This window comes from Salvia hispanica, chromosome 4 (assembly GCF_029641045.1).
Source record: "Salvia hispanica isolate PSC_SH4W2 chromosome 4, Shi_PSC_v1, whole genome shotgun sequence".
Classification (NCBI taxonomy): Eukaryota; Viridiplantae; Streptophyta; class Magnoliopsida; order Lamiales; family Lamiaceae; genus Salvia; species Salvia hispanica.
The window spans coordinates 57,582,206-57,654,294 of record NC_142695.1 but is presented as its reverse complement, the minus strand read 5'-3'; the positions used below and the strand labels follow the sequence as shown (position 1 = coordinate 57,654,294).

General features: G+C 34.6%; 8 protein-coding genes and 2 pseudogenes across 9 annotated transcripts in view; 1 reads left to right on the top strand and 9 right to left on the bottom strand.

Annotated features, from left to right (window-relative positions):
• Window positions 1-434, bottom strand: part of LOC148929664 (receptor-like protein EIX1) — a 7,929-nt pseudogene extending 7,495 nt beyond the window's left edge. Inside the window, exon 1 of the transcript XR_016128909.1 lies at window positions 1-434. This exon is cut by the window's left edge and continues 141 nt beyond it. The product of XR_016128909.1 is annotated as a receptor-like protein EIX1 (transcript).
• Window positions 435-3,969: 3,535 nt separating this feature from the next.
• LOC148929663 (receptor-like protein EIX1) lies at window positions 3,970-4,404 on the bottom strand. The gene has a single exon (XM_089056981.1). The coding sequence runs from the start codon at window positions 4,402-4,404 to the stop codon at window positions 3,970-3,972; it is 435 nt and encodes a 144-aa protein (XP_088913107.1).
• LOC148929662 (receptor-like protein EIX2) lies at window positions 4,129-6,817 on the bottom strand. The gene is made up of 2 exons (XM_089056980.1): window positions 6,814-6,817; window positions 4,129-6,457 (listed from the first exon to the last, which is right to left on the bottom strand). Exons 1-2 carry the CDS (start codon window positions 6,815-6,817, stop codon window positions 4,803-4,805), a joined length of 1,659 nt encoding a protein of 552 aa, XP_088913106.1. The 3' UTR covers window positions 4,129-4,802.
• A 4,728-nt stretch (window positions 6,818-11,545) lies between these two features.
• Window positions 11,546-31,063, bottom strand: LOC125195538 (putative glutathione S-transferase). The gene is made up of 2 exons (XM_089057555.1): window positions 30,704-31,063; window positions 11,546-11,902 (listed from the first exon to the last, which is right to left on the bottom strand). The coding sequence occupies exons 1-2, from the start codon at window positions 31,019-31,021 to the stop codon at window positions 11,561-11,563; spliced, it is 660 nt and encodes a 219-aa protein (XP_088913681.1). The 5' UTR covers window positions 31,022-31,063; the 3' UTR covers window positions 11,546-11,560.
• LOC148929661 (uncharacterized) lies at window positions 16,876-17,597 on the bottom strand. Its single transcript, XM_089057556.1, has 2 exons — window positions 17,060-17,597; window positions 16,876-16,949 (listed from the first exon to the last, which is right to left on the bottom strand). The coding sequence occupies exons 1-2, from the start codon at window positions 17,535-17,537 to the stop codon at window positions 16,915-16,917; spliced, it is 513 nt and encodes a 170-aa protein (XP_088913682.1). The 5' UTR covers window positions 17,538-17,597; the 3' UTR covers window positions 16,876-16,914.
• A 5,524-nt stretch (window positions 31,064-36,587) lies between the features above and the next one.
• Window positions 36,588-39,194, bottom strand: LOC125195529 (receptor-like protein EIX2; annotated as a pseudogene).
• A 4,680-nt stretch (window positions 39,195-43,874) lies between these two features.
• LOC125191891 (receptor-like protein EIX2) lies at window positions 43,875-44,336 on the bottom strand. The gene has a single exon (XM_089056979.1). The coding sequence runs from the start codon at window positions 44,334-44,336 to the stop codon at window positions 43,875-43,877; it is 462 nt and encodes a 153-aa protein (XP_088913105.1).
• Window positions 44,337-49,546: 5,210 nt separating this feature from the next.
• LOC148929660 (uncharacterized) lies at window positions 49,547-50,185 on the top strand. The gene has a single exon (XM_089056978.1). It carries the CDS (start codon window positions 49,547-49,549, stop codon window positions 50,183-50,185), a length of 639 nt encoding a protein of 212 aa, XP_088913104.1.
• Window positions 50,186-57,818: 7,633 nt separating this feature from the next.
• LOC148929659 (receptor-like protein EIX2) lies at window positions 57,819-59,065 on the bottom strand. Its single transcript, XM_089056977.1, has 2 exons — window positions 58,971-59,065; window positions 57,819-58,878 (listed from the first exon to the last, which is right to left on the bottom strand). Exons 1-2 carry the CDS (start codon window positions 59,063-59,065, stop codon window positions 57,819-57,821), a joined length of 1,155 nt encoding a protein of 384 aa, XP_088913103.1.
• Window positions 59,066-65,007: 5,942 nt separating this feature from the next.
• LOC125191892 (putative inactive receptor kinase At5g67200) lies at window positions 65,008-66,378 on the bottom strand. Its single transcript, XM_089056008.1, has 2 exons — window positions 65,346-66,378; window positions 65,008-65,234 (listed from the first exon to the last, which is right to left on the bottom strand). The coding sequence occupies exon 1, from the start codon at window positions 66,375-66,377 to the stop codon at window positions 65,358-65,360; it is 1,020 nt and encodes a 339-aa protein (XP_088912134.1). The 5' UTR covers window position 66,378; the 3' UTR covers window positions 65,008-65,234; window positions 65,346-65,357.
• Window positions 66,379-72,089: the final 5,711 nt, after the last annotated feature.

The following is a 72,089-nucleotide window of genomic DNA, read 5'->3' as shown; positions in this document are numbered from 1 at the left end:
GTAATTGTTTCATTGAACCAATGAATTCTGGGATTTGAATGCCTCCAAAATCATTCGAATTGAGGTCAAGATGATTTAAATGATGCAACTCAAGCAACGAAGAGGCAATCTTACCCCCTAAAATTGCAGGAAAATTCGAATGAAGTCGGAGGGCGATGACATGGGCAGTAGTGTTGCTGCACTCCACACCATACCATTTGCAGCATCCATCGCCTCGCCACGACGAGAGCATACCATGCTCATCGATGAGGCCACTCTTGAAGCTTAGAAGAGCTTCTCTCTCACTCTCTATGCATCTCACTTCTGCGTCTCCTGAAACAAACACACACAAAAGAAGAAGCAGAACAAATTTGATTACTATTGTTTTATCGGAAATCATACTCTCTTTACTGATGTATGGAATGGAAGTGATTTGTATTTGTGGGATACTCCATTGTATCAACTCCAACGCTTTAAATAGCAAAGATCAAACAGTACAGTTTCAATTCTAAAATGAAATTAAGAAGGTGATCAAGTGTGAATCGAATTTTTAAAAATAATCAATGATTACATAACGTAGAAATGGGGCTGAGGTTATTTTAAATGACGAAAATATTTTTCCAACAAATAAACAAAATTTAATGTATGAATGCGTTCAAACTAAACGAAAATAAAGACTAAATAGTAAACTGAAGGCTGACTAAATTATAATCATAAATCTACATAATAAATTTAAATATAATTCGTGATGATTATATATAAAATATAATATGTATATATGTCTCTTATCAATTCAGTGACGAGTTTAACGTTGCATGCATGAAGATCGAAGAATTGAAGCTTATAGTTTATGAATTCATAAATATCTCCCAATCACAAAGTTTGAAATTTGATAATCGTCGAATATAAATATTTTGAAATAATATAATTTAAATTTCGAGGTCTTTGGATGACCTTAAAGTCAAGTCTGTAATTAATTTTGAATAAGATTAATGAATAAGATGTCGGCCACCTGATTGGGATTTCTTTTTCTTTTTTTTTTTTACCATTTCAACTCATTTATTGCATTATGGTCAAGCTTCATGTATTCTCAACTTGAATTGAGAGAATAATTATTTTCACAACAAAACAATATATTTATACATAAAAAGTCGAGATAATTAAAAAATTTACAATCTCGTAACCTAATACAGGTGTAGACTGGAGTTCAATAATCACAACTAGAATTATTCAAAATTACTTAAATATAGCAATATATTTGTATTTTATTGAAGACACTTTAAATAGGTGTAGATAAAATTGATACGATTTCTAAAATTCTTTGTAGATAATTCATGATTGGGCAGTTTAGCGTAGCGTATGAATTGCGTTCACAATCAATGAAAAATAAGACAAGATAAATAGCGATGATGGGTGTGATAAATGGTTAACTTGATAACTCATCAACGTAGTGTATTAAAAATATCGTCACAATGATAATGAAATGTCAACATAAACTTAAGTTGACATTTTAATATATTATGTTGATATTAATATTTAAATGTCTAACACAGTATTTTATTAAAATGTCAACAAAAATCTGAGTTGATATTTTAATGTGATCGTGTTGACATTTTTAATACACTGTGCTGAAGTTGATGAGTTAGTAAGTTAACAATTTAAAAAAGTTATCATTATAACGCACTCCTAGTATAATTATATGCATAGATATATTTCTCATCAATCATGCTATAAAATTGCGATTATTTTACAAAAGAAATGCAAAATAATAAAAGGAAAACGCGTGGAATGGTTTCACTAGGAAAACTTTTTCGAGCATGTTAGTCTTGCTTTTAATTAGAAAGATGAAGTGAAAGAGAAATCAAGTGGAAAAGTGGGCATCGAAGACTTGAGTCAACTTTCAGTCATTTTATAAATTTTGTCATACAATTAGTTTTGTCACGTCATATTTTATTATAAATTTAGTATACTAATTTTTTGTATTTATAAAAATTAATTTTGGATTTAATTAATTTTAGCAATCATGCAACTTGTTATTGATAACAAGACACGATTAGTTAGACCTAGTGGTAAAATGCTTAATGTTCTCGGGTTCAGTTCATATCCACCGTGATACAAACTTTAAATTTATGTTCTTTTAATCATAAAAATTTTTTTGTCATACAATTAGTTTTGTCACGTCATATTTTATTATAAATTTAGTATACTAATTTTTTGTATTTATAAAAATTAATTTTGGATTTAATTAATTTTAGCAATCATGCAACTTGTTATTGATAACAAGACACGATTAGTTAGGCCTAGTGGTAAAGTGCTTAATGTTCTCGGGTTCAGTTCATATCCACCGTGATACAAACTTTAAATTTATGTTCTTTTAATCATAAAAAAAACACAATTAGTAAAAACGTTTATCCACTAAACCCAAACTATTCAGGAATTTGAGTCACCCTGTTTGAGTGGATGGCCCAGCTAAATTGTAGCACCAATTCAGTGCTCGAATATTGTTTAAATTTGATTTAAATACTGTTTTTAATCAAATCATTATCTCAGTCTATAAGAAGCACAACGAAATAGTAATATAAAAAAATTTAAATATTCAATAAGACTACTAATTTATTATTAATCCCTTTATTAATATTTATAAAAGTATATTTCTATATCAATCATTCAATCAATCGTGACTGTATAGCTTTATTTTTTTTTGTTTGACCACAGGTATTCCGAATCCACCTTTGGCGGAATCGGATTAATCCTCTCAACGGACTTGCAGATTAAGGCCGAAAGTCTCCCAGCGGTTGGTGAGGTTTGAACCCTTTATTGAATAAGAAAACAAATAGTTGAAGGTAAGAAGCACCAAATAATAATATAGAGTATAATATTTAAAAATATTATACGTATAAGAATATTAATATGTCATTGTTCCTTTTATTAAAATTATAAAAGTATAACAAAAGGTGGGAATCGTATCGAGTACCAGAGCTTTGTGGATATTAATATAAAATTCATATACTCATTACTTCATTAGTTTGAATGATAATAATGCCTCCTATTTATAATAGAATTATCCTCGACTTACTTAACAAGAAATTAATATATGAAAGATATGATAAATTAATAATAGACTAAATAATAAGATGTGGGAGATATGCTTGTTGATTTGTGCTCGTAAGTCGTAACAGTAAATCAAATTATTTTTATATAATGTAAATAGAAGTAAGACTAATTTTTATGGAAAGGATTAAAATAGAAAAGGAATATATTTTATGGATAGAATGTGTATAATTTAATGGACAAAATCTACCAAAATGAAAGTATCACAGCCCAATAACGTATTGGGCTGATTTATTAAAGCAACCAAATTGGCCCATGGTTTTATTGCTTAACATGATATTGGCCCATGCTATATTTAGGTTCGATTGACTTTTCTTTTACACTCAAATTAATTAAATTTAGTAGTGGTAGCATGTGGATTGGCATGCATATATCAAAATGTTGTTTATTTATTTATCAGATGAAACTCTATATTAGACTTATACTAAACACTAATTATAGCGCATATGCATAGCATTTTCCCTCTATGCAAACAAAGTGCTAAAATTATAAAAACACAAACATTCATTTATAGAAGAAAACAAATACACACCAAAATAAAGTTAACAAACCAAAGGAAAAATAACTGAAATAAGGTGAAATAAGATTGACACAATTCAAACAAAAAGAGATGATAAAAACAACAAAATTACTACATTAACTTGGAAAGATCACCGGTCCTGAGCTTCATTCACTTTAATTAAACACCAATTCGCGCAGTTTCAACTTTCACCGCTGAAAAAAATGGGGATGTTATGAATCCAAGGATCAAATCTCGATTGTAATATTGTAAAAGTAATGTGAAAGTTTGAGTAAATTTTATGTTTTTGCGAAAATTAACCGAAAACTGTATTTAATGGCAAGAAATCTAGTTGATATTACCTGCATGTTTCAGCTTCTTCACCATTTGGATACAAACACAACAATAATGATGTGGAACCAATCTCCAGCAGCATCAAACAAGTTAAAGAATGCGATTCTCCATGATTTCTTCAATATGAATGAGCCAATAACTCCCCAAAATCCAAAGATAAAACCAAAGCCCATTGATATGCCAACTTCTTCAATAAATGAGAAGTTGTTTCCATCTTTCTCATTCATGTTGTCCCATGGATTATTGGTGGGGCAGTTTGGCAGAGGGTCGCCACATAGTCCATCATTATCAGCATAAGACGATGCATTGAAGCTCTGCAGTTGAGTACTTGTTGGGATTTTTCCGGACAAATTGTTGTTCGACAGATCAAGAAAACCAAGAGTGTGTATTTCTGCCAAACTTGTAGGTATCTTGCCCAAGAGTTGGTTATGAGATAGATCAAGAGAATCTAGCATATGCATATTACCAATATCTGGAATTATATGCCCGGTCAAACTATTTCTTTGACAAATTCAAGGATATCAATTCTCTCATAGTGGAAAATGATTTGGGAATGTTTCCGGTCAATCTATTGCTCGAAAAATCAATGAGTTTGAGAAACCTGATATTTTCCCAATACTCACGTTCCTTACCTTTCCAATGTAATGATGAATATCCAAAGTGCTCAATATGAAGTGCAAGATAATTGGGCCGAAATGCAGCAAATATTACTGGAACAGAACTATATGCAGATTGACGGGCATCTATTGGCACATCCTTACTCGACAAGGTAGTAAAATTGTTGAAGCAATCAGGTATTATCCAAGATAGATTGTTTATAGACAAATCCAGAACTTGAATATTAGTAAGATTGCATATGTCAGGAAGGAATACTTCCATGCAATTTATTTCCACGAAGGTTTAGAAAGAACAATTCATACAGCTGGCCAATCCAAATTGGGATCTCTCCTGTCAACTTGTTTCCTTCAACATCAATGAAACTCAATCTTTGGGAAAGTCTCAAACTATTAGGCAATTCACCACATAAATTATTACCATGCATTCGTAGTGTCCTAAGATATGGTAAACCACCCAAAGAGAAAGGAATTTCACCCGAAAAGTTATTGTTAGCCAAATTAAGGATCTCCAAGTTGGGCATGTTCTCCCAGCAGTTGGGAACCTCCCCTTCCAACTGATTATTGGAGAGGTCAAGGTAGCCAAGGCTCTCTTGGCGAGTTTTGCAAATAGATGAAATTGAACCGGAGAGCATATTTCCACTCAATGAAATAACCGAAGCATTGACAGGAAACAGTGGTATATGACCCGAGAATTGATTGTAACTAAGATCCATAAACCAAATGGACATGGATAAGATATTTGGAATCGTACCACTTATTTGATTCTCGGAAAGATATAAGGAATGTAATGAAGAAGACATATTCCACAACCACCTTGGGGCTTCTGTTATATTGGCACCACTGAGATCAAGGTAATACAAATTAATCTGAGTTTGAATCCATTTTGGAAATTGGCCCACATTGCACCTGACTAAATATATAGACTCCAACTGAAATGGAGGACTCCAATTAAGGGAAGTATCCAACATCAATAATGGATTGAATGATAGATCTAGTGACTTCAGCTTATAAAGCTTAGAGAAGTGGGATTCAGAGACTAAACCTTCCAGAGAATTATAAGAAAGATCTAGAATTTGAAGCTCGGAGAGTTGGCCAATACTTGGAGGAACTAAACCTTCCAAAGAATTATGAGAAAGATCTAGAAATTGAAGATTGGACAGTTGGCCAATACTTGGAGGAATGGAGCCTGTAAAGTTATTTTTTGAAAGGTCCAGTTCTATCAATGAAGGAAATGCTCTCAGGCTTGGCATTAAACCCGTCAATTGATTATCAGACAAGTGCAATGTTTCGAGTGATCCAAATACGGAACCAAACATAAAAGGAGGTATGGAACTCAAAGAATTTTGAGAGAGATAGAGTATGCGTAGGTTGGTAAGGTTCCCAAACTCAGGTGGAATACTCCTAGAAAACTTACAACTATCAAGATACAAGTATTGTAATTGTTTCATGGAGCCAATGAATTCTGGGATAGGAATGCCTCCGAAATCATTCACACCGACGTCAAGTGTGCGTAGGTTGGTAAGGTTTCCAAACTGAGGAGGAATGATCCCAGAAAATTGACAACTCCTAAGATACAAGTGTTGTAATTGTTTCATGGAACCAATGAATTTTGGGCTTGGAATGCCTCCAAAATAGTTCCAACTGAGATCAAGATAGTTTAAATGATGTAACTCAACCAACGAAGAATGAACCTCACCTTGCAATTTAGCACCATAATGCATACCATTAAGCTGGAGGGTGATGACATGGCCAGTGATGTTGTTGCACTCAACACCCTGCCATTTGCAACATTCGTTGTTTCGCCATGACGAGAGAATACGATGATTATCGATGAGGCCATTCTTGAAGCTAAGAAGAGCTTCTCTCTCATTCTCTATGCATCTCACTTTCACATCTCCTGAAACAAACAAACAGGAAAGAACAACAAAAACAAATTTGATTGCTATTATTTTTTTAGAAATCATAATCTCTTTTGTGATGGATGGAAATGAACTGTATCTGTGGGATACTCCATTGTATCAACTCCAACGCTTTAAATAGAGGTAAACATAAAATTGATACAGTTTCTAAAAAATATTTGGACAAATTGCATGATTAGACAGTGTAACGTAGCGTAAGAATTGGGTTCGAAATGAATGAAAAAGACAGATAGTAAAGCAATTGGAAAAAGTGATCACCAAAGACTTGAGTCAACTCTCATGAATTAAAAGTCTTTTTTATGCATACAATCAGGAGTATTATATTATCCATTACCCATTTATTATGCTTATTGTTTCCCATTTATATACATATTCTTCACTTATATGATTTAAATATATTCATTCTCCAATTATTTATTTTAATTGTTTTCATATTTTTACCATAAATTTATGTATAAAGATTATTTAAAATCTTTAAATAATTATATTTGCAATGTAAGGATAAATGTATAAATATACACTAGAACACAGAGTTCACTACAATTGCGTTTTGGTCACTATAAATTTGTTTTAGTTTATTATTCGTAACATATATTTGAAAACAGATTGAACGGAAATGTCATTATAGTGACGGGTTTAGGTTTAGTTGGTTCGTGTTTTCAAATTCATGTTTAGTGAATTTGAAAACACGGAGTGAACTAAAACACTCTTATTGTGAACTCAGTGTTTTCAAAATTCATTCAATCTCATCCTTCCATTATTTCATCTAATGGCTGAAATTTATTTTTTAATTATGCATTTTGTTTAGTTGTACATTAATCACTTCTCTTCCAAGATATAAACAAAATTTAACGTAAAAATTGCATTCAAAATCAATGGAAAAAGACCAAATAGTAAAGCGAAGGTTGACTAATTCACGAAAATATGACATAATAAAATGGAAGACAGTTCGTAATGATAATATACAAAGATTATAAATTCTCCAATAAATACAAAATAAAAGATAAAATATATGTGGTATTCAAATACAAATACAAAAAATCAGTTTGACTGATTCATAAACAATAGGTAGTATAATTTCGCGTAAGAACTTGAGTCCAAATTCAAAGAAAAGTTATGTTCAAAATAGCAAAGTTATGTTTGCTATATTAAAAACTCATAAAATACTGTGTTTATGAATTTTGTTCCTAGAGTAATTTGTGTCCTGTCATGTGTTATTATAAATTTTCTAATAGTACTATTTTTTGAAAAAAAAAATCATATTCTTCTAAATTGTTGGATTAACTATGGATGATGAAACGCAATTAAATTAGTAAAACACTTCTAGTCTAATTTCAACCAATAATTCAGAGATATAAGTCACCCAATTTGTGTGAGTTTAGTATAGTGAATAATGGTTATACTTATAGATAAGAAAATAAAAATTACAGAAATAAAACGATTAAAAGATTGTGGTATTTATACTTTTATGAATTTTTGTTTATAGATATTTATTAAAATATTATATTTATAATCTCGATCGGTTCTACCCCACGATTTTTGATTCCAGGATAAGCCACTGGTGGCAATCACTATCTGAGAGGGGGAATTATTGCTATTAAATCGACAAGTATACTATTCCCTTCGTCCCAAAAAAATATATGCATTTGCGACGACACGAGAATTAAGAAAAAATTGTTAAAGTAAGAAAGAAGAGGAGAATAATATAGTAAAAATAAGAGAGAGGAGGAAAATAGTAGTTAAAGTAGTGTTAGTGGATAGTGAGACCAACATTATTAAATTGATAGATAATTTTCCTAAAATAGAATGCACATATTTTTGTGGGACGGATGGAAATGAAAAGTGCACATATTTTTATGGAGGTGGGGAGTACTAAATTGCAAACTAGAAAACATTAGCAAATAGTCATTAAGCTCCTCTGATATTTATAAAATGAAATGAACACGCTTGCAACGATTTGATCCATTTTATTTGAAATAATAAAACGATTTTTGGTATGAAATTAGAGATATTTAGAGAAAATCAACAAAAAGCGAAAGGAACGAACCATTTGTTCTATTGCTTTCTATGTATTCTGATAGTTGAGTCATTTTTTAATTTAAGAAAGTTTCTCATAGTTAAGTTATTTTAATATTCCATGCTAAAAAATTTTGTCTTTAATTGTAAAATTTTGTCTTTAATATATATCTTTACGGTTATACTCTATTTATTCAACCCCATTGTTGTTGTTATCCTAATTAATTTACCGAAGACTTGAGTCAAGTTTGAAGAAGTACAAATCTTTTCCAATAAATGACTACCGTACTATTTGATGTGACGTGTGAGAGTTTTTTCAACAATTATTGCACTACAAGACTACAAGATAAAATGTAGCCATGTGATAAATTCAATTAAAAAAAAGTCAGGAGGAGATGTAAAGTTAAAAATCATGGTTTCCTGAAATTACTTCATCAGTAAATAACCATCAGTAAATAACCAGAGAAACTTTTCAATAATTGCAAAATACTCTCTATTCCATAAAACTATGGATTTGGAAGAAGATATGTTTTTAAAAGAAGTAAGAGGTCAATTTTGGTCCTAAATATATGACCAAAATATGAGTTTGGTCCAAATATTCACTTTTTGAAAAAAAAAGTTCATAACAAATTGTCGGAGGCGTCAAAAAACTAACGGTTATGCTACTGTGCAATTAGTATTGACTGTTAAGTTTTTGACGGAACTGTAAAAAAAAGACTACTTCGTTTCATTTGTTATGAACCTTTTTTTCAAAAAGTGAATGATTTGGACCAAATTCAAATTTTGGTCATATGTTAAGAACCACAATTGACCTTTACTCTTTTAAAAGTGAAATTTTACAAAGTAGGAGAAAGATAAAAAGAAAATGATATTCATCTCACCAGTACTAAAAATAGAAATGAACTAAATTTATGGGATGAACCAAAATTAAAAAATGAGACTATTTTTATAAGACGGATGGAATAAAAAGTAAAATATATGTATCCAGGGGAGTGTTATATTGCTAACTCAATACCTAATTGCTAACTACAACTAAATAATAGCCATTAGATATTCAAATTAAGGGTCTAGATCATCAACCAAGAAATATCAATACGATCAACAAAAAACGTCAATAAAGCCATAGGATTAATTCCATAAAATATGAATAGGGGTATTAATGTCAATTAACTACGTGTTTAGTTATAACTAACTTTTAAAAGAAATCCCAAAACTTTAAATTCATATAACATATATCAGATTAAAGATAATTTTATAAGGATTCCAACGATATCATATATACATATGTTCCGACGTCAAAATTTGAAAAAAAATTCAAAAATTTTTCAATTTTTTCGTAAAACAGAAATATCAACATAGTATATAAAATATGTCAATATAATACATGTAGAATTTCAATATAAGCAATTGGTTAACATTCTTAAAGCATCGTGTTGACATTCTCAAAGCATTTTGTTGATATTTTCGAAACACTATATTGACATTTTCATCTAAAACCCTAATTTGGCGTTTTTTTTAATCTTTTTTGATTTTATTAATAAAAACGAAAATTACACGTGGCAAATTGTAGACCACACGCTTTCTAAAATCCTATAGCCTTAAATTAGTTGTAGTTAACAATTAAATGATCAGTTAGCAATTGATCACTCCCTCCCCTGTGTATCAAGACTCCAAGTCGTGTTCAATAACAAAATTCTACCATAATAGCAAAGCGGTGTTTGAGTATAAATTTTACTAGTAGTATTATTTTATACTAGTCTTTTGAACTTAAAAAATCTAGACTCTAATTTTTGGATTAGTAAATTTTAACAGTAGTTAGACATTCTTAATATAGATGTTTGAGTCAGCCAATGTGTGTGGAGTGTGGTATGTTGTGTGTGTGAATAATAATTAAAAGAGTGTATAAACTTTGATTGAATTATATAACTCTAGTTAATTATCTTAGTTATACTTGTGCCAAAATAAAATTGAAGATACTACTCTAAATTATTTGAAGACAGAGAGCTGAAAGTGGACCTAGAATAATTAGCTAATGAGAAATTTTTATGTTTGAAGCCCATTTCAACTTAGACCCAATATGTGGCCCATTTAAAGCCAGCTAAATATTAGCACTTCGGTGCTCGAATATTTTTAAACTTTTATTTAAATACTGTTTCTATCAAATCATATTATTTCTTTTAATATCTAGCCAAATCATGATTCGATATCTTTATTTAATATTAAAATAAACTCTTCAAGGTAGCAAAATATGGGAATCGTATCAATGACCAGATCTTTGTGGGGTTAATGCATATTACTATCATAATATGAAATAGTTTCCTTGTTTAAATATTCTTGTCATATACTCCCTCTGAAAAATAAACTTTCATTTTCTACACTCGTTTTGAAAAAATGATAATAAATAGTTAAAGTGGAGAGAAAGTAAAGTACGAGAGAGAATAATGTTGAGAAGTCTCTTGGCTATATTATTTCCTCTCTTACTTTTTTTTCTCTCCACTTTAACTATTTATTATTATTTTTTCTTACTTTTCTTTCTTTTCACTTTAACTATTTATTATTATTTTTTTAAAACGAGCGCAGAAAATGAAAGTTACCTATTTTTCATGGACGGAGGGAGTATAATAGGATAAATTATTATAGAGACATGACATATTACATATATTAATGGGAAAGGCTAAAAGTAAATACTCCCTCCGTCCCAATAAATATAAAACGTTTGCTTTTTGGCACAGGATTTTATGTAGTGTTGTTTTATGAGTTAAAGAAGAGAGAGTAAAGTAAGAGAGAGAAAAAAGTAGAGATGAAGTTATTTCTATTTTAAGAAACGTTTCATTTTTAATGGGACAATCCAAAAAGGAAAACGTTTCATTTCTAGTGGAACAGAGGGAGTATTATACTACAACACTATAATAATTAATTTCACATGGAAAATACAATATGATTGACACGAGACTAGTGAATGCTAGTCATTTTATTTTACAATTAATTTCACATGGAAAATACATCATGATTGACACAAGACTAGTGAAGGCTAGTCTTTTTTTTATTGATAAACGAATAGAAATTTAAATGACACGCTTTTTCTTAATGGTCAAATAGAAGTTGTAAATGTTGTCGGGATCTGCCAATGATTTAGACACACTCTCTATCTCCAAACACCTCTTTACCCATGAACTTAATTTGGGATAATCTTGTTGGATGCTAAAATCGCCGCAGATTTCGAAGGTCTTGAACCATGGGGTATATGTGATCAAAGCCACATCCAAAAACCCGAAGCCGTTGTCGCCGAAGAATGGCTTATCGCCAAGCTCCGACTCCATCTGCTTCATGAACTCCGCGAACCCCTTCTTACCCGCCTCTTTCTCTTCTCGCTCCTCACACCATATCAAATTTCCGGTTTCCATTACCTACAATTCATTATCAAGTTATATAAACAAGTTTAAGTAGCATCAAACAATTTTACAACATCAAACTTGCTGATGTGCAAACCCCGTCCCACATCAGGAAATAATTAGTAAAGTTGCACGCAATGTATAATCCTACAAATTAAGATTATACTCCCTCCGTCCCAGAAAGATTGTCTCATTTTCTTTTTCACACTCGTTTCGCAAAAATAATAATAAATAGTTAAAGTAGAAAGAAAGTAAATTAAAAGAGAGAATAATGTAGATAATAGTCTTACCTACATTATTCTTTCTTTTATTTTACTCTCTTTCAATTTTACATATTTATTATTATTTTTGCAAAACGAGTGCAGAAAATAAACTGGGACAATCTTTCTGGGACGGAGGGAGTATAAAATTGCGAAGACTATGTCCAAAGTGGACAGTATCATACTAATATAGCACATGTAAAACTATTTGCAATTGACTATAACCAGACAATATATACTACCTCTGTCTCTTAAAAATAAAACCTTTTAAACTTTCTACTTTAAGAAATGAACCCCACAACCCACAAACTCTATTTCGATGGCTTTTTCTCTTCCTCTCTCTTACTTTACCCATTATTCTCTCATATTTTACCAATTATGCATATAAACCCGTACCATTTCAAAAGTTTCTATATTTCAAGGACGGATGTAGTACCTTTTTGTCTATATAATCAGCCAAGAACCTCGCTTGAGCTCTTTGGTAAGGATCACAATGTTGGACATAATTTATCATCATATATTCAAGAATACATAATTGAATATAAATAAAGCAAGATCTTCGAATATCATGTATTTCACGTAAAACCATAAACATAATAGGATCGAAACATACCTTGGCGATCCATAGCGGAAGCGATTAAGGAAGGAGGAGACGAACTTCCTCGGACTTTCTTTGGCGTGGTGGCGCAACTCCAACTCCAAGGATTTGTTTCTCTCTCTTTCCCTCGTTTATGTGTTCTCTTAATGTGTGTGATTTGATGGGATCCCACACTTGTATTTATAGGCAGAGAGAGGACAAACCATAATTATCAAACCCTAAAAGCCCTTTCCATCAAAGAGACTATATAATAATATAATAATAACGTTTCTTTTCTATAAAACTTGATTCCCAAGTTTAATGACAATCATAAACATGATTCCTTACCATATTTGTTATTAAAATATATAGTTATTTTCTTTGATTGTCGTGGACAAACCAAAACTATATATATAATAATATATTCATTTGGTAGGAGTTGGAATTATATGATTTGCCAATAAGTTGTAATTAAGGCCATAATTCCATTTTCCTTATTAGTCTTTGAAATTATACGACTAATTGATTTGGCCGATAATTAATCACATGTCTAAGAAACGTCTCATTTAATAATTAGGAAAAAAGTGTCTAATACCAAGTCAATGTATTATATTAAAAATCCAATTCTATTTAGGATTCTATCACTTGTCACATATGTGAGACATAAAACTTACATTCTCCCACTTGGCGAACATGTGGGACACAAAGTTTTCGATTCTCCCACTTGTCACACTTGACAGAGCCAAAGTAAAATAGACATAGTAAACATAAGGCGCGCATAATATTGGACTTTATAAATACTTTCATCATTGGTAAACATAAGTATTATATTAGAGAGACTACTAATGCGGGTCATGGCGGGCGTATATCATTCAATCGATATAGTTCCTTCCATGTACCACATCACCGGTATCCACTCTAATATAATCTATAAGTGACACCGCGTCCGTAATTGTCTTATTTCAAGACCTCCTACATTAATACTAAAAACGTACATATGCATATCAAATAATAAGTATATGCAGGAAAAGTAGAAACAACTTTATTGAATTCAAAATATCTATAACATAAGTGTCTGGACCAACATGGATACATAAAGATTAGACATTTCCATACCCAAGACCCATTCTATTGACTTGTTCCATAAATGTCTTAGGCGGTAATGCCTTAGTCAATGGGTCAGCAACCATAAGCTGTGTGCTTATATGTTCTATAGATATTCTTTGTTCCCGAACTTCATCTTTGACGGAAAGAAACTTTAATTCCATGTGTTTAGCTCCTTTTGAATACTTTTCATTCTTAGAGAAAAACACGGCTGCACTATTATCACAATACAATTTCAAGGGCTTGGATATTGAGGAGACAACACCAAGTCCTGAAATAAAATTTCGCAACCACGTAGTTTGAATAGATGCTTCAAAGCAAGCTATAAATTCAGCTTCCATGGTGGATGTCGAAATAGAACTCTGCTTGGCACTCTTCCATGATATGGCTCCTCCAGCCATAAGAAAAATGTAACCAAAGGTTGATTTTCTAGAGTCGACACATCCAGCATAATCTGAATCGGAATATCCAATCACTTCTAATTGATCAGATTTCCTAAATGTGAGCATAAAATCTTTTGTCCCCTTTAAGTATCTCATTGTCTTCTTTGCAGCTCTCCAATGTTCAACACCAGGGTTACTTTGGTAACGGCCTAGCATTCCAACTGCAAAGCTGATGTCTGGTCTAGTACAGACTTGAGCATACATCAAACTTCCCACAATAGATGCATAAGGAATATTTTCCATCTCTTTACGTTCCAATTCAGTTTTTTGGACATTGATCCAAACTGAATTTGTCACCTTTATGAATTGGAACAACACTTGGGGAACATGCACTCATCCCATATCTCTCTAAAATTCGATCTATGTAGTTTTTCTGAGACAATCCTAACACTCCACGTGATCGATCTCGTGATATTTCTATTCCAATCACGTAGGATGCCTCACCCATATCTTTCATGTCGAAATTTTTAGAGAGATAATTCTTAGTGTCATGTAGTAATCCAAGATCACTACTAGCAAGCAATATATCATCAACATACAGAACCAAAAATATGAACTTGCTCCCACTAACCTTGAGGTATATACACCGATCAACGGTGTTTTCTTTAAAACCAAAAGCAGTAATAGTGTCATGGAATTTAAAATACCATTGTCGAGAAGCCTGTTTCAGTCCATAAATTGATTTCTTAAGTTTGCAGACTAAATGTTCATTCCCTTTCTTAATGAAGCCTTCAGGTTGTTCCATGTAGACTTCTTCTTCCAAATCACCATTCAGAAAAGCAGTTTTCAAATCCATTTGATGTAGTTCCAAGTCGAAATGGGCTACAAGTGCCAAAATAATTCTAAGTGAGTCCTTCTTTGATACAGGAGAGAAAGTCTCTTTATAATCAACACCATCTTTCTGAGTGTAACCTTTGGCAACGAGTCTGGCTTTAAATCGTTCAATTAGACCGTTCATGTCGAATTTGGTCTTGAAGACCCATTTACACCCAATGCACTTGTGTCCATCAGGCAATGCGACAAGGTCCCAGACTTCATTAAAATCCATAGATTTCAACTCCTATCATGGCATCAACCCATTTATTAGAATTATCACTCTTAATGGCTAGTGAATATGAAACTGGATCGTTGCGTATCCCTATGTCACATTCAGATTCTTGGAGATATACCAAATAATCATCAGAAATTGCCGATTTTCGTTCTCGTTGAGAACGCCTTAGTGGCACTTCTGGAGGTGGCTCTTCCACATCTATTTCAATGACTTCGGCATCATCATTAAGTGGGTGGTCATTCAAGTGTTCAATATTGTTAGGTTGTTCAACAATATTTGGTACACTTGATTCTTGAGGAATTAAGGGAAGAGGGAATTCTACCCTTATTTCACTAATGACCGCATTACGAGTGTCAGAACTCCCACTGATCTCACCATTCTCAAAGAATCTTGCATTTCCTGTTTCAACAATTCTCATGCTATGATTAGGACAATAAAACCTATACCCTTTGGATTTTTCCGGGTAACCAATAAAGTAACCGCTGACTGTTCTGAAATCCAATTTCTTTTCTTGCGGGGAGTATACTCTAGCCTCCGCTGGACAGCCCCAAACATGAAGGTTCTGTAAACTGGGTTTCCTACCTGTCCAAAGTTCAAAAGGAGTCTTTGGCACAGCCTTACTAGGAACCCGGTTTAATACATACATAGCGGTTCTTAGAGCATACATCCACAACGATATGGGCAAGGTAGAATTGCTTAACATACTTCTAACCATTTCCATGAGAGTTCGATTACGTCTTTCAGCAACACCATTCTGCTGAGGCGTACCAGGCATTGTGTATTGTGCACAGATGCCATGCTTTTCTAAGTATTTGGCAAACGGTCCAGGTAATTGACCCATTTCAGTGGTACGACCATAAAATTCACCACCCCTATCAGATCGAACAATTTTCACCTTTCTATTTAATTGCCTTTCAACCTCAGTCACAAAATGTTCAAGTGTTTCTGCTGCCTGAGATTTTTCATGCAATAAATAAATATATCCATAACGCGAATAATCGTCAATAAAGGTGATAAAATACTTTTCTCCACCAAAAGTTGGGACATCAAAAGGTCCACAAATATCTGTATGTATAATTTCAAGGAGCTCAGTGCTTCTTGTGGCATTTTTCTTATTGTGTTTGGTTTGTTTACCTTTAATACAATCCACACAAACAGTAAAGTCTGTAAAGTCTAAATTCGAAAGAATATTATCCTTTACAAGTCTCTTAATTCTGTCACTAGAAATGTGTCCCAGTCTTTTATGCCATAAGAATGATGGTTTTTCATTCATCGCACTATGTTTGGTTTCATCATTATTTTGCAGGGCTATACATGCTTCTGAATTATTAAGAAATAATTGGTATAAACCGTCAACAATAAAACCAGAAGCAATAATATTGGAATTCTTAAATAAAGTAAAACAATTATTCCCAAACTCAAAATTAAACCCATCATAATCAAGTTTCGAAACAGAAATTAAATTTCTAGAAAGAGTCGTAACATAAAGGGTGTGATACAAGTCCAAATGAAAACCATTATCTAAAATTAATCGGTATGTCCCAATATCTTCGACTGGAGCCTTATTCCGATTTCCCATAAGCAAGAAGTTCTCATTTGGTCTTGTGGTTTGGGTCATAAGGAATCCCTGCAAGGAATTCGAAACATGAACATTAGCACCAGAATCAATCCACCAAGTATTAGATGGAACAGCGATCATATTTGATTCAAAAAAGCTTGTGAATCCTAAGAATTCACCTTTCTTTTCGAACCACTGACGACGTCTGTCGCAGTCCTTCTGAAAATGTCCATCCTTTCCACAGAAACGGCACTTGTCATTATTGCCCTTCTTCTTAAGCTTGGTTTGAGAGTTCACATTCCTTTTGGGAGGTGCACGTTTCTTGCCTTTGTCCGGCATATTCCCAACTTTCTTAGATGCTCCTTCAGTTGCAATGTGAGCATGAGATGCACTCATTCCATGCTCCTTCAGCCTTTGCTCCTCTTGGACCAACATATTTCCCAATTCATTTAGAGTCCACTTATCCTTTATAGTGTTATAGTGAATTTGGAATGGCCCATACTGAGGAGGCAAGGAAGTTAGAATGAATTGGACAAGGAAACCCTCATCCACCAGTAATCCTAACTTTCCCAGCTTGGAAGCAATGTTGTTCATGTCCATCACATGCTCGTACATGGTCCGAGAACCATCATATCGCATGCTCATAAGATCCTTCATAAGTTTTCCTGCAAGAGACTTGTCTGCAGTTTTGAAGCGATCTTCAACATTCTGCAAATATTCCTTTGCAACATCAGTCGCTGGGAGGCTTGCCTTAATATTATCGGCAACAGACATTCTGATGAACTGCAAACTTAGCCTGTTAGATTTTTCCCAAGCATTATGGGCAGTGATCTCAGCCGAACTACTTTCATCAGAAAGATCAGTTGGCTTATCATTCAACAATACTAGCTCTAAGTCCATCACTCCCAGGGTGAACTCAAGTTTCTCTTTCCATTCAGAGAAGTTGGTTCCATTAAGTTGGGGAACGTTTGAAGTAAACAAACTAGTAGAAAATGATGCTGCAATTATAGGGAAAATTAAGAATATGAGTGCTCACATAAAGCTTTGAATAATAACACAAACATTAATTTGAAAATCCATATAATAAGACATAATTATGAAAAACTCCTTTGGGCAGTTTTGCATACAATAATAAACATCATGCTTTCAATATTCACTGATTCAGTAATTGAGTAATAAATAAATTAACGTTACCTTTGGGTAATCACCAATTTAAAATTACCACCATTAGTGTTCATTACATCACAAAAACACTATTTCCTTTGGGAATCTAGAATCGTTATGACAAACAAACATGAATATGCATTATAGCCACAACAAGCATGATGAATAATTGATTAAATAGATTTTCATATAAATATTTGATTATAAACTCTTCTTATTTTACCTCACTTTGGTGATTGCAAAATAAACATACTATAATCAAATTTCATGGCAATAATAACAATCATTCTTATACACAACATATGCGAATATATATCAAATATAATCACATAGAATGAACAACCATTAATAAATAAAGTAATTATCCAATACAATTCACAAATATATTATGCGAACAAAACTAATCAGATTAAATCACAAAATCAATCAACGCGTAAAGATGAGTTTGATAAATTTGCATATATATATTCACGAAACACGTAATACATTAATTGGGATTAGAATTCATATTATCCCAACAATATTAAATAACCGATTTATTCACAATAATTTGTGCAAAATAAATTCAAAAATATGGTTTTCAATCATACGAAAATACATGAGTTCTCAACCAAGCTCTGATACCACATGTTGGACATAATTTATCATCATATATTCAAGAATACATAATTGAATATAAATAAAGCAAGATCTTCGAACATCATGTATTTCACGTAAAACCATAAACATAATAGGATCGAAACATACCTTGACGATCCATAGCGGAAGCGATTAAGGAAGGAGGAGACGAACTTCCTCGAACTTTCTTTGGCGTGGTGGCGCAACTCCAACTCCAAGGATTTGTTTCTCTCTCTTTCCCTCGTTTATGTGTTCTCTTAATGTGTGTGATTTGATGGGATCCCACACTTGTATTTATAGGCAGAGAGAGGACAAACCCTAATTATCAAACCCTAAAAGCCCTTTCCATCAAAGAGGCTATATAATAATATAATAATAACGTTTCTTTTCTATAAAACTTGATTCCCAAGTTTAATGACAATCATAAACATGATTCCTTACCATATTTGTTATTAAAATATATAGTTATTTTCTTTGATTGTCGTGGACAAACCAAAACTATATATATAATAATATATTCATTTGGTAGGAGTTGGAATTATATGGTTTACCAATAAGTTGTAATTAAGGCCATAATTCCATTTTCCTTATTAGTCTTTGAAATTATACGACTAATTGATTTGGCCGATAATTAATCACATGTCTAAGAAACGTCTCATTTAATAATTAGGAAAAAAGTGTCTAATACCAAGTCAATGTATTATATTAAAAATCCAATTCTATTTAGGATTCTATCACGTGTCACATATGTGAGACATAAAACTTACACACAAGGCAGCAGCGTCGAAGATTTGTCCTTCCACACCTCGTCGATGTATTCGACAATAACAAACGATCCTCAAACGGGTTTGCCGTTGTGGATCAAAACGGGGATCTCCTTGTAAATGGGGTTGGACTCGAGAAGAAGCTGGCTTTTATTTTCCTTGTCCTCCTCTCTGTGCTCATAATCGCTGCCCTTCACTGCTAACGCAACTCTCGGCCTCATTCCGAACATGCTCGGATAAAAATCCAGCAGAATCACCTTGTCTTCCATGTTCATGAAAGAGATGGAGATTTTTGTTTTGTTTTGTTTTGGTACAAAATCAGTGAAACATTTGCAAAGTGTGGATGTGGATTTAAAGGGCATGATAGTAGTACAAAATATTTTATAATATGGCCATGCCATGTTCCATAAATAATGTTAATTCATGGTTTCCTGCAAGTTTAAGTTTGACTCATACATTTAAATTCAAGTTTATTGCAATGGGACAGCCTTAATATAACGATACACAAACATCCATTTCTAGAAGAAACAAATACACACCCACATAAAGTTTACTAATGAAAGAAAAAACAATGAAAACCAAGTAAAATTACTTGGACGGATGGACCCAATTGAAAAACAGTTCCACATGATATCACACACCACGAGTTTGTGCACCTTGATTTAATGTTAATAAATGAGGACGTTATATTTACAATTGATTGCAATAGTTTAAAAATATTGAATATAACACATTCAAGTTAATGTAGTTACTATTACCTGCATTTTCAGCTTCGTCTCCATTTGGAACTTTAGAAAGCAGACAAGTCAAAGAGGGAAACATAAATTATTCAACATAAACCAACTAAGTTATAGGAGTACTATAAAATAATATTTCATGCTTTCCTCGAAATTATTCAATAATTACAAAGTGCAATAAAATATATGTGGCCAAGTCACATGTTCAATAAACAATTACAAATAGTCATGATTCGTTTAATTTGTTTGATTGATTGATTTAACTATGCTCAAAATTATACTCCCTCCGTATCATTATTGAGTCATTTTTATTTTTCAGAAAGATTGTTCATGGTTGAGTCATTTTCATATATCGTAACTTTTCTTTCTTTCTTATTTACTCTCTCTTACTTTATTTACTCTATATTATTCACTATATACTTTATTCTCTCTAAATTTTCCTCTCTCTTGCTTTATTATCTATTTATTTAACACATCCAACATCCCTTTCTTAGACTCCGTGCCCAAAAGTTCCGCTTCAACTATAGTGAAGCCGAACAAGTAGAAAAAAATGGCAAGCTAGAAAGCGAAGCTAGAATATATATACAACAACCACTATTAAATTAGTCCCCAACTTAATTGATACGACATTGTTTTCAATCAATAAAAATTTGACAACTAAAATAATTCGAAAACTAAAATTATCAAATGATCATATGAAAAATTGAAAGTGGCACGTTGATGATAATCTAAATTGAACTATGGTACGTGACATATATTTTTAGGAAAGTCCATTTCTACTATTGAGGCCCAATACTAGGCCCATTTGTAAGCCCAGATAAATATTATGAGCTTTCGTTTCTATTATCAATAAACGCCTCTTTTTAGAATATCAATGCCTATTGGATGACTATTTTTTTTTATCAATTACTAGTATATTAATTTTGCTATTCATACATAAATCATTTAGGAAAGCATTTATTTTATCAAAACCAATTACTACTAAATAAACTTTTGTTGGGCCTAGATTAACAATTTAAATATTTTGGCTGAATTTATGCTAGCACATTACCTGTACCGAAATCTTTATACAAACTTTTTTTTGGTATACATAAATGCCACCGGTATTATTTCTTTAGTATCTAGCCAAATGATGATTCGATATCTTTACTTAATATGAAAATAGAGTTGTAATCAATGTCGAACTCTTCTTAAAGACCGAACCACCGAACCATACTAAATTAGGGCTTTTAGATCTAGGTTTTTATGGATGAGATTCACAAATTTATAAATTATTTTCTCCTTCATCACTAGTCTATTTTAATTCATCCGAAGGTAAATAAGTCATACTAACACGTTACGAAGATTTAACTTCATTCCAGAATATATTACTTCATTCCAGTAGGTTTTTACTTCATTATAATAGGATTATTACTTCATTCTAGTAGGATTATTACTTCATTCCAGAATATGAACTGATTGTAGGCCATCATCTAGTAATGAACATTCAATAAATAATGAACCAAATGAACGTCAGTAATGAAGTAAATATGATATTTTATTGAAAAACAATGTTAACTTACTTATTCAGTCATGCGATTACTTCATTACATTAGTTTATTACTTCATTCAATCATGCTATTACTTCATTCCATTAGTTTATTACTTCATAATGTGTTATGACATAATTATTTTGTTTAGGGTGTAGGCCATCATCTAGTAATGAACTACATTCAATAAATAATGAACCAAATGAACGTCAGTAATGAAGTAAATATGATATTTTATTGAAAAACAATGTTAACTTACTTCATTCAGTCATGCGATTACTTCATTACATTAGTTTATTACTTCATTCAATCATGCTATTACTTCATTCCATTAGTTTATTACTTCATAATGTGTTATGACATAATTATTTTTCAATTGAAGTAAATTCGGTATGTAATGAATGCGAAAATCACTTCATAACATACGTTTATTTAGTTCATTATGTAGTGAATATAGTTCATTATTTACTATATATATGGTTCGGTGGTTCGGTCTAAGAGTGGATTTGTGGATAATGCAACTCTATGAAAATATATTCTTCGACGTAGCAAAATGTGGGTATCGCATCGATGACCAGATCTTTGTAGGGTTAATGCATATTACTAACATAACATGAAATAGTTTGCGTGTTTAAATTTGCTTTCTAGATAATAAGATAAGTTATTATAGACACGTGACATATTACATATATTAATGGGAAAGGCTTAAAGTAAATATTATACAACACTATAATCATTAATTTCACATGGAAAATACATCATGATTGACACAAGACTAGTGATTGTGGCGAAGCTAGAAGTTTTCCGTTTGGGGCCCAAATTACTGTTAATAGTTATAGAATTTTTTTTGATGCTCATGATGTCGAAAGCTCGATTATTTATATTTTTAACTTTTTTTTATTACGATTATAATGATAGAAGAAAATAATTACGAATTGATAAAGAATGAAAATTAGTATTATTAGTGGTGTAAAAGAGAATAAATAGAAATTGTATTCTAAAAAGTAGAAGAACAAACAAAAATTATATTTCAAAAAATAGAAGCAAAAAAAATACACATAGACCCTAAAATTTTCAAAAGTAATGATATCTTGAAAAGCAATAACGTTACCTTTAACCCAAAGATGGAAAAACTTTTATCAAAGATATCCGATAAGCTTGGAGGACCAAGTTCTTCTAATGCAAATGTTATCAGGGAATCACATAATAGTCAAACCAGTTGTTCTTCTTCTGAAGAAGACAATGTTTTAGACCAACTAGACGAAATTTTCAAGGATGAAGAACAAAGTTATCCTTATAAAATTAATAGAATATTTAAAGGGAGAAAATTTAATAATAATAAAAATTATTATAGTAAACCCTCACCTGCAGATTTGCAATATGAAGAAAGAGGACAATTCCATAAATCTAGCTATGATGGAAATTCTATAACAGAGTGGAATATTGATGGAAAATCTGAATATGAGATTCTTAATACTCTGCAAGAAATGGGTATGGCCAAAATAGCATATAGATATAACGGAATATCTGAAAAGGAAGCTTGTGTTCTCCTCGTTAATGGATTCACCGGCCAATTAAAAAATTGGTGGGATAATGCTCTGAATTTCGAAAGCAAAGAAAAAATTTTAAACCATGTCATTAATACAGAAGATCAAGATGGGGAACTTAAAGAAACAAATGATGCCTGTTATTACCTAGTTGTAACGATATCAATGTATTTTATAGGAAATCCTAGGGAAGAATTTAATAGCTCCTCTATTGTTCTGACAAATTTAAAATGTCCTACTTTATCTGATTGTAGATGGTATAAAGACGTTTTCATAACCCAGGTTCTCAAAAGAAATGATTGTAGTCAAGCCTTTTGGAAAGAAAGATTTATTGCAGGATTACCAAAATTATTTGGCGAAAGAATAATCCAAAAAATAAAGGATGATATAGGAACCGAAAATATCCCCTTTGAAGAAATTACTTTTGGGCAATTATTTGCCTTCATCAAAAAAGAAGGTTTTTCCTTATGCATGGAAATAAAAATTCAAAATAAATATAGAAAAGATAAGCAGAAAGCCAAGAATGAATTAAGATGCTTTTGTGAGATGTTTGGAATAGAAAAATTAGAAGCCCCGTCCTCTAAGAATAAGAGAAAATCTTTTAAGAAAACTATACAAAAACCCTTTTATAGTAAACCGTATGGCGTATAGGAATAAGCATAGAAGACCAAGGCCTAAGAAAGATTATAAACCAAAAAAAGATAATACTGAAATAAAGTGCTGGTTTTGCAAGAAAACTGGACATACTGAAAATCAATGCTGGAAGAAGAAAAAGAGAAGTATTAAATTAATAAGTAAACAAATTAATAGCCTTTTAAAGGAAAATGAAGAAGACTCTTATTCTGATACCGAATCTAATTCTGACATTGAAGAAATTCAAAGCTCCTCTAGTGAAGAAAGTTATCATACTAGCAATGAGTAAGGAAAGGATATTTGTAAAAGCTGTATTAATGTTATCTCCAAAGAAGAAAAAGAAGTCATCTTTGATCTCATCCAAGAAATTCCTGATAACAATTTAAAAGAAGATTACCTTAACAAACTTAAAGATTTAATATTAGAAGAACCATCGTCTTCTAAGAAAGTCAAAATCAATGAACAATTTAGTTTAAATAAAATTTGGGAAAGATATCCATACCAAAGTTTTTCCAAACAAATAACTGCTAGAGATCTCCAAAATGAAATTAATACTCTTAAAAGGCAAATTAATAAAGAGTTTCATGAATTAAAAGAAAAAGACTTTGAACTCAAATCAAGAATAGAAATTATTGAAAATAATGAGAAGGTTCATGATTGGAATAATGAGAAAGAAGATACAGAATCCAATTCCATAAGAGTAATTCAAAAAATTAATTATCAAAAATGGCATGTGAATGTCACCCTAGTTTTCGATAATTTCAAAACTAGAATAATGGCTTTGGTTGATTCAGGAGCAGATCATAATATTATTAGAGAAGGAATTGTTCCGACAAAATTCTGCGATAAAACAAAAGAAAAGCTTTTTACGGCAAACAATAATCCTTTAACGATAAAATATAAACTTTCTAGAGCTCATATTTTCAATAATGGTTATTGTTTCAAAAACATTTTCACTATTGTTAGTGATGTCTCTTATAACATGATTTTAGGAACACCCTTTTTAACTCAAATATACCCATTCTATGTTAATGACATAGGCATCACAACCAAGATTCAAGGAAGAGAAATAAGCTTTAAGTTCCTCTCACCCATTAAAAAGCAAGAAATATTAAACCTTCAAAGTAGTTCCATATTTAAACAAATAAATAGCATAAGCCATAAGAAAAAACAAATTAATCTATTAAAAGAAGAATTGCCTTTTCAAAAGAATCGAAGATCAATTAAAAACTTCTAAATATATTAATAAAATCAAAGAAATAGATAACAAATTTATCAATAAAGTCTGCAACGAAGTTCCTGATGCTTTTTGGGATAGGAAACAACACATAATTGAATTACCATATGAGAAAGACTTTAATGAGAAAGATATTCCTACAAAATCAAGGCCTATTCAAATGAATCAAGAGCTTATGGAGACCTGTAAAAAGGAAATTAATGAATTAATAAATAAAAAATTAATAAGACCTTCCAAATCTCCTTGGAGCTATTCTGCCTTTTATGTCATGAAACAAGCTGAACTAGAAAGAGGAACTCCTAGACTAGTAATAAATTATAAACCTTTGAATAAAGTTTTACAATGGATTAGATATCCTATTCCTAATAAAAGAGATTTGATAAATAGATTATATAATGCTAAGCTTTTCTCCAAATTTGATCTTAAATCGGGATTTTGGCAAATTCAAGTTGCTGAGAAAGACAGATATAAAACAGCTTTTACTGTACCCTTTGGACATTACGAATGGAATGTAATGCCTCTTGGATTGAAAAATGCTCCCTCGGAATTTCAAAGAATAATGAATGACATTATGAATCCCTATAGTCATTTTAGTATTGTCTACATTGATGATGTTTTAATCTTTTCTCAAGATATTGACCAACATGTTAAACACCTTGAAATTTTCATGAAAGCCATCGAGAAAAATGGATTAGTTATCTCTACTCCAAAAATGAAACTCTTCCAAACCAGCATTAGATTTCTATGTCATGACATTACCAAAGGGACATTTACACCTATTAGCAGATCTTTATCTTTCACAGAGAAATTTCCTGATGAGATCAAAGATAAAAACCAATTACAAAGGTTTTTAGGATGTTTAAATTATATTTACGATTTTTATCCAAATCTTAGAGAAACCTGTAAAATCCTTTATCAAAGACTGAAGAAAAACCCAACTGGTCTGATGAACATACTAAAGTAGTCAGAATCATTAAAGAACAAGTAAAGTCTTTACCATTCTTAGGAATCCCTGATCCTAAGGCTTTCATGATTATTGAAACAGACGCCTCTAATATAGGTTATGGAGGAATCTTAAAACAAAAAATAGAAATCAATGCAAAAGAACAATTGATAAGATTCCACTCAGGAATTTGGAATAATGCACAGATGAACTATTCGGTCATCAAGAAAGAAATTTTAGTCATTGTTTTATGCATTTCAAAATTCCAAGATGACTTATATAATAAAAAAATTCTCCTTAGAATAGATTGCAAATCTGCAAAATAAGTCCTTGTCAAAGATGTTCAAAATATTGTTTCAAAACAGATTTTTGCTAGATGGCAAGCAATTTTATCAGTTTTTGACTTTGAAATTGAATTTATCAAAGGAGAAAATAATTCATTACCTGATTTTCTAACCAGAGAATTCTTGCAAGGAAACAGTCATGAATTCAGAAAAGAAAAGAATACAGAGTGCCAAAGACTATGAAGTTCTCAAACTCCAAAAGACTCATCAAAAGTCATTGTCTCGGCTTCACACCCACTTACTCCTCAAAAATCCATTCAAAGAATACCAAACAGATTCTCTCATCTTCAACACCAGCTTGAAATTCCATATAATACTGTCCTGGTCTCAAATCTCCCAAAGCCAACTAATATTCAAATCCCAAACACCCCCGAAATTCATAAATATGTTGTCAAAGATTGGCATGAAGACTGTGGGATGACCACTTTTGCTGATTTCCCAGCCAACATATCTCAAAATGATTATATTAGAAACCGTTTTCCAAATCCTTCTCAATTTTGGGAGTCTGATGATCCCTTAAAAGACCAAAAGTATTATGAGTTTATTCTTGTAGACTCGAATTCGGTTGAAATAACTCACAATTTCAATAAGTCCAAAGAGGTAGAATTTTCAAATTGCCTTATCAAAAGAATTTATACTCTACCATTTTTAGAGGACTTAGTGAGTTCAAAATGTTTTCGGTCAATCATCCAGCCCATGGGTATCACTACATTGATTACAAGAATGCATTGATTACAAGAATACATTGATTACAAGAATGCATTGACCGAAAACATTTTGAACTCACTAAGTCCTCCAAAAGTGGTAGGAGTATAAATTCTTTTGATAAGGCATTTTGAAAATTCTACCTCTTTGGACTTATTGAAATTGTGAGTTATTTCAACCGAATTCGAGTCTACAAGAATAAACTCGTAATACTTTTGGTCTTTTAAGGGATCATCAGACTCCCAAAATTGAGAAGGATTTGGAAAACAGTTTCTAATATAATCATTTTGAGATATGTTGGCTGGGAAATCAGCAAAAGTGGTCATCCCACAGTCTTCATGCCAATCTTTGACAACATATTTATGAATTTCGGGGGTGTTTGGGATTTGAATATTAGTTGGCTTTGGGAGATTTGAGACCAGGACAGTATTATATGGAATTTCAAGCTGGTGTTGAAGAGGAGAGAATCTGTTTGGTATTCTTTGAATGGATTTTTGAGGAGTAAGTGGGTGTGAAGCCGAGACAATGGCTTTTAATGAGTCTTTTGGAGTTTGAGAACTTCATAGTCTTTGGCACTCTGTATTCTTTTCTTTTCTGGATTCATGACTGTTTCCTTGCAAGAATTCTCTGGTTAGAAAATCAGGTAATGAATTATTTTCTCCTTTGATAAATTCAATTTCAAAGTCAAAAACTGATAAAATTGCTTGCCATCTAGCAAAAATCTGTTTTGAAACAATATTTTGAACATCTTTGACAAGGACTTCTTTTCCAGATTTGCAATCTATTCTAAGGAGAATTTTTTTATTATATAAGTCATCTTGGAATTTTGAAATGCATAAAACAATGGCTAAAATTTCTTTCTTGATGACCGAATAGTTCATCTGTGCATTATTCCAAATTCCTGAGTGGAATCTTATCAATTATTCTTTTGCATTGATTTCTATTTTTTGTTTTAAGATTCCTCCATAACCTATATTAGAGGCGTCTGTTTCAATAATCATGAAAGCCTTAGGATCAGGGATTCCTAAGAATGGTAAAGACTTTACTTGTTCTTTAATGATTCTGACTACTTTAGTATGTTCATCAGACCAGTTGGGTTTTTCTTCAGTCTTTGATAAAGGATTTTACAGGTTTCTCTAAGATTTGGATAAAAATCGTAAATATAATTTAAACATCCTAAAATCCTTTGTAATTGGTTTTTATCTTTGATCTCATCAGGAAATTTCTCTGTGAAAGATAAAGATCTGCTAATAGGTTTAAACGTCCCTTTGGTAATGTCATGACATAGAAATCTAATGCTGGTTTGGAAGAGTTTCATTTTTGGAGTAGAGATAACTAATCCATTTTTCTCGATGGCCTTCATGAAAATTTCAAGGTGTTTAACATGTTGGTCAATATCTTGAGAAAAGATTAAAACATCATCAATGTAGACAATACTAAAATGACTATAGGGATTCATAATGTCATTCATTATTCTTTGAAATTCCGAGGGAGCATTTTTCAATCCAAAAGGCATTACATTCCATTCGTAATGTCCAAAGGGTACAGTAAAAGCTGTTTTATATCTATCTTTCTCAGCAACTTGAATTTGCCAAAATCCCGATTTAAGATCAAATTTGGAGAAAAGCTTAGCATTATATAATCTATTTATCAAATCTCTTTTATTTGGAATAGGATATCTAATCCATTGTAAAACTTTATTCAAAGGTTTATAAGTTATTACTAGTCTAGGAGTTCCTCTTTCTAGTTCAGCTTGTTTCATGACATAAAAGGCAGAACAGCTCCAAGGAGATTTGGAAGGTCTTATTAATTTTTTATTTATTAATTCATTGATTTCCTTTTTACAGGTCTCCATGAGCTCTTGATTCATTTGAATAGGCCTTGATTTTGTAGGAATATCTTTCTCATTAAAGTCTTTCTCATATGGTAATTCAATTATGTGTTGTTTCCTATCCCAAAAAGCATTAGGAACTTCGTTGCAGACTTTATTGATAAATTTGTTCTCTATTTCTTTGATTTTATTAATATATTTAGAAGTTTTTAATTGATCATCGATTCTTTGAAAAGGCAATTCTTCTTTATAGGATTGGATGGATTGTTGTAATAACAATATCATTACTGGGCAAGCACCATTTTTTACTTAAATTTTTATTAACTTCAATAGTGGGTTTTCTAAAACAATCGTACCATCCTTCGGATGAGAGGAAGATGGCAACAAAATCGTAGAAAAGAAAGTTCGATTTCATTTTCTTCATTTCTTTTATCCATTCATTTTTAATTTTGATTCTAATTCTATTGTCAAGTTTATTGAACCACTTCTCTTCTTCTTTATAAAAAGGAGAACTTAATTCTTTATTCAAATAATCCATGTCTGGTTCAAAATCTTCACCAGAAATTATGACCATGGTACTTCTGGTAGGGGAATATGAGCCCTCAGCACAATCCTCAGTCGTTTGTCTTGGCTGTGGTATTGGCATTTTAAAGGTATATCTATTTTCGGAAGTACTTGGAATATCCGAGCAAGAAGCCCTATGTTCATAGTATTGGTAACTTCTATTATTTCTAAAATTCATGAAGGAGTTTGTCCTATCAAATTTAATAGTGATTGTTCCATCTGGTTCTTCAACAATTTGTGAAGGTTCTCTTCTTTCAATGTTTCTAGAAATCTGAGGTTCCTTAATTATGAATTGGTCTGGAATAGTCATCTCATTCCATTTAAGTCTTTTAGGGGTATAAGTAGTAGACTGCTCAACATCTACCTGTAGAAGGATTGTTTCTCCTTTTGAGAAAGGGTTTCTACTAAATTTTGGGTTTAAATGTGAAGACATGAGTCTAAGATATATTCTAAACATAACTGCAAAATTTTTGCAAACATGGAATTCATCTCCCTGGATTTGAACATCTAAAACTAAAGATTCTAGTATCATTGGGTCAATAAGGTCAACAGAAAAGTTTGGAGAGCAATTAAAATAGATTGGTTCGTTGCATATATTGGTTTGAACCATAGCTAGGAGAGAGGTTTCATATCTATTCAATCTTTTATCTCTCAAAGCTAAATATATAGGTGTGTCGACTCCTATATGAACTAAAGGTTTGACAGCTATTTGTGCTAAACCAACATGTGCGTATCTATAACCATTCTCTTTATATTTTTTGACCGATTCTATATTGAGAAGGGGGAAATTATCAGACTCATGAAGAATACTTCTAGTTTCTTCATGGGTTCTAATGGAGAAGGCAGTCTTAAAATCGATTATTCAAATTGGAGTATACCCAAAGAGAAAATTGAAAAACCTAAACCCTAACATTTGCATTATGAAGAGAGAATAAAGCAAGAGATAGTAAAGAAAGTGAAAAGAAATGTGTTGACTTTTACTAAAAGGGGAAATGATGCTACTACTATGGAACGTACCAAAATAGCAAAATAACTCTAGTACTATGGAACAGATGGAGTGTTTTAGAAAGTGGACCTCATAATCCATTAACTCTATTTCCACTACTTTTTCTCTTAATTTATCAATTCTTCTCTCGTATTTTACTAATTATGCATTAAAACCCGTGCAAATTCAAAACTTTCTAATTTTCAAAGACGGAGGTAGTACCTTTTTTTCTATATAATCAGCCAAGAACCTCGCTTGAGCTCGTTGGTAAGGATCACAAGGCAGCAGCGTCGGAGATTTGTCCTTCCACACCTCGTCGATATATTCGACAATTATAAACGATCCACAAACGGGTTTGCCGTTGTGGATCAAAACGGGGATCTGCTTGTAAACGGGGTTGGACTCGAGAAGAAGCTGGCTTTTATTTTGCAAGTCCTCCTCTCTGTGCTCGTAATCGATGCCCTTCACTGCTAACGCAACTCTCGCCCTCATTCCGAACATGCTTGGATGATAATCCAGCAGAATCACCTTGTCTTCCATGTTGAGATATTACAATTTACACGAAAATAGACCTCAAAGATACAATTAGCTTTGTTTTGGATAAGGATTTAAAGGTAGAGACATTTATAACAATCACCATCACCATCACCCACTTCTATTTTTTTAATAATAAAAGGACTATGATAATAACTAGAAGTCCTCGAAATGAGGTAAAGTGAATAATGCATAAAGTAGAATTACACTGTAGTCTCTTTATCCCATAAAAATATAGACAATAGGTATGTCACGAAAATTAAGATAAAATTGATAAAATAAGAGATAGAGGGAGAATAGTAGTTAAAATAGTATTAGTGGATAGTGAGACCTACCTTATTAAATTAATATAACTTTCTAAAATTGGAATGCACATTTTTTTGTGGGACGGATGAAAATAAAAAGTATAAATATTTTTATAGGACGTATGGAAAAATATAGTACTATATAATTCATCTATTATAAGTATTCTACAATAGTAAAGACATCTCATTTGGATATGAAGATTAAGATATAACTCCTCTATTATAAGAGTATCCACAATGGCGGCTAACGCATCGGCTAGCCGATTCGCGTCGCTAGCCGGTCGGCTAGCTGAACCATTGGGATCGGCCAGCAGCAAATCGGCGTAGAAACCGGCGAGCGCACGCCGATTTCCAGGCGCTGGCCGATGCGCTCGCTGGCATCTTGAGAGAGTATATGGCTTAGTTTGATCCCATTATGTAATCCAGAATGAGAAAAAAGAATAGTTCTTGATTCCGCTGCAAAAGTATCAATTTATAATTTTTGATAATTATCACCGCTTTTTCCAAAAAAAAAAGAGAATAATTCATGATATGAGAACGTAGAAATTGGGTTGAAATAATGCTCCAAAGAAAGACTAACCGCTAAAATTGAAGTTGTATTATTTTGTTGTTTGATTAAATAATTATCGAGTATAAGTAATTTAAAAGTTTATTTAGGATTGTATCTATCCCGACCTTTGGTGGTTTAGTCAATTTCATCTTTAATATTTAATCGTTGTTTCAATGTTATCCTATTTAATCGAGTATTTGTTAATGAATAATGAGACTTTTGAAATTAATACTATTATTTCCATTTTGTTGATTATAATACTCCTTATATCTTGTTATTAACAATATTAATTTTATGAATAGCATAAAAATCAAATTTCAAAATCTGAACCAGCACTACGCAGATATGTCTCTGGCATCTATTGGGGAAATTGCTATCATAACAATAAATAAAATAAATAACAAATTCGAAAACATTAGGTAATATAAACGTTCAGCTCCTCTGAAATTAACATGAAATGAACACTTGCAACGATTTGATCCATTTAATTTAAATAAAAGGATTTGTTTTAAAGGTATATAAAATCACCAAAAAATCAAAAGCAACACCCATTAAAGTGTGAAAGAGAATGCAATTGAAAAAGTGATCACCAATATTGACTTAGTCAAGTTTTAGAAGGTAAAGTGAAAGTACCAAAACACAAACATCCACTCTGGAATAAACAAAACTACACACCAACATGAAGTTTAGAAGGTAAAAAAGAACATAAAGTTTACAAATGAAGATAAAAAGACTGAATACAAATTACAAAATTTAGTTGGGCGTTGAAAATCTTTGGACTTGTGCGATCATTATTTTTCTATTTTCTTCTATTTTTATTTGTGAAAGATATAACTTTTTTATTGACAAAGATTTTATTTACCTATATTGTATCAACCTACCAATTTATCTATTTTTATCATGGAAGGATGCGTATTAGTACATTGATAAGGAAAGACGTAATATGAAATCCATACACCATTAAATTACTACACACCAACCATCATCAAAAATTAATACGCACCCTTCCATGATAAAAATAGATAAATTGCTAGGTTGATACAATAGGTAAATAAAATCTTTGTCAATAAAAAAGTTATATCTTCCACAAAAAAAAAATAGAAGAAAATAGAAAAATAACGATCGCACTAGTCCAAGATTTTCAACGCCCAACTAAATTTTCAACTAAATTTAGTGCTGATCCCGCCATATCACAAACCTCCCAACCTAATTTATATATTGCATTTCCATAACTCAATTCATTGAAATTCATTTGTTCAGCATTTTAATTATCAAACACATTTTTCATAATAGAAATGAAGTTAGTTGTGAGTAGATTCCATGTAATAACATGGAATATCCTTTGTCACGAGAGGAAATAAAAATCCCACTCCTCTTTGCGAAGATTTTTTATCTTTTATTTTGTAATAAAACCCTAAACAAACTTAACGAATATAAGAAACATCGTAATCTTTGGTGAGATTCTAGTCTGTATATAAAACCCCTCATTTCCATTTTAAGCACCTTGCATGAAAAGCATAAATACATGGACAGACTTAGGCTTTGAATCATCTTCTACAACCAAACCCTAATTTTGAGAATTTAGAGAATGAAGAGAATGAATTCTTACACCAAAAACCAAAGCCCTCGAATTTTGATGTTCCCATGGTTAGGGTATGGCCACATCACACCCTACTTAGAGCTTGCTAAAAACCAAAAAACTCACCACAAAAGGCTTCTTCATTTACTTGTGCTCCACTGAAGCCACCCTCTCTTCCATCCGAACCAAAATCCCTCCAAACTTGTCAAACTCCATTGAATTAGTTCCCCTTCCCTTGGAGGTTTCACCGGATGTGTAACGACCCAAAACTTCGTTATTTTGAAATTATTTAAAATGCAATAGTAGTCTATACTTAAATTGAATTAGAAGTCTCGGTGAGGTGAAAATTTGTGTCGGATTAGTAGAAAAAGAAAAGATTAGAAATATGTTTATATTAATATTAGAATACAAAATCTAAGTTGTGGGGTTTTGAATAATAGAAATTAATGTATTTTGAAAAGGAAATAAGAATGGAATAGATTAAGAGAAAAAGAACATTTGAGATGGAAAATGGGATAAAAAGCCTACCCTCTAGAACTTACGGTATTGATCTTCACCACACCTTCTACACTTTCATTTCACACATACACAGCACCATGGACAGACACGCAGCTACATGCTGTGGCCTTCCTCCGGTTCCGCCACAACAGACTTCACGACTCTCTCACTGTCTCAACTCCTCTCCGCTGCTAATAAAAAAACACACGCAAGTCTCCCTTCTCTGCGTCGCTGCTGTCCGGCAGGTTCCAGCGCCGCCGTCGCTGATTTCTGGCAGCTGCGGGTTAGACTTGTCTCCACTTTGTGTAAGCATGTCCGTTACGTCTCCTAATTACCTAATTCTCCTTCAATTTAAAACTAGGGTTCATAATTAAGTTTTCCCCAATCTGAATTTTAAACCAAATTAGGTGAAACACTAAGCTTTTTTTATAACTAATTTCTGCCTAGAAATAGTAGAGAGATGAAATAGAATGGAAGTTCATCTTGATGTGTGAATGAAGGGAAAGCTTAGGATTCTTCTTTTTAGTTTTGGGAAATTGTTATGCTACTTGGATTGATCTTAGAATTTATACTGTAAGTACGAGTTACACCTTAATGAAGGGAAATGAATATTCTTGGCATGATGAGGTTTGGGACAGCCCATACACAACATAGAATTGGGAGGAGTTTTACATATTTTTGAGTTAATATGTTCACGATAATTAAGATGTGTGTGTTTGAGAATATCTATTATAAGATTAAGTCAAAGTTGGAGAAAAATGGTGAATCTATATGCTATGTTATTTAATTTGGTCTTAGAACTCAAGTTTCTAATGTTATAGCTATAATTTGGTTACAAAATGTTGGCTTGGGATTTTGAGCAGGGATAATATTTTAATAAGCTATGTATGCAAACGGTTAACAGAAACTAAAAAGCGAATACGTTTTATGTTAAAAGTATTTTGTACTGATGTTGATGTATGGAATATATTACCTCCGTCCCTGAAAATTTGATACAGTTTACTATTTCGATCCGTCCTTGAAAATTTGACACACTTCACTTTTACTATTTTTGGTAGTGGACCCCATATTCCACTAACTCATTCCTACTCACATTTTATTATAAAACTAATACTTTAAAAGTAGGACCCAGATCCCACCAACTTTTTCAACTTACTTTCTATTACATTTCTTAAAACCCGTGTCGGATCGAAGTGTAGCAAATTTTAGGGGATGGAGGTAGTATATGTGAAAAGGTAAGGTAACACGTGCAAAGAGGAACAAGAATCTGGGTTTTCAATGTCAAGGCTCGTTAGACTTGAGGTAGTGTCTTTCTTACCTCATCACTTAGTCATCCATCTACACGTTTTATGTTCATACGATACCCTAAAATATCCAGCTATAATATTGAAAATGAATTAATGAGATAGGTGGATTAAAAATGTTCCCCAAATATTGTCACACTTGATCCGGTACAGGTTTTAAGAAATGTAATGGAAAATGAGTTAAAAAAGTTGGTGGGATGTAGATCCTACTTTTAAATTATTAGTTTTATAATAAAATGTGAGTATAAATGAGTTAGTGGAATATGAGGTCCAGTACCAAAAATGGTAAAAAGTGAAGTATGACAAACTTTCAGAGACGAACCGAAACGCTAAGCTAAACTGTGACAAACTTTCAAGGACGAAGGTAGTATATATTTAAAAATTAGAATGAAAAATATAACATAGTACTTCTGTCATCCCATTGCAAAGAATAATAGTGGATATCTCATCGTAAGTGATAAATTTTCATTTTTAGAAAAAAGTAGAAGTACTACTTTATTTTGCTTTTTCTTCTTTTTGTATCTCTACTTTATTTCCCCCATTTAATATAATACTAGTAAATTTTATTTTTCTAAATGACATATACACTTTAGACAAGTATACGAAGATAGAGTTATCACAGCCCAATAAGTGAGGTTGTTGGGCTGATATGTTAAAGCCCATGCCAGAGTTCGCATGAGATAGAGTAACATAAAAGTGTCCACTTATATCTTTATCAATTCCAGACAGGAAATAGGGATTTCTTCAATGAGAAAATACAAAAAACAAATAAAGGTAAAAAGACTAGAAAAGTGAAAGTACATTGAAATTTGACACAATTCACAAAAAAAAAAGAACAAAAAAAAAACAAAATTACAGTAACTTATAAAGATTGCCATATTTTCATTGCTGAAAAAATTGGAAATGTTATAATACCAAAACTGGTATCTTGATTGCAATATTTTAAAAGTAATGTGCATACAACATATTCAAGTAAATATTGTAATATTTGTGTCAATTAACCTAAAACTGTAATTAACACATGAAATGTAGTTAGAATATTTGTGACAATTAGCCTAAAACAATATAGTTTTTTTTCCCGGAAATTATCTTCAGTACTACTACTAATTGATAATAGAAATTCTTCAATAATGAGGATATTACGAATGTTGTGATTGAACGTTAAAGCGCCTAGTTTCACCGCTGAAAATAATGAGGATATTACGAATATGAAAATAAAATCTTGATAGTATAATATGTTAAAATAGTAACGTGAAGAGTAAATTTTATGTTTTTTTAGGAAAATTACCAGAAAACTGTATTTAAGAGCAAAAAATGAAGTTGATATTACCTGCATGTTTCAGCTTCGCCTCCATTTGGATACAAACACAGCAATCCTGACGTAAAACCAATCTCCGGCAGCATCGAATAAGTTGAAGAATGCTATTCTCCATGATTTCTTCAATACGAATGAGCCAATAACTCCCCAAAATCCAAAGATAAAACCAAAGCCCATTGATATGCCAACTTCTTGCATAAATAAGAAGTTGTTGCCATCTTTCTCATTCATGTTATCCACCGGATTAGTGGTGGATGGCCTCAAGCTATCTTCAACGCACATCGGTAGAGGGTTGCCACAGAGTCCATCATTCCCGGCATAAGACGATGCATTGAAGCTCTGCAGTTGAGTACCCGTCGGAATTTTTCCAGACAATTTGCTGTTCGACAAATTAAGAACGCCAAGAGTGTGTATTTCCGCCAAACTTGCAGGACTATTGCCCGAGAGTCGGTTATGAGATAGATCAAGAGAATCTAGCATCTCCATTTTACCAATATCTGGAATTATATATCCCGTCAAACTATTTCTTGATAGATTCAACGAATTTAATCTGCTCATATTGGAAAATGATTTCGGAATGTTCCCAGTCAATCTATTGCTTGAAAAATCAATGAGTTTGAGACTCCATAGATTTTTCCTGTATTCTGTTCCTTACCTTTCCATTGAAATAGTGAAAATTCATACTCATGATGTACAAAACCACCCAATTCTATAGTAAAAGAAAACGGCTCAACATACGTGTAATCCTTAAGTGCCAAGAGAGTGAAATTGTTGAAGCAATCAGGTATTATCGAAGATAAGTTGTTTGCCGATAAATCCAAAACTTGAATATCAGTAAGATTGCAGATTTGGGGAGGAATATTGCCATGCAATTTATTTCCACGAAGGTTTAGAATTATCATGTTATACATCTGACCAATCCAAGTGGGGATCACTCCTTTTAACTTGTTACCTCCAAAATCAATCAATCTCAAGTCGCGGCAAAGTCTCAAATTGTATGGCATCTCGCCAAATAAATTATTACCATGCCATTGTAGTACATTGAGGCTATGCAAAGAGCCAAGAGAGCGAGGAATTTCCCCCAAAAAATTGTTGTTAGCCAGATTGAGGTACAACAAGGTGGGCATTTTCTCCCAGCAGTTGGGAACCACTCCCTCCAACTGATTATTTGAAAGGTCAAATATTTGAAGATCTTGAAGGCGAGTTTTGCAGATAGATGAAATCAAAGCCGATAACATATTTCCACCCAAGTTTATTACGTTAGCATTGAGAAGAAGTAATGGTAAAGGACCTGAGAATTGATTGTGACTAAGATCCATATACGTGATGGATGTCGATGAGAGATCCGGAAGTGTACCCCTTATTTGATTGTGGGAGAGAGATAAGTATTCCAATCGAGGTAACATACTTCCTAACCACTTAGGGGTTTCATATGTTATATTTGCAGCATCAAGATAAAGGTATTTCAAATTCCTCTGAGTTCGGAGCCATTTTGGAAAGTATGGGCCCACATTACACCCGACTAAACTTAAACTATCCAACTGAAAAGGACACCAATTAGAGGCAATATCCAAGATTAATGAATTCGAAGATAGATCTAGTGCCTTTAACTTATGAAGCTTGGAGAAGTGGGACTCACTGACTAAACCTTCCAAAGAATTATTAGAAAGATCTAGAACTTGAAGCTTGGAGAAATGGCCAATGCTTAGAGGAACTGAATCTTCCAAAGAATTACTAGAAAGATCTAGAAATAGAAGCTCAGAGAGTTGACCAATACTGACAGGTATGGAGCCTGTAAAGTTATTGTTCGAAAGCTGCAATTCTGTCAATGAAGGAAATACTCTCAAGTCTGGCATTGATCCGTTAAAGTGATTATTGGACAAGTCTAATATTTTGAGTGATTCTAATACAAAACCATGTGGAGAAAGAGATCCAGAACACAAAGAGTTACATGAGAGATCAAGTGAGTGTAGGTTGGTAAGGTTCCCTATCTGAGGAGGAATGATCCCAGTAAAGTTAGAACGGCTAAGATACAAGTGTTGTAATTGTTACATGGAACCAATGAATCCTGGGATTGGAATGCCTCCAAAATCATTCCAACTGAGGTCAAGTGAACACAGGTTTGTAAGGTTCCCTAACTGAGGAGGAATGCTCCGAGAAAAGTTGGACCAGCTAAGATCCAAGTATTGTAATTGTTTCATTGAACCAATAAATTCTGGGATTTGAATGCCTGCAAAATCATTTGAATTGAGGTCAAGATGATTTAAATGATGCAACTCAAGCAATGAAGAGGCAATCTTACCCCCCAAAATTGCAGGAAAATTCGAATGAAGTCGGAGGGCGATGACATGGGCAGTAGTGTTGCTGCACTCCACACCATACCATTTGCAGCATCCATCGCCTCGCCACGACGAGAGCATGCCATGCTCATCGATGAGGCCACTCTTAAAGCTTAGAAGAGCTTCTCTCTCCCTCTCTATGCATCTCACTTTTGCATCTCCTGAAACAAACACACAGAAAAGAAGAAGTAGAAGAAATTTGATTGCCATTCTTTTTTCAGAAATCATACTCTCTTTACTCATGTATTGCATTAATTGGTTTTGTTGGATATTCCATTGTTACAAGTGTAACAGTTTAAATAGGAAAAATTCCTTAAATGAAATCCAGGCCACTTAGAACGTAAATATTAATGAAAAGGACATATAAGAAAAGCGAACGGATGACTAAACTATAATCACTAGAAATCTACATTAGAAATCGGAAGATAATTCATGGTGATTAATTATATACATAGACATATCTCATCAATTGTACATGGATATTACTCCTTCCGTCCCTTATAATTTGTCACCATTTGATCAGACACGAGTTTTAAGAATTACAACAATATCAGCATTTACTTCAGCAAGAGAATCCCTCAAATTCAGAGCTTGAGCAGGTCCCTACACCAAAAAAAAAAGAAGAAAGAATACTTCACTCATCACAGCAATCAAATATTTCAACAAAAAACAGCATAATCAAGTGCTAAAATGAAGTACCTGTGAGCCCCAACCAATCACCCCAATCTGCTTAATGCCTTTAAATGCATCTGGCAACAACTTGAACAGATTCCTTCCTCCTCTCACAATGTACTGCACACAAAATACAACAACATCATCACTCACACAAAAACGAAATCAAAATCACTAATTTTTAAAAGCTTAATTCAAACAAGTTAGGGCATCAGCTCATTAAATTAGAGCACATCTCCATCTACATAGCTACCAACTAGATTAAACAACAACCGTATAATTATTCAATTGGAACAGAAATAAACAAAATAAAACCTCACAGCAACATTTCCCCCAAATCCATCACAATCCACACACATTGGCAATAGCAACTAGATTTTCGAGTGGACGAAGGGATTGAGAGGAAATGTATGCAACAGAGCTCAGTTGAGAGATAGGGTTTTGGTTGTTTTTCAGTTAGTGTGGGATCACATTTTTTATTTGTTTGTTTATTGCAAAATAAATTAGTTTAATTTTTATACTACTAAAATATAATTATCCTCCTATTTTGGCATGTTTACAAAAATTGATCCTTTTATTCTTGCAATGTATAGTGTGTATTTGTGTTATTCAGCTTGGACTCTCTTACAAAGCATCGTCTTCGGATAGCCTTGTTTTTTATGCGTTGTGAATGTACTTAAGATTTGTACTGCATAGTACGAAAATTGTTAAATACGAGAGTGAAGCATAAAAGTTATTGAAGCCTTCGACCAGGTTCGTCTTTTGATGCTTTGCGATTGCGCTTAACTCTTACTACATTTATGGTGACTCGTCTATTTCCTTGATTGATAAGTATTTTCTTGTTATTAAAAATGCATCAGTCAGATAATAATTTAACCATAAAAGTAATAATTTGAGACCAAAATGTAAAAAAGTCATCTGTCCCACTAGAAATGAAACGTTTTTCTTTTTGGGTTGTCCCATTAAAAATGAAATGTTTCTTAAAATAGAAATAACTTTATCGCTACTTTTCCCTCTCTTAGTTTACTCTCTCTTCTTTAACTCACAAAATAACACTACATAAAATCTTGTGCCGAAAAGCAAACGTTTAATATTTATTGGAACGGAGGGAGTATTTTAAAGGTAAAAAGGTTACCTATAGTAGAAAATGGAAAAAATGCAACCTTTTGAGTTTTGCCCCTATTTACTCTATAAGCACATACACATATTAACTTAAACTCCCTCCTAAAACATAATGTTAACTTACACTATGAAAAAAGTGTTATTTTTTCACTGTGGTTAGTTTACCAAAATTCATCTCATTTCTATTATGAAAATTTTATCACTATTTTTATATTTCTCTCTCTTATATTGTAATATTTGTGCATTAAATATGTGCAATCTACAGTTAAGACTACTTTTAAATGGACGGGTAGAGCATTAAAAAAACAAATATTTGAAAAATGAATGAAAAATATTGGAAAAATATTTGAAAAATAGCCATGCACTCATTCAAAGAAATTGTCAAACAAATATTTGGTCACAATTCAATAAGATGTCTCGCAAAAAATCTCAAGAGACAGATGATTATATAATACTATATAGATGATTATTACCCATATCCATTTAGAAAAAAAAATGTATTTATATATGTTTATGTGTGTGTGTATTAAACTTGTACAAGGAGAGAGAGAAGCAACACGGTCGAAATGGGAAATGGGTGCTTCAAGCCTTTATCAGAAGAGCCCAAGGTTTTCTTCATTTACTTGTTATTTTTCAAGAAACATTTTTTAAACTTTCTGATATATTTTGGTAATTATGAAGGATGATTTGTTTGCAACCTACCACAAGAGATTATAAGAGAGATACTGTGCAGACTCACGTTTTTGAGCATTATGCGATGCAAGTTTGTTTGGAAACCATGGCACCATCGTATAGAGACATTGTACTCTCTTCCAAACCATGAGTATAGAGTCTGGGATGAGGCCTTCAGGCCACTTCTCCGAGTCTTGTTTCCTTGTCCTAACGAATTAAATATGTTTAAAACTACCTAATGAGCATATACATTATCATGTAATTGATTCAGCTAATGGTTTGTTGTGATATGCATGCGTTAAAAATCTTTTCGTGTGCAATCCAATGACTAGTGAATATGCAGTGCTTCCTCCTCCGCCTATAACTGAGTTTATCTGGAATGTCATTTTTGGAGTTGGATTGAGTAAAGTAAGTGGACAATATAAGATATTATGTGGTACTTATATTATGCCGTCTTGGTCTTATTATGAATGCACTCTAGGAGGAATAGGAAGGTTGTGGAGACCCATACCGGTTCCAACGGTAGACGGAGATAGTTCTACACAAAACTGGCAAGTGGGACTGCCATATGTTGCTCCGTATTTTAATGGAAATCTTCACTGCTTGACATCTAAAAATGGGGAGAATCTCTTGATGTGTTGCATTGATCTTGAAACTGAGGTGTTGACCAGTTTTTCTATTTCTCTTCCCGATATATCACAATATTCTTATGCTAAGCTATGTATTTTAGAGGATCGACTATGTTTATGTTTAAGTGATACTACTTTGGATGATTCCCGTATTGTTATTTGGAGGATGAATACCTATGGAGATATGGATTCTTGGAGTAAAGAATATGCCATCAACAATCTACTACGTGAGAATGGACGTGTTTACCCACTCAAAGTATTGGCAGACGGTGACTTATTGTTTGTAATGAAGTATAGTAAAGAACTATAAATCTACTCCAAAAACACTAGATCCATTGTAACAAGAGGACATCTTAAAGGTTTTTATTCACTGTATTCTTGCAACCTCTCTTTTTATTCCCCAAACTTTCTTTCGCTCAAGAGGACACTGGGAATTCACCGTGTTAAATCATTAAAAGGCAATATATTTCCTGACTTTTGAGATTCAAAATCTTGAGGTCTATTATATATCTGTGGATTCTTACATTTTTATAGTCGAATAGATATGTGCATATAATTAAAAGTATTAGTATATGATAAATTTTAAGTATATATTTCGAAACTAGTACTACCATATAGAAATTCTTTAAAGATAATTCATAATGACATAACGTTAAAACCTGGCCGAAGATTTAAACGACGAAAGAATTTCCTACATATAAACAAAAATTAAGTGAAAAAAAAACACATAGAAAAGTGAAGGAAAAAAATTAACTTATGAATATTCAAAAGGGGTGCGTTAAAATGACAATACCTCTTAAAATAACATCATACCACCATTCCTAGCCAATCATTTGTACACGTGGACGAATAATAAGCTTCCATGTGGCAATAAAAAAAAATCCTGAAGTGTAAAAATCTCGGCAGGCAATATACAACACCGTATACAGCAATTTTTTCTCGGTCAGCAATATCCAACAAGCTATACAACAATATAGATTGTTGTGTAGCGTTTATAATATTGATGTGTAGTGTTTATAATATTGTTGGATATGTGGTGTCACGATGTCAATTTAAGAGGTGTTGTCATTTTAACACAAATCTAATCAAAATAAGTGAACAAAAATAAGTGAAAAAAAACACATAGAAAAAGTGAAGGATGACTAAACTACAACCGCTAATAGTCTACTTAATAAATTGGAAGATAATTCGTGATGACTATATATATATATAGATATTTCTTGTACATGATTTTCCAACGTATAAACAAAATCAAACGTTAGAATTGCGTTCAAAATCAATGGAAAAAAATCGAAATTATTGACTAGATTAATATCACTATAATTATGCATAATAAATTGAAAGATAATCCGTGATGATAAAATACAAAGATATTTTCATCAATTTAATGACGAATTCAACTGTATTTTAGGTTGCTGATGATTTTTGAGGACAGAGTATTGTCCGTTTTATGTTACAGTGAGATAGTAATTGTGAAATAAATTATAAATTGATTATGGAGTAATCGTAATTAATATTATGCTTACATATAAAAAATTCACTCATAATTACAGTAATCTAAATAAAATTATATAAATCAACATATGCATTTAATACGGGGTCATGAACTATGCATAAACTAGACAAAACAAATACATACCAACATACAGTTTACAAAGGAAAGTAAAAACTCTAAAACATTAAAATTAAATAAGATCACCAACTCCAAGTTTGTTCACCTTGTTTCATCTCTAAAGCGAGTTGTGTCACAGCTGAAAAAATTGGGAATGTTATAAATCTAAAAAATTAAATTTTGGTTCCAATATCTTAAAGTAATGTGAATGTAACAAATTCGAGTAAATGAATGTAGTTGATATTACCTGTATTGCATTTCAATCTCTTCTCCATTTGGATACAAACACTGCAATCCTGACGTAGAACCAATCTCCAACAGCATCCAACAAGTTGAAGAATGCAATTCTCCATGATTTCTTCCATATGAATGTACCAATAACTCCCCAAAATCCAAAGATAAAACCAAAGCCCATCGATATGGCAACTTCTTGCATAAATGAGAAGACATCGTCTTTCTCATTCATGTTTCCCTTCGAATTAGTGGTGGATGGCCTCAAGATATCTCCGGGGCACTTTGGTAGAGGGTCGCCACATAGTCCATCATTACCGGCATAATACGATGCATTGAAGCTCTGAAGTTGAGTACCGGTTGGAATTTTTCCAGACAAACTGTTGTTTGACAAATCGAGATAACCAAGAGTGTGTATTCCTGCCAAACTTATAGGTATCTTGCTAGAGAGTTGGTTGTGAGATAGATCAAGAGAGTCTAGCACCTCCATTTTACCAATATCTGGAATTATATAGCCCGTCAAACTATTTCTAGATAGATTCAAGGATCTCAATCCCCTCATAGTAGAAAACGATTTGGGGATGTTCCCGGTCAATCCATTGCTTGAAAAATCAATGAGTTTGAGAAGCACTATATTACCCCGATTATATTCAAATTCTTGACCTTTCCATTGAAACGATGAAAATCCATTTTCATGTACGGAGCTTTGACCAAAACTAGGTATAATGAAAGGCATATTTTTCGTACTATCCAAGAATGCAAAATTGTCGAAGCAATAAGGTATTACAGAAGACAGATTGTTTATCAATAAATCCAAAACTTGAATATTAGTAAGATTGCATATCTCCGGAGGGATACTGCCATGCAATTTATTTCCACGAAGATTTAGAAAAAACATTCCATACAGCTGGCCGATCCAAGTCGGGATCTTTCTTGTTAACTTGTTCCCTCCGACATCAATGGATAACAATTGTTGGCAAAGGCTCAAATTGTAACATCCCGGATTTTAGAACCCTAAATTTGGAGCCCTAGAATTAATTGTTGATGACGTGGCATCGAGAATGCACTTACCTCACGAGGTGACATGATTAATTTGAGACTAGGGTTGTGTGGAAAGTTTGAAAAGTCAAACTTATTGATTTAATGATGTGGCATGTGAATTAATTATATGTGGGATTATGTGGCATTTAATTGTTTATGGGTGAGTGAGAATATTAGAGAAAATTTCCATAGATACTTATCACCCAATTCTTGAAAATTTCGAACCCTAGACCTCTTGGAGAAAGAATTTCTATCATTTCGGAATTTACTTAATCCTTGGGATATTTATTTAATTTAAACCCAAAACCCAATTATTTCCTTGTTTAGAGATGGAAAAATCGAGCCCCTTGTTTATTTCCTTGTTTAGAGAAAGGAATCAAGGTGAACTGGACGCCGGAGTGCGAAGCGAGTTTCCAGCTTTTGAAGGAGAAGTTGACTACCGCACCAGTGTTAGCCGTGCCGGAACCAGGAGTCGATTACGTAGTTTACACCGACGCCTCGAAAGTCGGATTAGGATGCGTGTTGATGCAGAACAACAAGGTGATCGCTTACGCGTCGCGACAGCTGAAACCTCACGAGCTAAACTACCCTACCCACGATCTAGAGTTAGCCGCCGTAGTACATGCCCTAAAGATTTGGAGGCACCATCTCTACGGAGTTAGGTGTGAAATCTTTACGGACCATAAGAGTTTGAAATACTTCTTCGAGCAGAAGGACCTGAACATGAGACAACGAAGATGGCTCGAGCTGGTGAAAGACTATGATTGTGGTATCAACTACCACCCCGGTAAGGCAAACGTAGTAGCAGACGCTTTAAGCCGTAGGAACCATTCGCAACTCGCCGTTTTTCTAACGGAAGAGGAGGGTTTAGTGCGAGAGTTGAGTAAGTTGCGTATAGAGGTAGTACGAACACCCGATACCGCAAAAGATCGAATCGCCGCGCTAGTAGTAGAACCTGATCTTAGGACGAGGATCGTGGCAGCACAACGACTAGATGAGAAGCTAGAAGAAATTCGAGTCGAGGTACGAACCGGCGAATCCGGACCCTTTAGCGAGTCTTCCGACAACGCTCTTACCTTCGAAGGGAGACTGTGCGTACCAAACAATGAGGAACTTAGGAACGAGATCATGAGCGAAGCTCACGAAACCCCGTACACTGCACACCCCGGGAGCACGAAGATGTACCAAGATCTGAAGAAATCCTTTTGGTGGAGCGGCATGAAGAGAGACGTCGCAGCTTTCGTGGAGCGCTGCTTTAGCCTGTCAACAGGTGAAAGCCTTACACCAACGACCATACGGGAAGCTACAACCGCTGGAGATACCTGAGTGGAAGTGGGAGCACATCGCCATGGACTTCGTGACGGCACTGCCGAGAACCCTCAAAGGGAACACCGCGATTTGGGTGATCATCGATCGACTTACCAAGAGCGCGCATTTCATACCCATTCCCGTAACCCATGGATCGGATAAGTTAGCTAGGATTTACGTACGGGAAATCATGCGATTACATGGAGTCCCAGTGACGATTACGTCCGATCGTGACCCGAAGTTCACTTCGAAGTTTTGGATTAGCCTACAACGCGAGCTTGGAACACGCTTAAACTTTAGTACCGCTTTCCACCCTCAGTCCGATGGACAATCCGAGAGGACGATACTAACTCTCGAGGATATGCTTAGAGCCGTAGTACTCGACCGAGGAGGAAGTTGGGAGACCGCACTCCCATTGATCGAGTTCGCCTACAACAACAGCTTCCAAGCAACGATCGGCATGGCGCCATATGAAGCACTCTATGGGAGAAAGTGTAGATCTCCACTCTACTGGGATGAAGTTGGTGAACGAAGAACGCTTGGACTCGATGCAGTTGAAGAAATGGTCGAAATCGTTCGACAAATCCGCGCACGAATGAAGGAAGCCCAGGACCGATAGAAATCGTACGCTGACGTTCGACGGACGGACTTACAATTCCATGCTGGTGATAAAGTTTTGCTCAAAGTATCCCCGTCGAAAGGGATAACGCGTTTTGGAGTCAAGGGCAAACTGAAACCACGTTTTATAGGGCCGTACGAAATTCTAGAAAATGTAGGACCCGTAGCTTATCGCTTAGCGTTGCCGCCCAGCCTTGGGAATGTGCACAACGTCTTCCATGTGTCGCAATTGCGAAAATACGTGTTCGATCTGAAGCATGTGATTCGCTACGAGGATATTGCTGTAAGCCCGGATCTGAGCTACGAGGAGCAACCCCAGATGATCTTGGATCGAAAGGTCCAAACCTTGAGAAACAAAACCACTGCCTTCGTAAAAATACAATGGAGAAACCACGGGCCAGAGGAAGCCACGTGGGAGCGTAAGGATAGGATGGTAGAGCTTTACCCGGAACTCTTTCCGTAAAAGGTACCAAATTTCGGGACGAAATTTTCTTTAAGTGTGGTAGGATGTAACATCCCGGATTTAAGAACCCTAAATTTGGAGCCCTAGAATTAATTGTTGATGACGTGGCATCGAGAATGCACTTACCTCACGAGGTGACATGATTAATTTGAGACTAGGGTTGTGTGGAAAGTTTGAAAAGTCAAACTTATTGATTTAATGATGTGGCATGTGAATTAATTATATGTGGGATTATGTGGCATTTAATTGTTTATGGGTGAGTGAGAATATTAGAGAAAAATTTCCATAGATACTTATCACCCAATTCTTGAAAATTTCGAACCCTAGACCTCTTGGAGAGAGAATTTCTATCATTTCGGAATTTACTTAATCCTTGGGATATTTATTTAATTTAAACCCAAAACCCAATTATTTCCTTGTTTAGAGATGGAAAAATCGAGCCCCTTGTTTATTCTAGTGATTTTCGAAAATCACTACTATTGGGAAGAAAGAATTATTTTATTTTATTTGACTCCTTGATTGAATTCTTTCCATACCTAGAATTTAATTATTCTACCCAATCTTTCCATATTTCAAGAGAATCTTACCATACTTTATTCTAATTAATAGTCAAAATCCATGCCTTATTTAAATAGGCTAGAAATCGCCTACTACCTTGTTCCATGGAGGATTTTCCTTATTTTTATTTTGCTCCATGATATTATATTCTATATGGAAAAATACCAAAACAAAACCATGGCTAATTTCCTAGCCATTATTTTCGAAATTTAGGGGATATTGCTATCTCCTATTTTTGTTAATTTTTCCTTCTCTACATCACCTTATTATTTTATTCTATTTAATTATAAGGCGAAAGATCTTACCAAATATTCTATTCTTATTACCTAAAGATCTCATTGGACTCTATAAATAAGAGAAACCCCTAACCCTAGCCATCACAATTTTCGTCCCCTCCCCCTTCTTCATACTCTCTCAATTTTCTTCCACTTTACTCCATAAATCCTTCATCGTTTGAGAAGAACTCGAAGTTTAATCCGTGGATATCGAAGAATTAAGCCTTACTTTTGTTTCTACCGATTGATTTTCGCTAAAGAGGTATTTCTTTTTAGAGTTATGTTTATTCTTCTTCTACCTCTTCTTTTCTTTTTCTTCCAACCGATTTAATCGGTGTTCTTGAACCCTCATGCATATTAATCGGGAGAGTGGGATGAAAGGGGTGTTGATATATATATATATATATATACATGTGGTGTGTGTGCGTGTGTGCGTGTGTGCGTGTGTGCGTGTGTTACGCGTGTGTGTGTGTGTCGAGAAGTGTGTGTGTTGTGTAGTGTGTGCCTGATGGCTAAATAATTTTGCATGATATGATGATAAATCTAGGATTGAGATACTAAGGAATATGTGTACCTATGATAAGCATGACTTAAAATTTATGATTCGTAATGTTTAGAATAAATCGATGGGAAAGAGGGAAGAATCAAAACATGCATAAGTTTAGAATGTTAATTGAACCTAATTTGTGATATGTGACTACGTGATTTTAAAAGGTGAAACCTCGATTGGGAAGCCAGATAACGGAAAGGCAAAACTACGTGAAAACTAAGCAATCGAGGTGGGCTTTATTCTTAAACTCTTTTACTTTAGGTTGTTCTCGAAATCTTGGTATAAATGAACTAAATGCGAAAGGCTCAACACCGCAGCTCGTCTCATTCAACCGCAAAGAAAGAGGTACTAGATATTTTGTGACTTGTGCTTGAAACTTGATGCTTTTGGAAGTATTGTGAATGAGAAGTAGCGCTTTCTGAATGATGATTTGTTGAATATGAGAATTTGTGAAAAGCATGCTATATGTGATGAAAATGCTATGAACACGAAGCGATGCTTCCTGAATGGCTTGCTGAATGCTACATGAGAACTTGTGAGAATTTGTAAAATGCTAATGTGATTGCATGAGACTATGATCGAAATGTCGCTACGCTTAGACTTGGACTTTTAAACTTAGCATGACTTAGCTATACGATCACAACGCTTGTGCCAAGCACTAGAAACGCGAAAGAACTAGTATAAGGCCGTTAATGTATGTAGAGATTCGGCGAAACGCGAATAGAGAACGCACGAATAGTCATCTTAGGAACGAGAACCCTGGACGCTACGTTCGAACCACCATCTTTCGATTTATACACTTTTCCGCAGCACCTTTTGAGACCACGCACTATCTATCCTTTTCACTCTTGTGATAGTGCTGACTTGTTCCTTTTTCCCCTTTGTAGATGGTCCAATCCTATCACGCCCTTATGCGACACCGCTATGCCAAGAATAGGAACTATCCCGTGGAACGCTTTAGAGAGATGGAATGGGACGGAGAGCAGTTCCTGCTGAACTTCGTCACCGATTTCTATGGTCATTGGCTTGACGCCTACGCGTACGGAACTACCCATCACGAGGGAATCATGCGACTTATCCATATCCTACCTTCCCCTTGGAGCGAGTGGACCGCTCAGGCCGCAGCCTCGTATCTTTGGTATAGCCCACCCACGTACGCACCTCGAGGAGACATCGTTGGCCTGATGGCAGTCCTACTTCCCGCAATGGCTACTGCCGCCGATGGACCGCCGCAACATCCGCCAACCCAAAGGTACTCGCCAGGAGCAGCACGTCAAATGAAGTATCGCGAGGACAAGGAGCCGCACGTTTCTCGCGTTCCCCAGGAAAGAACCCTTAGGATGCGCGTTTCAGCCCCTCGGGCAATCATGAGAGAGACCGACGAGATGCTTGCTTCGATTCCGTCGCCCCTAAGCAACGAGGAGGAAAACGAGGAGATGGGAACGTTCGAGAGAGTAGAGTGTTCGAACACGGAGAGTGTCGGAGAGTCGGGAGAACCCGGAGAGGACGAGGGCAGAGATGTCTAGTGCCTGAATAGGAATTTCGTTTTCCCTTTTCCCCACGTTTTGTTTTCCGAAACTTCTAGTTATGTTGTCATTTTCCTTCCGCGATTGAATCGCTCTTTTCATTCGTTGTACCAAGACCTTTGAGATTGCTTTTTGAAATTTAATGGGGAATTTGCACCTTTCGTTCTATTACATGGCAATGAAGCCGTCTTCGCTTTTCCTTATCCTTATCGCATGAATATACTTGCTTGTCTTATTATCTTCCGATTATCTTCCGATTGTTTTCCCACCTTATGGTGTAATTTATCGTGTGCTTTCATCCACGACTGTTTTCCCACCTTATGGTGTAACTATATCGTGTTTTTCCTACACGACTGTTTTCGACCGTATTGTGCAACCTTATCGTGTTCTTCCACACACGACTGATTTCCACCTCGTGGTGCAATTTCACCATGATCTTCCACACTACTTTTTTTTTTCCACCTTAGGGTGCAACCGTATTATATCCTCTGTTTATCTTACAACTGTTTTGAGTGGTCTTTCTTTAGACCCTAATTGTGAACGAGTTAAAAACCCCTTCTTTCTTTTCAAAAGTACCCTATCGCTGCCTTGAATTTTAAATGAGTATGCTAATGATTCGAGTATGACAATCAGAATGCCGCCTAGACGTAACGTGAGGAACGAGGAACCATCTTCCCATGCTTCGGAAGAACAAAGCGTGACGCAACCCAGACCACCGACACCACCACCACCTCCACAAGTAGATAGGGAAGTCGTGAAACTTTTTCTTGATCAAAAACCCCCTACCTTCGATGGGATGGGTGAGCCTGCCAAGGCTGAAACTTGGATACGAGCCCTAGAACGCATCTTCCGAACCTTAGTGTGCAACGATGCGGAGAAGATGATCTGCGTGACGCATCAGCTGACTGGATCCGCCGATTTTTGGTGGGACACCAAACTGAAGACCATGTCCCAGGATCGCATAGACGGGATGACTTGGGAAGAGTTCAGGACCGAAGTCTACGACAAGTACGTGCCCAGGAGTTACCGCAAGGCAAAAGCCGCCGAGTTTCACAACCTTACCCAGGGACGTCTGACCGTAGCCGAATACGACCGACTACTCTGTGACATGACCCGTTATGCGCCGGAATAAACTGACACCGATGAGAAGCTGGCTGAGAAGTTTCGTGAGGGCCTTAGGCACGAAATTAGAATGGCATTAGCAGTCCGCGGAAACCTCACATACGCCGAAGCGCTAACCCTCGCCCTGGACGTAGAGGCAGCAATGCCAAAGGAGAAGAGTGCGGGGAACACCGCAATAATACTACCCCCGTCACGTCCCAACCACGACAAGAGGAGATGGAAGGAGAGCAGAGCCCCTTACGACAATAAGCGACACCGCCCCAATGGAGGAGGACAGACTTCGTTCAACGCAAGGAGCGACTACCGTGCCAGACCACCCCAGTGTAACGTTTGCGCCAAGCACCATTTCGGGCAGTGCAGAGGGCCAAACGCGAATAGGTGTTTCAACTGTGGAGGGAATGGGCATTTCTCTAGGGAATGTCCGAGTAGGAACGTAGGAACCGGGCCAAGGCAGAATCAGCAGAGTTTCCGTCAGCAGCCGAGAGCGCCACCTACGAGCTCAGGAGCGAGCCGGAACCAGCCACTGCGACTACAGCAGCCCATCCGCCCAAGACTTCCAGCCCCGGTTAGAGCATACGCTATAGAGCAGAAGCAGCCCAAGGTCGAGCAAGGAAAGCCCGAGAGTGGAAACCTAGCAGGTATAGGCGAAATCCTTGATACCCCTATTGTTGTTTTGTTTGATACGGGCGCATCTCATTCGTTTATCTCTGAGTTGTGTGTGCATACCCTTAGTTTGCCTACTAGAAAATCTGAACATAGTATGATGGTGTCCTCACCAGTAGGAGGACTAGTTGAGATCTCTCGTTTTTGCTTGAACGTAGAAATCATACTAGGAGAGCTTAAGATAGTTGCTCACGACCTTCGAGTTATGATGATGAGAGACGTTGACGTAATCCTAGGAATGGACTGGTTAACTGCGAACTTTGCGACGATTAGTTGTAAGGAGCGACAGATAACCCTGCAAACCCCGGGTACGAAACCCATCGTTTACCACGGAATCTCGATGAACCGACGAATTTCTATAGTCTCCGCGCTGCAAGCCACCGCCATGTTAAAGAAAGGACGCCCGACCTACCTTGTCTATCTCCACGGAGAAGAGAAGGAGGGAGCGAGGCTTGAAGACGTTGCTGTCGTACGAGATTTCCCCGATGTCTTTCCCGAGGAGTTACCTGGACCGCCGCCCGATAGGCAATTAGAATTTACGATCGATCTCGAACCTGGAGCCGCCCCCGTATCGAAAGCGCCATATCGCATGGCACCCAAGGAGTTGGAGGAACTGAAGATTCAACTGCAAGAGCTTATGGACTTAGGTTTCGTCAGGCCCAGTGTTTCGCCATGGGGCGCACCGGTGCTCTTCGTTAAGAAGAAAGATGGGTCAATGAGAATGTGTATCGACTATAGAGAGTTGAACAAATTGACCCTCAAGAACAAATACCCTTTGCCGAGGATAGACGACCTTTTCGACCAACTCCGAGGAGCCGGAGTGTTCTCCAAGATGGATTTGAAGTCCGGATACCACCAGCTGAAAGTGCGAAAGGAGGATATCCCTAAGACCGCATTTCGTACCAGATATGGTCACTATGAGTTCGTCGTGATGCCGTTCGGTCTAACCAACGCCCTAGCCGTGTTTATGGATCTAATGAACCGCGTTTTCCACCCGTACTTAGATACGTTCGTCTTAGTGTTCATAGATGATATCTTAGTCTATTCGAAGGACGAGAAGGAGCACGCGGAACATCTACGGATCGCCCTGGAGACGTTGAGGAAGGAGAAGCTGTACGCCAAATTCAGCAAGTATGAATTCTGGCTAAAGGAGGTTAACTTTTTAGGACACATCGTGTCAGCAGGAGGAATCCGAGTGGACCCCGCCAAGGTCGAAGCCGTACAACAGTGGAAGTCGCCATCGACACAGAACGAGATCCGAAGTTTCCTAGGTTTAGCAGGATACTACCGTAGGTTCATAGAAGGATTTTCCAAAATCGCGAGGCCGATGACCCAGCAACTCAAGAAAGGAATCAAGGTGAACTGGACGCCGGAGTGCGAAGCGAGTTTCCAGCTTTTGAAGGAGAAGTTGACTACCGCACCAGTGTTAGCCGTGCCGGAACCAGGAGTCGATTACGTAGTTTACACCGACGCCTCGAAAGTCGGATTAGGATGCGTGTTGATGCAGAACAACAAGGTGATCGCTTACGCGTCGCGACAGCTGAAACCTCACGAGCTAAACTACCCTACCCACGATCTAGAGTTAGCCGCCGTAGTACATGCCCTAAAGATTTGGAGGCACCATCTCTACGGAGTTAGGTGTGAAATCTTTACGGACCATAAGAGTTTGAAATACTTCTTCGAGCAGAAGGACCTGAACATGAGACAACGAAGATGGCTCGAGCTGGTGAAAGACTATGATTGTGGTATCAACTACCACCCCGGTAAGGCAAACGTAGTAGCAGACGCTTTAAGCCGTAGGAACCATTCGCAACTCGCCGTTTTTCTAACGGAAGAGGAGGGTTTAGTGCGAGAGTTGAGTAAGTTGCGTATAGAGGTAGTACGAACACCCGATACCGCAAAAGATCGAATCGCCGCGCTAGTAGTAGAACCTGATCTTAGGACGAGGATCGTGGCAGCACAACGACTAGATGAGAAGCTAGAAGAAATTCGAGTCGAGGTACGAACCGGCGAATCCGGACCCTTTAGCGAGTCTTCCGACAACGCTCTTACCTTCGAAGGGAGACTGTGCGTACCAAACAATGAGGAACTTAGGAACGAGATCATGAGCGAAGCTCACGAAACCCCGTACACTGCACACCCCGGGAGCACGAAGATGTACCAAGATCTGAAGAAATCCTTTTGGTGGAGCGGCATGAAGAGAGACGTCGCAGCTTTCGTGGAGCGCTGCTTAGCCTGTCAACAGGTGAAAGCCTTACACCAACGACCATACGGGAAGCTACAACCGCTGGAGATACCTGAGTGGAAGTGGGAGCACATCGCCATGGACTTCGTGACGGCACTGCCGAGAACCCTCAAAGGGAACACCGCGATTTGGGTGATCATCGATCGACTTACCAAGAGCGCGCATTTCATACCCATTCCCGTAACCCATGGATCGGATAAGTTAGCTAGGATTTACGTACGGGAAATCATGCGATTACATGGAGTCCCAGTGACGATTACGTCCGATCGTGACCCGAAGTTCACTTCGAAGTTTTGGATTAGCCTACAACGCGAGCTTGGAACACGCTTAAACTTTAGTACCGCTTTCCACCCTCAGTCCGATGGACAATCCGAGAGGACGATACTAACTCTCGAGGATATGCTTAGAGCCGTAGTACTCGACCGAGGAGGAAGTTGGGAGACCGCACTCCCATTGATCGAGTTCGCCTACAACAACAGCTTCCAAGCAACGATCGGCATGGCGCCATATGAAGCACTCTATGGGAGAAAGTGTAGATCTCCACTCTACTGGGATGAAGTTGGTGAACGAAGAACGCTTGGACTCGATGCAGTTGAAGAAATGGTCGAAATCGTTCGACAAATCCGCGCACGAATGAAGGAAGCCCAGGACCGATAGAAATCGTACGCTGACGTTCGACGGACGGACTTACAATTCCATGCTGGTGATAAAGTTTTGCTCAAAGTATCCCCGTCGAAAGGGATAACGCGTTTTGGAGTCAAGGGCAAACTGAAACCACGTTTTATAGGGCCGTACGAAATTCTAGAAAATGTAGGACCCGTAGCTTATCGCTTAGCGTTGCCGCCCAGCCTTGGGAATGTGCACAACGTCTTCCATGTGTCGCAATTGCGAAAATACGTGTTCGATCTGAAGCATGTGATTCGCTACGAGGATATTGCTGTAAGCCCGGATCTGAGCTACGAGGAGCAACCCCAGATGATCTTGGATCGAAAGGTCCAAACCTTGAGAAACAAAACCACTGCCTTCGTAAAAATACAATGGAGAAACCACGGGCCAGAGGAAGCCACGTGGGAGCGTAAGGATAGGATGGTAGAGCTTTACCCGGAACTCTTTCCGTAAAAGGTACCAAATTTCGGGACGAAATTTTCTTTAAGTGTGGTAGGATGTAACATCCCGGATTTAAGAACCCTAAATTTGGAGCCCTAGAATTAATTGTTGATGACGTGGCATCGAGAATGCACTTACCTCACGAGGTGACATGATTAATTTGAGACTAGGGTTGTGTGGAAAGTTTGAAAAGTCAAACTTATTGATTTAATGATGTGGCATGTGAATTAATTATATGTGGGATTATGTGGCATTTAATTGTTTATGGGTGAGTGAGAATATTAGAGAAAAATTTCCATAGATACTTATCACCCAATTCTTGAAAATTTCGAACCCTAGACCTCTTGGAGAGAGAATTTCTATCATTTCGGAATTTACTTAATCCTTGGGATATTTATTTAATTTAAACCCAAAACCCAATTATTTCCTTGTTTAGAGATGGAAAAATCGAGCCCCTTGTTTATTCTAGTGATTTTCGAAAATCACTACTATTGGGAAGAAAGAATTATTTTATTTTATTTGACTCCTTGATTGAATTCTTTCCATACCTAGAATTTAATTATTCTACCCAATCTTTCCATATTTCAAGAGAATCTTACCATACTTTATTCTAATTAATAGTCAAAATCCATGCCTTATTTAAATAGGCTAGAAATCGCCTACTACCTTGTTCCATGGAGGATTTTCCTTATTTTTATTTTGCTCCATGATATTATATTCTATATGGAAAAATACCAAAACAAAACCATGGCTAATTTCCTAGCCATTATTTTCGAAATTTAGGGGATATTGCTATCTCCTATTTTTGTTAATTTTTCCTTCTCTACATCACCTTATTATTTTATTCTATTTAATTATAAGGCGAAAGATCTTACCAAATATTCTATTCTTATTACCTAAAGATCTCATTGGACTCTATAAATAAGAGAAACCCCTAACCCTAGCCATCACAATTTTCGTCCCCTCCCCCTTCTTCATACTCTCTCAATTTTCTTCCACTTTACTCCATAAATCCTTCATCGTTTGAGAAGAACTCGAAGTTTAATCCGTGGATATCGAAGAATTAAGCCTTACTTTTGTTTCTACCGATTGATTTTCGCTAAAGAGGTATTTCTTTTTAGAGTTATGTTTATTCTTCTTCTACCTCTTCTTTTCTTTTTCTTCCAACCGATTTAATCGGTGTTCTTGAACCCTCATGCATATTAATCGGGAGAGTGGGATGAAAGGGGTGTTGATATATATATATATATATATATATACATGTGGTGTGTGTGCGTGTGTGCGTGTGTGCGTGTGTTACGCGTGTGTGTGTGTGTCGAGAAGTGTGTGTGTTGTGTAGTGTGTGCCTGATGGCTAAATAATTTTGCATGATATGATGATAAATCTAGGATTGAGATACTAAGGAATATGTGTACCTATGATAAGCATGACTTAAAATTTATGATTCGTAATGTTTAGAATAAATCGATGGGAAAGAGGGAAGAATCAAAACATGCATAAGTTTAGAATGTTAATTGAACCTAATTTGTGATATGTGACTACGTGATTTTATTAAAAGGTGAAACCTCGATTGGGAAGCCAGATAACGGAAAGGCAAAACTACGTGAAAACTAAGCAATCGAGGTGGGCTTTATTCTTAAACTCTTTTACTTTTGTCAAAATTGATTATTGGAGCTATAAGGGTGGTTTAACTGTTATGCCATGCCTATGTCTGTTTTAATGTGATACTTGATATGCTTATACGAATTCGGGTCTGAGTTTGGGTCGCAAGCCCTACCAGGCTGTGTACACGATGGGATCGTGAGCCGTCCTTGCTAGTCGGCCGGTCTCGTGGGCGAAAAGTGTGGCCACACTTTCGTCGCACTATGGAACTTATAATTGATGAGAAAATGGGAGGTAATGTTTTGACTGGCCAGTCTATGAAAATAATATTTGTGATACTCGTGAAATTTCTTTTATAACTGCTTAAAACTCGAGATCACTTGGTAAGGGTGGCATAACTTTTGAATAAAATGTTTTGGCAAAGAGCTCACTGAGTATTTCAAAATACTCAGCCCTGCATGTGTTTTCCTTATGTGCAGGTTGAATGACTTCGAGTGGTGGCGGGTGTTGAGCAGGCTAATTAACTAATATGGATGTGTAGAACCTCAAGTGTAGTCGTGTCTTCACACATGGCTATACTTTCTCTTGGTCGCTTTCCGCTAGATTTTTGATACTCTGATATTGATTCGGTTTTGGCACTCTTCTTTCGGTTTTGAGGCCTTCTATTTTCCTCGTAAACTTTATCCTGAAACCTTTGTCAGTACGTTGAGTTTTAATCGTTGATTTATGAAACTTCCTTCTTTTTACTTATTTAAGTTCTAGGTTAAATCATTGCATTAAATGCCCTGCTATCACTTCTATTTATTTCGGTCTAACCTCTTTGAATGAAACCCTAGCCTATGTATTGATTTCTTTGAGTCGGTGTCGGGTAGCAGCCGCCGCATTTATTGAACCCTAGGAGGGCGGGCTGTTACACAAATTGTAAGGCAACTCACCAGATAAATTATTACCATGCATTTGGAGTCTATTTAATTTTTGTAAACTGCTGAAAGAGGGAGGGATTTCACCAGAAAGACTGTTGTTAGCCAGATTAAGGGTGTGCAAGTTCGGCAATTTCTCCCAGCAGTCGGGAACCTCTCCCGCCAACTGATTATTTGAAATGTCAAGATGTAGGAGATCATGGTGGTCAGTGTTGCAAATAGATGAAATTGAGCCGGAGAACATATTTCCACTTAATAGAAACTCGGAGGTTGTGGCGGGAAATAATGGTATAGGACCCGAGAATTGATTGTAACTAAGATCCATATACCGGATGGAGGTGGATGAGAGATTCGGAATAGTACCATTAATTTGATTGTCGGACAGATATAAGCCACGTAATGAAGAAGACACACTCCACAACCACCTCGGGGCTTCATCTCTTATATTGGCACTACTAAGATCAAGGGATGACAAATTCCTCTGAGTTTGAATCCATTTTGGAAAATACGGGCCCACATTGCACCCGACTAAAGATAAGATATTCAACTGAAAAGGCGGAATCCAATCAGAAGCAATATGCAAGGATGGATTAAAGGATAAATATAGTCTTTGTAACTTATCAAGCTTGATGAAGTGGGACTCAGAAACTAAACCTTCCAAATAATTATCAGAAAAAGCTAGAAGTTGAAGATTTGAAAGTTGGCCAATACTCATAGGAATGGTGCCTGTAAAGTTATTAACCATAAGATTTAGTTCTATCAATGAAGGAAATGCTCTCGGGTCTGGCATTGAACCATTGATTTGGTTAAAAGACAAGTCCAGCTTTTCAAGTGATTCAAATACAGAACCAAGTATAAAAGGGGATATGGAAGTCAAAGAGTTTAACGAGAGATCGAGTGAGAGTAGGTTGGTGAGGTTCCCTAACTGAGCAGGAATGCTCCCAGAGAAGTTAGAACGTCTAAGAACCAAGTGTTGCAATTGCTTCATAGAACCAATGAATTCCGGGATTGGAGTGCCTCCAAATTCATTCCCACTGAGATCAAGATGATTTAAATGATGCAACTCAAGCAGTGAAGAGCCAACCTTATCTCCAAAATTTAAACCAAAAATTTTAAGGGCGATGACATGGCCAGTGGTGTTGCTGCACTCAACACCGAACCATTCACAGCATTCGTCGCTTTGCCACGGCGAGAGAGCACCAAACCGATCGATGGTGCCATTCTTGAAGCTAAGAAGAGCTTCTCTCTCACTCTCGATGCATCTCACTTTTGCGTCTCCTGAAACAAACACACAAGAAAGAATTACGAGAGCAAATTTGATTGTTATTCTTTTTTCAGAAATCATACTCTCTTTACTCATGTATTGAAGTGAATTATATTTTGTAGGATACTCAAGTACCTCAAGAGTGACAGTTTAAATAGGCAAAATCTCTAAATTGAAATCCAACTTACCTCAACAATTTGACAGTCAACTTGAAAAACAAAACAAGAGAGTGAAACTTGACCAAGTTATAATCACAAATCATGTAAAAATAGAGTATAACGTAAAAAGAGATCCGAGCTTTTATATTACGAAAAAGTTTTTGAACACATAAAAAATTTGAACGTAAGGATTGCGTTCCAAATCAGAGAAGAAAAATGACACATAGTAAAGCGAAGGTTGACTAAATTATTATCACTAAAAATATGTACATTATAAATTGAAACATACAAAGATATTCTTCCAAAATAAATCTTTCGAAATTTGATTTATATCCGACATTTTTCTACTTACCAAATTTATCACAATCTTAAAAATTGTACTATCAAAGACGATATAATTCATGATAACATAGCGTAGAAATTGGGTTGGTGTTTTAAAAGAAGAAATAATTTCCAACTTAGAGTAGTGATATAGGACAACTGTTAATTTAATGCATAACTATGGACTAAAACACAAAGCTCACTATAATTGCGTTTTTGGTCACAATAAAGTTGTATTAGTTCATTAATTATAAAGGCGTTTTAATTCGTAACATAGATTTGAAAACACGGATCCAATGAAAATGTGTTATTATAATGAAGGGTTAGGTTTAGTTCATTAAAAAGACTTTAGTTCATAACACAAATTTGAAAACACAGAGTGAACCAAAACATTCTTATAGTGAACTCCATGTTTTCAAAATTCATCTAATCTCATCCTTCCATCTTTTCATCTAATGGCTGAAATTTATTTTTTAATTATGCATTTTATTTTGTTGTACATTAATCACTTCTCTTCCAAGATATAAACAAAATTTAACGTAAGAATTGTGTTCAAAATCAATGGAAAAAAGACCAAATAGTAGAGCGAAGGTTGACTAAATCATGATCACTTAAAATATTACATAATAAATTGGAAGACAATTCGAAATGATTATATACGAAGATTATAAATTCTCCAATAAATACAAAATAAAAGATAAAATATATGTGGTATTCAAATACAAATACAAAAAATCAGTTTGACTTATTCATAAACAATAGGTAGTATAATTTCGCGTAAGAACTTGAGTCCAAATTCAAAGAAAAGTTATGTTCAAAATAGCAAAGTTATGTTTGCTATATTAAAACTCATAAAATTTTGTGTTCATGAATTTTATTCCTAGAGTAATTTGTGTCCTGTCATGTGTTATTATAAATTTTCTAATAGTACTATTTTTTTGAAAAAAATCATAAACTTCTAAATTGTTCGATTAACTATGGATGATGAAACGCAATTAAATTAGTAAAACACTCCTCTAATTTCAACAATTAATTCAGAGATATAAGTCACCCAATTTGTGCAAGCTTAGTTATTGAATTCTAGTTATACTTATAGTCTAGATAAGAAAATAACAGAATTTGGGGGTTAGATTGTGAAGATTTGGGAAGAAAGAATGGAATCTTAGAGTAAGAATGGAATCTTAAAAGTAAATTCAGTCTACTATCATAGATATAGATAGAGTATTTGAGAAAATTCCAATCGATTATTTAGAGGGAATTCATGCGGGCCTTGGCCGGGCCGATAAATAAACATGGGCCATGATAATTTATTTATCTTGGCCTCATCATGCCTACCAAACAGGCACTTAAATATACCGGCGAGGTTGACCTACATCGTGGGACTCCTGAGGCTCGAATTGCGGAGGCGGAAATCGGGTATTTTAATTTGAGGATTTTTGGGTATCAAGTTATCCGATTATCCAAAATTATTTATTTTTATAAATTATTATTTAATTAGTGATATAGTACTATTTTGGTCCTTAACATATGGTTGATTTACGATTTAGGTCCAGAACATTCACTTTTAGAAAATCAAATCCAAAACATATGAAAATTCTGTCGAATAGGTTTTTTTAACGATTTCCGTCATTTCTGTTCAATTAGTCCAAATTTGACCCGATTAGACTTAATCTGAGATTAGTAGTAGGTTAATAGTAAGCTAATTATTTTGCTAAATAACTAAATTTTTAATATTTTAGTTTGAATAATAAATCTTCTAAATTCACTTAAAATATCTATTAACTTTTCATTTGAGAAAAAAACGAGACGTCAAACTCTCTCTTCTCTCTTGTCACTCTCCTAAGAAACACTAGTTTTGATTCCAATCAATAACCAGTCCAATTCCGATCGATTATTGTGTTGGTTGCCATAAGTTTGAAGTTGCCGTACCCAAACTTCCGTTCTAGCGACGGTCTCATCGACGTGAAAGCCGCATATGCGAGGAAGAGGAAGTTCACACATCCGCCTGAAAATGAAGCCGAGGAAGGTCCGTCGGCTACCGGTAGTTCTGAAAAGAACGATTCTTTGAAGCAAAACGGACAAGGCCCGTCAGCGGCATCACGGTTTCCGGTTTCTTCTAACCCTAGTTCTCACGCGGAAGTCCATTCTTCTCTGATTCCAGAAGTTGAAGACGAAACTGAATACTTGGTTTCGCTGTTTTTTGGGTTTTTTTTGGTTTTTGGCTTTTGATGGTGTTAGGGTTGATACAGTTCCTATGACAACATATTTTTGGATGTAATTCGGCACTGGTGTGATTAAATTGAATATAAGGGCAATATATCAAATTAACATTATAAATAAATGTTACAATAATATATTTGGGTTAAATCCCGAAATCTTCGGCCATGATATTTGGCAAATCATTAAAATTAAATGTAACGGGGGGAAATATTTTAATCTTCGCAAGTCTCTCAATATTCGCGCAAGTCTATATTCAATGCTCCCAATATTTGAATGGGCATCTATGCTTTGTATATCATTGTCTTTATGTTATAGCTTGTTATGGATTGATGATTGTTGAGTTGAGATAAAAAAGTTTTGCCTCTATTTGCTCTACTTAGTCCATTGATTCTCTCTTGTCATGACTCTAGAATGATCTTTGTTTCCATGCATGTTAAGTTCCAGCCCTTTTACATTCTGTTTGCAGCCTGACTTCTTTGGAAGTTGTTCAAGTGTTTAGATAGAATAGAAAATTCTCAAGTTGACTCATCTCCATTTTCTAACTATGTTTGTAAAGTTTCCGGCCAATATCTTTCATGCTTCAAGTTCTGTTTTATGTCCATAGTTCCCTAAACATGATTTACATTCTCTTTTGAATAAGCTGCAATCAGTCTAAGTTTTGTTTAATCTTTAGATGCTTCACCAACTCATTTCTCCCTCGTGATGTGACATGTACGCTTTTAGTCATGAACTTATTGATAGGTGTTGTGTTTGGTTGGTTTGCATGAAGGTACTGTTGGTTATTAAGTAACATTTGTCTGCCTATCTATTAGCAGAATTCACATGGTTGATTTATGATTTAGGTCTAGGGGTGAGTAGGTACGTTATACCTTACCGAAACCATCATACCGTATACCTTACCGAAAATTCGGTATGAGAAAAAATCACATTTTGGTTCGTGTAATCTACAATTTGTGCATTAAGTTCGTGTAATCTGCAATTAACACTATATTTAATTAGACAGGTAGCATTAAAAAAACTAAAATTTGAAAAATATATGAAAAATATTAGAAAAATCTTTAAAACATAGTTGACAAAATAGCCATGCACTCATTCAAAGATATTATCAAACAAATGTTAGGCCATAATTCGATATGATGTCTCACAAAATCTCAAGAGATAGAAGGCAATGTGGTAAAAACTGATTGCATAATATATAGATGATTATTACCCAAATCCATTTAGAAATCTAAATCTCTCTCTCTCTATATATATGTATTAAACCAAGGAGAGAAAGAAGCAAGACGGTCGAAATGGGAAATGGGTGCTTCAAGCCTTTATCAGAGCCCAAGGTTTGCTTCATTTACTTCAAGAAACCTTTTTTAAACTTTCTGATATATTTTGGTAATTATGAAGGATGATTTGTTTGCAACTCTACCACAAGAGATTATAAGAGAGATACTGCGCAGACTCACGATTTGGAGCATTATGTGATGCAAGTTTGTTTGAAAATCATGGCACCATCTTATAGAGACATCGTACACTCCGAAACAATGCCTGGCATTCTCTCTTCCAAACCATGAGTATAGAGTCTGGGATGAGGCCTTCATGCCACTTCTCCGAGTCTTGTTGCCTTGTCCTAGCAAAATATGTTCAAAACGACCTAATTATCGTGTAGTTGATTCAGCTAATGGTTTGTTGTGGTATGCATGCGTTAAAAATCTTTTCGTGTGCAATCCAATGACTTGTGAATATGCAGTGCTTCCTCCTCCGCCTAAAACTGAGTTTATCTGGAATGTCATTTTTGGAGTTGGATTGAGTAAAGTAAGTGGACAATATAAGATATTATGTGGTACTTATATTATGCCGTCTTGGTCTTTTTATGTATGCACTCTAGGAGGAAGAGGAAGGTTGTGGAGACCCATACCGGTTCCAACGCTAGGCGGAGATAGTTCTACACAAAACTGGCAAGTGGGACTGCCATATGTTGCTCCGTATTTTAATGGAAATCTTCACTGCTTGACATCTAAAAATGGGGAGAATCTCTTGATGTGTTGCATTGATCTTGAAACTGAGGTGTTGACCAGTTTTTCTATTTCTCTTCCCGATATATCACAATATTCTTATGCTAAGCTATGTATTTTAGAGGATCGACTATGTTTATGTTTAAGTGATACTACTTTGGATGATTCCCGTATTGTTATTTGGAGGATGAATACCTATGGAGATATGGATTCTTGGAGTAAAGAATATGCCATCAACAATCTACTACGTGAGAATGGACGTGTTTACCCACTCAAAGTATTGGCAGACGGTGACTTATTGTTTGTAATGAAGTATAGTAAAGAACTATAAATCTACTCCAAAAACACTAGATCCATTGTAACAAGAGGACATCTTAAAGGTTTTTATTCACTGTATTCTTGCAACCTCTCTTTTTATTCCCCAAACTTTCTTTCGCTCAAGAGGACACTGGGAATTCACCGTGTTAAATCATTAAAAGGCAATATATTTCCTGACTTTTGAGATTCAAAATCTTGAGGTCTATTATATATCTGTGGATTCTTACATTTTTATAGTCGAATAGATATGTGCATATAATTAAAAGTATTAGTATATGATAAATTTTAAGTATATATTTCAAAACTAGTACTACCATATAGAAATTCTATAAAGATACTTCATGATGACATAACGTTGAAACCGGGCCGGAGATTTAAACGACGAAAGAATTTCCTACATATAAACAAAAATTAAGTGAAAAAAAAACACATAGAAGATTGAAGGAAAAAATTAACTTAGGAATATTCAAAATAAGTGAAAGAACACATAGAAAAGTGAAGGATGACTAAACTAGAACCACTAATAGTCTACTTAATAAATTGGAAGATAATTCGTGATGACTATATATATAGATATTTCTTGTACATGATTTTCCAACATATAAACAAAATCAAACGTTAGAATTGCGTTCAAAATCAATGAAAAAAAATCGAACTTATTGACTAAATTAATATCACTATAATTATGATTAATAAATTGAAAGATAATCCGTGAAGATAATATACAAAGATATTTTCATCAATTTAATGACAAATTCAACTGCATTTTTGAGGAAAAAGTATTGTCCGTTTTATGCTACAGTGAGATAGTAATTGTGAAATAAATTATAAATTGATATAAGAGTAATCGTAATTAATATTATGCTTACACATAAAAAATTCAGTCATAATTACAGTAATCTAAATAAAATTATATAAATCAACATACGCATTTAATACGGGGTCATAAACTATGCATAGACTAGATAAAACATATACATACCAACATACAGTTTACATAGGAAAGTAAAAACACTAAAACATTAAAATTACAATAACTTAGAAATAAGATCACCAGCTCCGAGTTTGTTCACCTTGTTTCATCTCTAAAGCGAGTAGTGTCACCGCTGAAAAAAATTGGGAATGTTATAAATTCAAAAAATAAAATCTTGATTGCAATATTTTAAAGTAATGTGAATATAACAAATTCGAGTAAATGAAATGTAGTTGATATTTACCTGTATTGCATTTCAATTTCTTCTCCATTTGGATACAAACACAACAATCCTGACGTAGAACCAATCTCCAACAACATCCAACAAGTTGAAGAATGCAATTCTCCATGATTTCTTCCATACGAATGAACCAATAACTCCCCAAAATCCAAATATAAAACCAAAGCCCATCGATATGCCAACTTCTTGCATAAATGAGAAGACGTTGTCTTTCTCATTCATGTTTCCCTTCGAATTAGTGGTGGATGGCCTCAAGATATCTCCGGGGCACTTTGGTAGAGGGTTGCCACATAGTCCATCATTACCGGCATAATACGAAGCATTGAAGCTCTGAAGTTGAGTGCCGGTTGGAATTTTTCCAGACAAACTGTTGTTCGACAAATCGAGAAAACCAAGAGTGTTTATCTTTGCTAAACTATTTAAACTAAGATCAAGTGAGCTTAGGTTGGTAAGGTTCCACAATTGGGGAGGAACGATCCTCATATGATTCCCACTAAGGTCAAGTGACCGTAGATTGGTAAGGTTCCCTAACTCAGGAGGGACAGTCTCAAAACCATTCCAACCGAGTGCAAGTGAACGTAGGTTGGTAAGGTTCCCTAACTGAGGAGGAAATTTCCCATAAAAGCCAGAATGCTCAAGAGATAAGTGTTGTAATTGTTTCATAGACCTAATGAATTCTGGAATTGGAATGGATCCAAACTCATTCCAATCCAAGTTGAGATGACTTAAATGATGCAACTCAAGCAATGAAGAACGAACCTCACCTCGCAATCCAAAATTATCACATTTGAGGGCGATGACATGGCCAGTGGTGTTGCTGCACTCAACACCATGCCATTCGCAGCATTCGTCACTTTGCCACGACGAGAGAACACCATCCTCGTCGATGGTGTCATTCTTGAAGCTAAGAAGAGCTTCTCTCTCGCTCTCGATGCATCTCACTTCTGCATCTCCTGAAATAAACACACAGGAAAGAACAACAAGAACAAATTTGATCGTTATTCTTTTTTTAGAAATCATATACTCTTCTCTCATGTATTGAAGTGAATTGTATTTTGTAGGATACTCAATTCTATCTCAAGAGTAACAGTTTAACTAGGAAAAATCTCTTAATTGAAATCCAACATACCTTGACGATTTGACAGTCAACTTGAAAAACAAAACAAGAAAGTGACACTTGACTAATTAGTTATAATCACAAATCATATAAAAATAATTTTTTAAGATATAATTCATGATAAGATATAGTATAACGTAAAAAGAGGTCCGAGCTTTTATATTACGATTTCTTTTTTCAACATATAAAAAATTCGAACGTAAGGATTGCGTTCCAAATCAGAGAAGAAAAATGATACATAGTAAAGCGAATGTTGACTAAATTATTATCACTAAAATTATGTACATTATAAATTGAAACATAATTCGTGATTATGTACAAAGATATTCTTCCATCAATTTAATGTGGAAATTTAACTGTACATGCATGAAGATTGTACAATATGATTTTTACATCAATGAAATGAAAAATTGAACGAACCATATTCATTATTTTGGTCGAAGCGAAAAATTATAAAATAATTGCTTATTGTTATATTCTTTGTTTAAATAATTCTCCAAAATAAATCTTATAAAAATTTTTTTATAGTGTCAATTATATCCGATTCTTTTCTACTTACCAAATTTATCTCAATCTTAAAACTTGTACTATCAGACACCAAATAATTCATGATAGTACAGCGTAGAAATTGGGTTGGTGTTTTAAAAGACGAAATAATTTTCCAGCATAGAGTAGTGATATGGGACAACTATTACTTTAATGCATAACTATAGACTAAAACACGAAGTTCACTATAATTACGTTGTGGTCACTGTAAATTTGTTTTGGTCACTATAAATTTGTTTTAATTCATTAATAATAAAGGTCTTTTAGTTTCGTAACATAGATTTGAAAATACGGATTGTACAGAAATGTCATTATAAGGAAGGTTTAGGTTATGTTCACTACAACAGTGTTTTCGTTCACTATAAAGGAGTTTAGTTTATAACACGAATATGAAAACACAGAGACAGAGTAAACCAAAACACTCTTACAGTGAACTCCATGTTTTCAAAATTCATCTAATCTCATCCTTCCATTTTTTATCTAATAGCTGAAATTTATTTTTTAATTGTGCATTTTATTTAGTGTTCCAAGATATAAACAAAATTTAACGTAAGAATTGTGTTCAAAATCAATGGAAAAAGGACCAAATAGTAAAGCGAAGGTTGACTAATTCATGATCACTTAAAATATTACATAATAAATTGGAAGACAATTCGTAATGATTATATACGAAGATTATAAATTCTCCAATAAATACAAAATAAAAGATAAAATATATGTGGTATTCAAAAACAAATACTCCTACAAAAAACTCAGATGAGTTTGACTGATTCATAAACAATAGGTAGTATAATTTCGCGTAAGAACTTGAGTCCAAATTCAAAGAAAAGTTATGCACAAAATAGCAAAGTTATGTTTGCTATATTAAAAACTCATAAAATTTTTTGTTCATGAATTTTATTCCTAGAGTAATTTGTGTCCTGTCATGTGTTATTATAAATTTTCTAATAGTACTATTTTTTGAAAAAAAAAAATCATATTCTTCTATATTGTTGGATTAACTATGGATGATGAAACGCAATTAAATTAGTAAAACACTCCTCCTCTAATTTGTGTGAGTTTAGTATAGTGAATAATGGTTATACTTATAGATAAGAAAATAAAAATTGCAGAAATAGAACGATTAAAAGATAGTGATATTAATTTTTGGGCCCATTAGGCCCAGCTAAATTTTATCAACCTCCGTTGTGGTCTTTGTTTCAGCAATATCAGTTTAGGCCCACTAGTTTTGTTGTTTAATTAATTTCATTACATTAATTTCGTAATTCATATATATATAAATCATTTGGGGTAACATGTTTTCCCTTTCAAAACCAATTTTTAAATATTTTTTGTTTGACCTAGATTAACAAATTGAATATTTTGGCGGAGTTTAAAAATTGTAAGCCGAAAAAGGGTCCTATTCTAATGCTTATAACATCATAATCCAAAACTAAGACTAAATCTACACTATTGGATTTTGAAATGAGTGGATGAGATTAAAACACACAAATTTCAATAAATAGTAGACAAAATATCAACAAAATGGTAATATCATCATTATGTTATCACATGATAATTTTCGTGGGTATTTTTTTATATCAACATTGTGTACAAATATCCACAATATGACATAAGAATGTAACACAGGGACAAGAAAATATCAACACATTTTTATTGATATTTTACTTACACAATATTGAGATTTTGTATACACTATGTTAAGATTTTTTTTTCAATTTATTGATAAAATATGCTTATCAATATGCACGAAAATCGAAATATAATTTATCAAATTTCATCACCCGAACATCGTCGGAACATATGCAATTGAGATATCGTTAAAATCTTTATAAAATTATCTTTAATTTGATATATTTTTTGCGAAAAAATAAATTAAATCGGGAGAGTTATGTTAATTTAAAGTTTTGAGATGATTTTCATGAAAGAGAATTGACATTAATACCCTTTAAGTTTATTTAATAATTTTTTTAATTTAAAATTTAATTCACGTGACATTATTTCAACTATTAGATCTCCTAATCTAATGGCCAAGATTTGATCTTAATTTGTGATTGGTAATTAGTTAGCAATTGATCACTCCTCCGCTAGGCTTTTTCATTTTAGTTAGAGTCGATTAGTAAAAGAAAAATTATTAAGAAATGTGTTAATTTACTACTTAATACGTTAAACAAACTATGTAGGGGTTCATGTCTACATCTCGTTATTTTCTCATTTTTTTCTTGGGTAATGATTTATTAACAAACATTGTATATACAAAATACCCTTATATTTTAAACCGGTTTTTATTTAAACCGGTTTTATTATTTTCTTACTAATTTACCCTTTTTATATATATATGGAAAATTATGAATATGTGGAAGATCAATATAATATTTATGAAAATTTCATAAATTAAGATAATTAAAATTTATCCAACCAAGATTGTTGCTTATACGTATGTTTTAAACAAATAAATATACTACTATTATTTAGCACTAATCTATCGTTAAATTCAAAATTATAAGATTACATATCTTCAAATTCTTATACTTATTTCTTGTGTATTAACAGTAAAGTGATGAAAAAAAAAAGTTACTTTATAATTTTAAATTAATATTATATAGTAGAAATTTAAGGGGGAAAAAACCAAAAGTTTAAAAGAACCAAGCTTCAATATAGTAGTATCAAATAGTTATATACGAATAGAATAGTAAAGACTAAAAAATAGTATATAGATCTAGTTGTTTATATAGCTTAAAATTTTAGTGATAAGTTAATAATATAATAATTAAATGTGAATGATAATTATATTTTTGTTTAATTAAATATAAAATATTTTTCTCTCTCATAGGATTTTTGTTGGAATAAAAATAATTAAACTTGATTTTTTGTAGTAGAATTATCTAGATATCATAAATATCTAGATATTATCTAGAATTATCTAGAATTGGGGAGAGAAATATCTAGATATTTTGGTAGAATTAACTAGAGATAGAATTCTCTAGAATATAAATATTTAGAATATAAAAGTATTAAGTAGGAGAATATCTAGATATTTAGGGAGAATAGTCTAGATAAATAGATATTTATATCTAGATTTTTATAGATAAAAATCTAGATATTTAGAATATAAAATTATGAAGTAGATGATTCTAGAATAGGAAGGGGATGTTTATAAATATGAGAAAGTTGTAACATTTTGTATAAGTGGATAAGTTGAAGAAGTTGAGAAGTTGAGTAAGTTGAGAAGGTTTGAGAAATAGAGTGTTCCTTTCTTCCCCATATCAAAACATCTCCTAAAACCATTCCTACATATTCCACTCATCCTCCTCTCAAATATTTCCTCCAAACTAAATTACTCCTCCAACATATATCCCATATTTTTCAACAAAGTGGTACCAGAGCCATAAGTTCCTACCTGTAGTATGGCTAACTTGCTGTCGTTCCAAGTCCCCATGCTCAATAAGAGCAGTTTCGATAACTGGAGTATCAAGATGAAAGCGTTATTGGGAGCCCACGACGTTTGGGAGATCGTGGAGAATGGCTACGAGGAACCGCAAGACGAGACCGATCTATCCCAACAACAAAGGGATAGATTGCGAGATGCGAGAAAGAGAGACAAGAAGGCTCTCTATCTCATCTACCAAGCTCTAGGGGACGACGATTTCGAGAAGATCTCGAGTGCAAGCACCGCCAAAGAAGCATGGAAGAAGCTCCAAATCTCATGTGTTGGTGCGGAGCGAGTAAAGAAGGTACGCCTCCAAACTTTAAGAGGAGAATTTGAATCTTTACATATGAAAGAGTCCGAATCAATTTCGGATTATTTTTAAAGAGTCTTGGCGGTGTCAAATCAAATGAAAAGAAATGGTGAAAAATTGGAGGATGTTAGAATTATGGAGAAAATATTGCGCTCTCTAACCCTTAATTTTGAGCACATAGTAGTTACAATTGAAGAAACAAAAGATTTGGAGGAAATGATCATCGATCACTTATTGGGTTCACTACAAGCATATGAGGAGAAACAAAAGAAGAAACAAGAAATCGTGGAGCAACTTTTGAAGTTGCAAGTAAGCCCAAAGGAGAAAGAAGAAAGCTCGAGCAATGGCGGTGGCCCACAAGGAAGAGGTCTTGGACAAAGACAAGATCGTAGTCGTGGTCGTGGTCGAGGATATGCTCGTGGACGTGGACGTGGACGAGGACGAGGATATTTTTCCAACAATGAAGAAAGAAAGGAGTTCCCAAATATTGGACGAGGAAGGAGCAATCCACAGTTGAGGTACGATAAATCTTCAATAAAGTGCTTTAATTGTCATAGATATGGGCACTATGCTTCCGAGTGCAGAGAAACAAAATCAAAAGTTGAAGAGAAGGCCAATTATGTGGAGAATACGAATGAAGAAAATGGATGTGTTCTTCTAGCTTATAAAGGAGATGCTGGAAGAAAAGATGATATGTGGTACCTCGACACGGGAGCGAGCAATCATATGTGCGGGAACAGGAGCATGTTCGTGGAGCTTGATGAATCAGTAAGTGGCAACGTCTCCTTTGGTGATGAATCTAAAATTCCAGTTAAAGGAAAAGGCAAGATTCTAATTCATTTAAAAAATGGAGCTCATGATTTTATTTCAAACGTATATTACGTGCCCAATATGAGAAACAATATATTGAGTCTTGGAAAACTCTTAGAGAAAGGTTATAACATTCACATGAAAGATTATAGCCTTTCAATAAGAGATGACAAAAATGATTTAATTGCCAAAGTGCCAATGTCCAAGAATAGGATGTTTCTATTAAATGTTCAAAATGATGTGGTGAAGTGCCTTCAAGCATGTTATAAAGATAAGTCTTGGCTATGGCATCTTCGATTTGGGCACCTAAATTTTGGTAGCTTGAAATTGCTATCAAATAAAGAAATGGTACGAGGATTACCACCCATCGAGCACCCCGATCAACTCTGTGAAGGATGCTTAGTTGGGAAGCAATTCAGAAAGCCGTTCCCAAAGGAGTCAAGTTCGAGAGCACAGAAGCCATTGGAGTTAATCCATGCAGACGTGTGTGGACCAATCAAGCCAACCTCCCTCGGTAAAAATAACTATTTCCTG

What these genes read in the sequence shown, in the direction of transcription:
- LOC148929663 (XM_089056981.1), bottom strand. Translation starts at nt 4,404, where the DNA reads ATGCATATGCTAGATTCTCTTGATCTATCTCATAACCAACTCTTGGGC.
- LOC148929661 (XM_089057556.1), bottom strand. Translation starts at nt 17,537, where the DNA reads ATGAAGGATCTTATGAGCATGCGATATGATGGTTCTCGGACCATGTAC. An exon ending in TCAGTGGTTCGAAAAGAAAG is followed by an intron (nt 16,950 to 17,059) that starts GTGAATTCTTAG and finishes AATTCCTTGCAG; the next exon opens with GGATTCCTTATGACCCAAAC.
- LOC125195538 (XM_089057555.1), bottom strand. Translation starts at nt 31,021, where the DNA reads ATGGAAGACAAGGTGATTCTGCTGGATTATCATCCAAGCATGTTCGGA. An exon ending in CTGATTATATAGAAAAAAAG is followed by an intron (nt 11,903 to 30,703) that starts GTACTACCTCCG and finishes AATGAATTGTAG; the next exon opens with GTAATGGAAACCGGAAATTT.
- LOC125191891 (XM_089056979.1), bottom strand. Translation starts at nt 44,336, where the DNA reads ATGGAGGTGCTAGACTCTCTTGATCTATCTCACAACCAACTCTCTAGC.
- LOC148929660 (XM_089056978.1), top strand. Translation starts at nt 49,547, where the DNA reads ATGGTCCAATCCTATCACGCCCTTATGCGACACCGCTATGCCAAGAAT.
- LOC148929659 (XM_089056977.1), bottom strand. Translation starts at nt 59,065, where the DNA reads ATGGCACCATCGATCGGTTTGGTGCTCTCTCGCCGTGGCAAAGCGACG. An exon ending in GCAGCAACACCACTGGCCAT is followed by an intron (nt 58,879 to 58,970) that starts GTCATCGCCCTT and finishes TCTTGATCTCAG; the next exon opens with TGGGAATGAATTTGGAGGCA.
- LOC125191892 (XM_089056008.1), bottom strand. Translation starts at nt 66,377, where the DNA reads ATGAGAGAAGAGTATATGATTTCTAAAAAAAGAATAACGATCAAATTT.